Raw genomic sequence first — 60,948 nt, forward strand, 5'->3', positions numbered from 1 at the left:
AAAAACCATAGCATCTAGGAGGCATTTAAAGCCATCTTTTCTTATTACCTGAATCACAGTAGCCTAAGAAGAGCAATACTACCAAACTTTTTACTGATTAGGAGAAGTAAGAAATCCAGATTAGTAAAGTCCCTTCAAACTTCTCTGTAGTGAAACCTCACAAAACTAGTGAAAGTAATGTGTTAACATCTCTAAGAGGAAGGACATGATACCTGAGAAACCTACCCAGAAAGAGCCGGAGCCTCAGAGCACAGGGCCTGGGGTCTCTTATGTGGAAAGCAATAACTGGAACTGTCCCTCTTAATACATGAAATCAAAATCAGAGAACTCAAAACCAGAGTCAAAAATCAGAGAAAAAGCTGGCAGCTCTATGCCACAGATACCACTAGATGTCACTAGGAGGCCAATGTTAGAAACCCTGGAGAAAAGAAAGAACAAATGAGGCCTAAGTGGAGAAGGAAAAAGTTCCCCAAGATGGCCACAGGTAGTAGCTAGTGGACCCAGTGCCTGCACTGGCTACAACCATCCTAATGCAGAAATAAAAGGGAAGGAAGGAGGGGGAGGGAAGGAGGAAGGGAGGGAGAGAAGGTGGGAGAGATGATGAAACAGAAGTAGGATTCCTAAACTGTAATGACTTTAAAGTAGTCTTCATGAGTTCTTGCTACTACCTAATGTGCAGGACTGAGCAGGTATAGTTTTAGGCAGTTCTCGTGTGTGTGTGTGTGTGTGTGTGTGTGTGTGTGTGTGTGTGTATGTGTGTGTGTGTGTGTGTCTGTGTGTTCCTGAAGTGTAGTGATACATTTATTCAAAATAAGATGTAAGGCCTATGGATTTAAAATATATCCTTTGTCATATTTTTATTAACGTATATTAATTATACAAAAATGTTTCACCATGGTATTTCAAGCTTTCCCATATTATACTTTGATCAGATTAATCCCCTCCATTTCTCTTTTCCCTGCCCCTAGCTCCTACTTTGCAAATTTTAAATAGCTCTCTATACCATCTTCATACATAGACACAACGTATTTTAGTATTGTTCACCTGCCATCTTTCCCTTTTAAAATACAGAAAAATTCATAAATTTGCATGTCATTCTCATGGAGGTGCCGTGCTAATCCTGTATAGTTCAATTTTAGTATATGTGCTACCAAAGCCAGCACAAATGTAACCTTTAGGCCAAGGTAAAACAGAACTTTCTTTTGAAATAACAATGCTTATTTAGTCCTTTGGTAGACACTTTGGTAGACACTAAGTCCTGCTAATATATTCCATGTACCAAGAAAATACTTCTGGATATCCAGCAGGAAAAAGAAATTACGATAACTAAAAATATTTTATTATCACTTTAGCAAATGACGGTAGCAACTAGATCGTTAACTTGTTTTCTGTCCAATATAGCAAATAGTCAATGGAAAATTATGCCATAAAATATCACTGATCTGCCTAAACTTATCCTGAATACTATAGAACCAGAAGAAACTAAAATCCATTATTCTGCATTTCTCAGCTTTTTGCAGGTTAAGGCTCATTATTAAAATAGTATTTATGTGGCCAGGCCCTGGTGGCTCACACGTAATCCTAGCTACTCTGGAGGCCAAGATCTGAGGATTGATGTTCAAAGCCAGCCTTGGCTGGAAAGTCCGTGAGACTCTTATCTCCAATTAACCACCAAAAATTTGCAAGTGATGCTTGTGCTCAAAGTGGTAGAATTTCAGTCTGGAGCACAAAAGCTCAGCACCCAGGCCCTCAGTTCAAGCCCAATGACTGACAAATAAATAAAGTACTATTTATAAGCCAGAGGTGACAGTATACGTCTAATCCCAAATCCTTGGGACATTGAGGAAAGCACATGGGGCCAAATGGACAAGACTCCTGAGTCCCCAGTATCCCAGGGCCATTGGGAAAGCGAGGGTTTGAAATCACTATATCCTCATATTAAACACAGATAGAGGTGTTCCACCTAGGTTCACAGTGAACTCACTTGGGAATTAAAACAATGAATTCTGGCTCCCAAGATCTTTTCCACTGGTCTGAAGTACAGACATAACTTTTTTAAAATTTTTATTGTCAAACTGATGTACAGAGAGGTTACATTTTCATACGTTAGGCATTGGATACATTTCTTGTACTGTTTGTTACCTTGTCCCTCATTCCTCCCTTCCCCCTCCCCATTGCCCTTCCCTCCCATGAGTTGTTCAGTTCATTTACACCATATTTACAAGTATTGCTTTTGTAGTCATTTGTCTTTTGTATTTATTTATTATTATTTTTTTTTTTTTTGGCCAGTCCTGTGGCTTGGACTCAGGGCCTGAGCACTGTCCCTGGCTTCTTTTTGCTCAAGGCTAGCACTCTCCCACTTAAGCCACAGCGCCACTTCTGGCCATTTTTGGTATATGTGGTGCTGGGGAATCGAACCCAGGGCCTCACGTATATGAGGCAGGCACTCTTGCCACTAGGCCATATCCCCAGCCCCTCGTTTGTCTTTTTTACCCTGTGTCTCTCGATTTTGATATTCCCTTTCAGTTTCCTAGTTCTAGTACCAGTATACACGGTTTCCAATGTACTCAGATAAGATATTGAGATAGTACAAGCACAGGAAGCGGATACAAAAAGATCATCAATAATAGAAGCTACGGTTACACGTAGCACGTTGAAAGTAGTTACAACAGTGATAGAACAATCGTTTCCATAACCTGGCATCATTACATGCAATAGGACAGAAATTCTAATTCTGTTCTCTACTAGCATTCTTTCTGCACATGACAGTCTGATTTATATCCTTCCTTTTACCTTACTGGGTAAGGTAATTGAAGTACAAAACTAACATCACTCCACACCATATAGCTTTGAAATCTACAGGAAAGTATTCAAGCAATTCAAACCACTGACATCCAAATCTTACCAAATACACTAAGGAGAGAACACTTCTTGAGTTATCATGACAAGCATCTTTTTCCTGTGTCTTTATACACATGTAGTATGAAAATCAGGCAAAAGAGTCATTCTTACCAACATTCTCATCTTTCAGAATGAGTAAGAAGATACTTCTTCATTTGGAACTGAGCCACAATCAAGTGTTTCAAAGCTAGCACAAGGCATTTCTCACATACCACTGGAAGTGGCAGTATTTGTCTTGGGTACTACAAATTTCAGCAGTCCAAACTGTGCATTCTTCCCTCCAACAAGCCACACCCTCTTCTCTTGAGATCAGTTTCTTTTCTGCTATCAGAGTATGGTGTCTGAGCATGAAAACAACAGTAGTTTTCTTTTCAGGAAATATACATAATTGGTATGTCTGCACCTGGCACAGTGCAAAGTGAAAGAACAAAGCCCTTCTCTAAATGTGGTTAAGAATTAAAGATCTGACAACTGCACTAAAGATGAACCCAGGAAACAGGTTAGACACTAAAGCCTGATTAGGTTTCCTGCTTAACCAGAATCTTAGAGAGGGGACAAGACAAGCTGGCAAGATTGTCTGGAAGAAACACGGACTTTTCTTCATGCTATTCATCCAAACACGGTCACTGACTCAGAACCAAGTGGCATATGGTGGCCACCACCATAATCTTGTTTGAATGATTAGTTCTTCCCCTAAATTTCTGACTGTACCAATAGTTACACTGGGTATTTAAAGGCTCCTTATTTTAATAGAGCACTTAGACATGATTAAATTTCTGTATTAATCCTATATGGTTCTGTTAATGAACTTTTTTTTTAAGCTGGACAGAGTTTTAATGTCACTAAAGGAACAGTATATTTTAAAGAACAGCTTTATATTCTAGAAAGAAGCTTTAGTTTTTTGGTCTGAAGTGTATTATGTTCCCTTTTAAGACCCACAGTAGTGTTTTTGCAAAGAGAACTAATATATTAAGCTGTACGGTGATGTATTTTTAATCACCCATATACAGTCTGTTATAAGAATTTTACTGGAATTCAGAGGCATCCCAATCTTCACAGTTATAAAAATAAAAAAGAAATGTACCCATATAAAAACTCCAGGTTACATGACTAAACAACGACACTTACTGGAGTGAATATACTTCCTGTATTCTGCAAGCTGTTTCAAGTACATATTTGACGGCCATCTGTGCTTTTCAACAAAACTGCGTTCTTCCACTAAAATTTTAAGAGAAAAGAATGTTAATTGAACATATTTGTTTTGAATCTGTTAAGGTATAACTATTAAATTTCCTACACAGTAGATGAGATTCATTCTGTTATATACCCTTCCCTCTTCCCTGAAGCTTTCCAGAATCATTTAATACTACTTTAGCCAACACCAGGCTTTTTGTTGTGTTTGTTAAATGATTTCCAATTATAAGTGGCTTGTCCATACATTCACCAAGTAGTATTTATTATTTCCCTTTTCTTTTTCAGTAAAACCTTTGTCTGTCCTGGAGGGTAATTCACTTATTTTCACTTAGTCTCTTTGAAGTGAACCTTCTAAACTCTGTACTCTTGTCCTACCTTCAACTCGGTCCTCGTTATCAAATAATCTATCCATTCTCTTGTGATTGCTACTGCTCCAGAGGACTGACTTCTCCTAAAGTTCATTCTTTGGTTTCTAGGCTTTCATGTTGGATCCCACCATTCTGAAACTCCAGGTCTTTCACTCTGCTAGTTTCCCTAGTCTTGGTGAAACATACCCTGCCCTAGCCTGCCAGTGGAATCATGTTTACTGAGTAAAACTTTATATAGAACTCTCAGCTATAAAACAGATAAAAGCAAACTACACTGAAAGGAAAATTCAAGAGAGATAATTTTTGCCCTCCTCTTTCCCTTTCTCTTTCTTTCCTACCCACCCCTTTCTGTCCCCAACTGAAGACAACCTTCAGGCATTTCTGTGAAGAGCTTCTGTCCAGAGTTTGAAAGTACTTGACCAAGTATTCCTTAATTACCTTGTCATTTTCTGTTGTTGTTGGTCGTGGGGCTTGAACTCTGGGCCTGAGTGCTGTCCTTGAGCTAAAGAGCTCTTCAGCTTAAGGATAGTGCTCTATCACTTGAGGAGCCACAGAGCCACTTCCCGTTTTCTGGTGGCTAAGTGGAGATAGGAGTGTCAAAGACTTTCCTGCCTGGGCTGGCTTTGAACTGTAATCCTCAGATCTCAGCCTCTTGTGTAGCTAGGATTATAGGAATGAGCCACCAGCACCTGGTAATTTCCTTGTCTTTCCAGTTCAAGTTTCCCCCTTGCATCTATGCTGGATAATAGCATAAGCACACTGTAATTAATTGCAGATGAATCTGACTGTCTACTCTGAAAGCTATTCCATTTTCATTTCTTTCCTTTTATGTAGTATTAGGAATCTCACCCTTTGACTGGTTTCTGTCTTACAGTTTATCTTCGAAATTGTATTACATATACACAGCAAATTCACAATACTTCATCAATTAAAAATTGTTATTCCAAAGTAATATAAGGAGTGCCTACATAAATGTACTTAAGAGATACAAATATCTAACTTTAAAAGACCATGTAGTTTATTTATTTTTATTTTTATTTATTTTTTTGCCAGTCCTGGGCCTTGGACTCAGGGCCTGAGCACTGTCCCTGCCTTCTTTGTGCTCAAGACTAGCACTCTAACTCTTGAGCCACAGCACCACTTCTGGCCATTTGCTATATATGTGGTGCTGGGGAATCGAACCCAGGGCTTCATGTATATGGGGCAAGCACTCTTGCCACTAGGCCATATTCCCAGCCCAAAGACCATGTATTTTAACATGTGTATAACAGTACTTGAGATCCTTTATAAGAAATTATTAAAGTACTATTTAAATTTTGCTTCTGACTTATTTAGGTAGTTAAAACTAAGATCTCAGAAGTGGTGCTGTGGCTCTAAGTGCTAAGGTGCTAACCTTAAGCAGTAAAGCTCAGGGATAGTGCCCAGGCCCTGAGTTCAAGCCCCATGACTGACCAAAGAAGCAAAAAGAAAACACAAAATGAAACAAAACCTAAAATCTCATTTACCACAAGTAAATGCTAACCTAAGGCAGTTTGACTACTCTATCTCTCAGACAAAAATGTACCGCACTTAAAAATGAATGCCATTCCAACTATAAAATAATCATCAGAAAATCTGTTGTGTAACAGAAGTCAAACTGCTTATGTAACGCAAGTAACAATAAATAAAAGTGTCATGCAGTTGTTGAATCACTTAAAGGGACTATATTAAATTTTCTTAACTTACCAAAACTACAGTTTTTGCAATTATATCTCAAGAACAAAGACTACACATATTTACTTTTTGCTATTAGAAATGGAATTCAGGCTTCTGCTCTACCACTTGAGCTGGGCACTGCCCTGCCCCTCCCCCCAGAAGCTTTCTTCTCAAAGTGAAATTGGTGATCTACCTGAAAGGTCCTGAAATTCAGGCTTTTGACTGAAGATGAGGTAGTTAGTGGCAATGAAATGAAGTAGCCAGGTGGAGAGGCAATCAGAGTGGTGAAACTGCAAGACAATGAGAAGGAAAAAACATTGCACATAAGAATCACCATTATGAAATTGCAGCCAGACAACGGCCTGAGAGAAATCAAGGAGAAGCTTCCTTCCACGTTTGTCTCCGTAATGCGGCCTTCACAGGACTGTCACTGCAGAGAGAGTAGTGTTATTTATAAGTAATAATAAACACTTCATTCAATGAAGGAGAAACAACACTAAGATGCTGCCGCTGAAGTGATTAACACAAAACTGTTGCTCTTAGAGACTGAATTGAAGCTTTTAATTCACCGTCATAGAATTCCCTAGCTGCACTTGTACTTCCATCACAGAAAAATATTATAGAGAGCACCAGCCAGACGAGTCCATCTGAGGAGCAAACCCAGAACTATTTTGAGGAGGAAACACCATCGGCCAAGGGTGTGAGTTTTCACGTGCAAATATTGCTATGAGCAGGTAAGGTTTGAACAGCTGCTTTGAGTGGACCTGCGGTTACACTGAGCATGACTTCCTGCACAATTCTCCCCATGGTGAGTTCAAAAAGCTGCATGCTGAAGGAAACTGAGAGCAGTATGGCCACTGACATCAAAACCTTGGGGTCAAAACACTGACACTCACTAGTCCAGCCAATCACTGACTCAAAGAACGTGCTGAGTAAGTACAGTTTATTGCTGTTATCATCATCCTTGTGATACAATATGTGTAGCAGGTGGCTTCCCATATTATCCACACCTAAGTGTACAGCACAGTGCACTAAGTATACTCACGTACTTATGCCACTAGTACCCCTATGGAGTTCCAGAACTATTTTATCACTCCAAACTGAAAGTCCACATCCGTTACATAATAACTACTCTTATCCTCCCATCCTTGGGCCCTGGTTATCTCTACTTTACTTTCTGTCATTATAAACCTGACTAATCTCAGTGTCTCATATGAGTGAAATGTTTAGCCCCGTCTCTTAGCCTCATGTTCTCCAAGGCTCATTCACAGTGTAGCATATATCAATGCCATTCATTTATAAAGACCAACGGTATTATATTACATGTGCATGGCACACTGTTCATCCTCAGATAGACATTAGGATGTATCCAGCTTTTGGTTGTGGATGGTGCTTTTCAGAATACTCACAAATATTATAAAAGTGGTGGGTAAGTAGTAATATTATGCAAGCATAGTAAATAGCATTAAATTAACATTATTATTTCATATCTTAAGGAATAAACAAAAACAAGAACTTTCAATAAGCTATATAGTATGAAAATATTTCAATATAGGTTCAAAGCATATTGTACAAACAAACACATATCTTTTTTATCACTACACAGAATTTCTGAGCTGGAAGGAACTTTACAGTTTTATGTCCTATCACATTTTAACTTTTTCCCCCTCTTTAAGCACATAAATATGAGCTAAAGGTAATGGAGTATGACATGTAGTTATTTTAACAAAAGCAATGAAGCCATGAGAAGACTGACTCAGAGTAGATAACCTACCACCAGAAGGTCAGGACATCAGGACATGGCCTAAGGGTTATGACTTGGAAAGAGAAAAGAAATCAGAGATAAAAGCTGGCTATAAAAATATGCTTCAAATGCACAATCTTATACTTTCTGATGAGTGTGTGTGTGTGTGTGTGTGTGTGTGTGTGTGTGTGTAGGTCTTGGGCTTGAACTCAAGGCTAGAGCATGTCCCTTAGCTTGGTTGTGCAAGGCTGCTATTCTATTACTCGATCCATACTTCTACTTCCAGTTTTTTGCTGGTTAAATGGAGATTAAAGTCTCATGGACTTTTCTACCTGTGCTGGCTTTGAACTATGATCCTCAGATAGCGGCTTCCTTATTAAAAGGTAGGATTATAGATACATATCATTGGTGCCCTAGCTGGAATCTTACTTGTGACTAAGATTTAAGATACCACCATTGTAAGCTCTTGACATGAGATAGAAAGCATCTCTTTGTTAAAACTAGGTTTTCAGGAAAGTATATACTGTCATAGTAAGTTTAAACTGAAGTAGAATAAAAGGGAAAGGTATTAAAAAGTCCATAAACTAAATGCGATACAACCTCAGAGCTATATAAAGAATATGGCAGTATTACCTAAGAGCCACAGAAAAGAGCCAGAATTATATGGACCCAGGTAGCCAAATATTAGATACACATTCTAAGAACACATACTAAATTTTAATATGATAGTACATACAACTTTACAGTATTCAACAAATTTTACATAGCTATTGCTTCCATGGAAGAAGAGAAGGAATCGTCATTTTGGTCAGAAATTGATTTGTTAGAGAAAAACAAACAAACAAACAAACAAGGATCTCTGGTGTATTAACAGATGGAACATAGCCAAGCACTGGTGGCTCATGACTGCACTCCTAGCTACTTGGGAGGCTGAGATCTGAGGGTCATGGTTGAAGCTAGTCAAGGCAAGTAAGTCCATGAGACTCTTATGTAAAATTAATCATCAGGAAAAAAACAAAAAACAAAAAAAGACCTGGAAGTGGACATGTGGCAGCTCAAAGTGCGAGAGTTCTAGCCTTGAGCAAAAGAGCTCAGGGACAGCACCCAGGCCCTGAGTTCAAGACCACAACATCATCCAAAAAAAAAAAAAAAAAAGGAAGAAGGAAAGAAGTTCTTTGACAGAAATATGAACCAAAGCTAGAATCATGGTAGACAACTGAGAGAAGGTAGGAGAGAATGGAAAGAAAAGTGAAAAATACCCAAACTGCCCATCTCTCAAAGACATGGATGCTCAGTCTGTCTCAAACTGTGTTTCGCTAAATTCCTCACATAGCTGGTAAAACATTCAAAGAAAGGGAAACTGCAAGGATTAGCAAAGTACACTAGTTTCTCCTGTATAAAAGTTTCACTTTCTGACATACACAGGAAATGAATGAAGACATAAACTAATTTCATCTAATCACCCCTATCACTATACAGGGGCTCAACTTGTCATTTTCTTTTAGAAGCTCTGAGAAGTCATCTTTTTTTGTGGGGGAAGGGCGACTCAATGGAAATTCAATTTCCTATCATGCCTGTGTGACTCAGCAGAGCACTACACCCAAATGATTCTGGCTAAGGACCACTGACGAAAGAAAAATTCCACATTCATTAATTCTGCTGCAACACTACGTAGTCACAGACACCACTGTGTCTCGTAAAAATATTTTTAAGATATCTTATAAAAGTATTTAAAGGGCCGGTCACTGTGGGGGCTCAGGACTAGCTGCCACCTTAGTCTAGAGATGGAGGAGTTCACCGCCACCCCTAGTCTGGTACCATGCATTTCACAGTGGCCTTCTGGAGACAATGCCTGAGTCCACAGAAGCGACTTGAGCACAGAGAACTTCAGGTGTGTACCACCATGACCAGCATGAATTCTTCACTGGAAGGACAAGCTGGCCACACAAAATGGATTCCCCAACCACTTCAGCCCATCACTGTAGGAAAAGCAAGCACTCCAGTGCTGAAGCACATGTCCAAGGGCTCTGCAGCGAGAGAGGACTGGCCCCAGAATCTGGATTCTGCACATATTGGAGCATCATTTGGATGTGGATGGTTAGCTGACTGCTTGGCTAGCAGATTTGTTTTAGTCATCTGCAGTTATCATTCTTCCTTCCGTACCCGTGTGGATTTCACATACCACCTGGATGGAAGCAACTCATAATTCTCAAACACTGTCATTCCTCCCATGACTGTGTTTCTGAATCCTCTGAGCTCACCACCAAAGTGTGTGCAACATGTGCTCATTGTGCATGGTCTAGGTGTGCAGCATGTCTAGTGCTCATGGCCAGCAGCCAGCAGCTCATGAGTACGTTCTAATCAAGACCTGATCAGAATACAAGTGACAGTAAATATGTGCAGAACAAGAGGATAGGGGCAGATAGCTATGTTTCTTGGTGCCACTTCCTGAAGAGCAGTTGGAAGCCTAGTGGAAACTCTGGTGACCACAGCTGTATGATGGAAGCCAGGAAAGTGGACTTGTAAAACTTTGCATGTATCTGGTAAGAGCAGGTCCCCCAAACAAACTAGACACTGTTGTACAGGGGAGGAGCTGTGGGAGCAGTTCTCATCATGAGTCCACCCATTCTACCTGGATTACAAGATTCTAACCCCGCCCCCATTTTTTCATGTTTCTCTCTGACCAATGAGATACAAGAACTGGGGCCACACCCACATTCTACGTTACCTAGTTACACTGGTATTCCTTTTGGTGACTTACACCACTACCAGCCATTGAAGAGGGTAGAGGTGCTAAGTGGTGAGTGAGAGAACTGAGGTGATTTTTGGAAATAGAGTAGGAAACAGAGAATCGTTTTTAGTGACTCTGAGAACAAAAGTGATTTCAAAGAGCCTGGGAATGGGGCCCCCTCATCTTTCCCATCCCAGTGCTGAGATGTCTGAAAAAACAAGAGAAAAGAAAATAGCTTCAGGAAAGAAACTCCTTCAAGAGTATCAGCAGAGAAATTGTCCTGACAGGCTTGCAGTTTCCAAGAGGAAGAAGAAAACAAAAAAGGGAGATGTCCCCAAAACGAACACGACAGGGGACTGTCATTCAACTGAGGGTGTAGCCAGAGATCACACTAACTCGGAGCCTTTGGACACAATGACAGCTGTCACAGTCCAGACTGTCCCTGGTCCCAATGACACCAAGGATCTAGAAAGGCGCTACCAACACCTGATGCTTGCCCTGGACTCCAGCAGAATACGCAACCAGCAGCTGTGGAGTGTGATTGAACAACTAAAGCAGGAAAGGAAAGAGCTCCAGGATCAACAGGGCAAAGAGAATGAGAAGATGGCCTGTATTGTGGAAGCACAGAAGATAGATCTGGAGCTCCACAAATTATCAATTCAGATGTTGGTTTCAGAAAATTCTGATTTACAATCTGCCCTGGCCCACGTGCAGCAGCTGGCCAATGAAAGAGAAGCGGAGCATGCCGATCGTGCCAGCCGCCTGCAAGCTTCGCAGCAACGCGTGGAGGAGCTAGAGAGGACACTGTCTGCAGCCTTCACCATGCAGAATGAGGCAGAGACCAGCAACCTCGAGCTCACCAACGCCCTGAATAACCTGAAGCTGCAGCTCCAGGACAAGATCGGAAGCTATGATAACCTGGAGGAAGAGAACACCAAGCTGCAGGAGAGGCTGGACGTGCTCCTGACGCAGAAGGCCGACACGGAGATCAAAAGTCCTGAGTTACAAGTACTGGAAGAGCGGGCAGAGTTGGAAAGACAACTAGACAGCATGAAAGCGTTGGTGGCAACATTAACGGTGGAGAGAGACACCTTTGCGGAGGACCTGAGGGTAGAGCGCTCCAGGTGGGATGAGAAGGCCCAGCAGCTGTTGGCGAAGAACAGCCAATTGACAGAGGAGAAAGAGCAAGGGGCGAGGCAGGTGTTGGAGCTGGAGAGCAACGTGATGGCGCTGAGAAAGCAGCTGGCAGAGCAACAGGCCCAGGCCTTCCAGTTGCAGAAGGAGCTCAAGAACCTGGAAGAACAACATCACATCCAGATACAGGAAACCCAGAGCCTTCGTTTCCAGAACCTGGAGCAGCAGGAGAGGCTGAGGATATTGGAGAAGAAGGCCGAGGCATGGGAGCAGCAAGCTGAGGATCGACGCAAGAGCTTTGAGACCATGGAAAAGGAACGTGAGACCGTGCGATGCACACTGCTGCACAACGAAGAACTGAAACACCAGCTGGCCCAGCTGCGGGACGCCTTCCACAGGCTGAGTGAAGACAAGGAGGCGCTCGCCAGCATCCTGCACTCGGAGCAGCAGGACAAGAAAAAGCTGCAGGAAAAGCTGGACCAGCTGGAGAAGAAGTCAACAGAATGGAAAGAGATCGCTGAAGCAAAGAGCCAAGCAGCTCAGAATTTGCAGGAGCTGCATGACCAGTACCTAGAGCAGCTGCGGGAGCTCAGAGCCGCCTGTGAGCGGCACGTGGCCTCCCATCAGCAGCTGACGTACGAGAAGGAGGCCTTGCGGCAGCACCTGCTGAAGCAGACCCAGCTGCTGGAGCAGCTGCAGCAGGAGCAGGTGCAGACCAAGGCAGAGGACCAAATGGGACCTCAAAAGTTGCAGGACACATTGAAGTGCCTTGAAGCACAAAGGCAGGAGAATGAGCAGCTTCGGGCCCAGCTGAGCGGCCTGGCTCTCCCGAGGGAAGGGGAAGGAATAAGCCTAAGAGAAGACAAGGGTAAGAAGATGATACCCCCTGATGTGACAGTTCCAGAGTATGAAGCACTAGCAATTGCTCAATCAAAGGCAAACCTCAGGCAGCAGCTGCAGGAGCAGCAGGCCCACTGCAGGTGCCTGGCCAACCTGGAAGCCCAGTGCCAGACCAAGCTGGAGCATCAGGCCATCTTCCCCAAGAGCTGGAGCCATGGCGTGTCTGGAGACAGGAAGCAGCATGCACACATACCCAAGATCAAGCTGAAACTCCATTTCACCCACAACCTGCCTGACAAGGTGGACTACCAGAGTCAAGTGGACGGCCTCCACCATCAGTGTGACCAGCTGTCCAAACACATCAGTGCCATCCAAGAGTCTATCGTTTTCTACAAAGAACAGATGGACGTTCTTGATGAGATGTATCAGGAGAAAGACCAGTGTGTCATCCAGCTGTCCCAGGAGGTGAGTGAAAAGAAGAAGCAGCTGCAGGAGCTGCTACTGCACCTTGCAGGGGAAGGCACGGAGGGTCAGGACAAGATGCCGGCAGCCATCCACACCCTCGCTGCTGAGGGCCCCTCAGACCTGTTGGGCCCCACAAAGCTGGAAGTTATGGAGGAGCAGGAGCAAGGTTTTGAAGACATTCCACTTGAAGACAGTCTGGCACCTGCCCCAGGAGAGCCTGGGGTGTCTTGCCCCATGCTGAAGCCCACCACAGAGCAGATCATGCCACTGTTGCCTGTTATCCAGCCCCACCAAGAGCCTGCAGGCCTGGGCAATGAGCCCTCCTTCCCATTCTTCTCGAGACTCATGCAAATGATGAGTTTGGGACAATGACTATCTAAACACCTGGCAGCCACTCTGCTCTTACATTACTTTGGGAAATGGCTACTGGTGGCACTCTCTGAGGCCTTGTTACAACGGGAGATGGGAAGGGGTAACTGCAGACCAGACAGGACAGACACTGCTAGGAGGTGGTCCAAACACAAGTTTGGAGAGCAACGGCATTGTTTTCATTTATTGTACTAGTGACGTTATTTTATAACTCACTTCCATATTAGCCTATTCATTATATTATTTTCTGATATAGTTTCATGTTTATTTATGAAGTCATTTTCCTACTTCTTCAGATTTGTTGAAGGAAACCTTAATAGTTTCCTCAAATGAGTCATTTCATTATTAAACATTAGATGTATGTGAATTCACACATTTCTTAAAAACTGCAACACTGAATTTTCTCATTTCTAAGATACTACTATGATAGTACACTGAGGTAATAAGACAGCACAAACTGTAAAAAAGTAGAAGAGGTTATTAAACCTTACAGTTTGGAAAAAAGAAATAATTATTCCTAGAACAAACAGACGTGTCCAGTAGTGGAAAAACATACACAAAAGAAGTACGGAAATGTAATGTAGAGTAATATGCACACTATAGAACATCTATGGTGAGATTATCAAGCACCAAGTTTGCACTTATGAATTTTTCAAGTGATGAATGTGGCATACTGTTCATTGGACCTGTTGAAATAATAAAATTCAAAACTAAAAGGCTAGTAAGTTGTTTTCATTGCATCCACACCTTGGCTTTCTTGAGTAGGTCGACGATGTCGAGGCTCATGGAGGCGAGCTCCCGGCTGGGCGTACTCTGCAGCTGCGTGATGATGAACAGCTCACAGATGTGCCGCAGCCTGGACACTTGGTACATCTCAGCACAGATCAGGAGACACATGGCCTGGAAGATGCCAGCTGATGGGAGAAGGTAAATAAGAGACACAAACGTGATGAACGACTGCTCTGATGACCACAGAAAGCACATCCCCAACAAGAAAGGTGTTAGCCAGTGTAGACTACAGTTCCCAGGAAAGGTCTCGAGGCAGTCCACACTCCAAACTATGACTCCACTGTACAAGAATCCAGGAAGCTTCCAGCCTGGAAGGAAGTCTTCTTTTTTCTTTAAATTCACCAGAAGGTGATTCTGTAACTACCCTTAATCAATGCACAGGTATAAACTCACTACACTCTTAGCTAAACCCAATCCCTGCGATTTTGCTTTTCTTGGCTTTAGTCCCCAGGCTTGTTTTGTTTTCAAGGTGGTAGACTATAACAGGAAACACACCTTTTCAATGATTTAAGCATACAATTCAGGGTTGTCAAGTACAGTCACACTGTTAAGAGTGTATCAACAAGACAGCTCCAGAACATCATCTTCCCAACCCGAAACTGTACCCATGAAACAACTCCACCCCAATGCCCCCTTCCTCTAGCTTCTGGCATCCGCCTAGTTGTTTTCCTTGTTTGGTTTTGTGCTGTCTGCACTGGGATTTGAACTCAGGACCTCTTGTGTATTACACAGGCACTCTACCATTCCTCCAGTCATTTTTATTTTATTTTCTGAATAAGGTCTCTCTGCACAGGCTGGCCTGGGCTGCAATCTACCTATTTATGCTTTCCCCATAGCTGGGATTAGAAACAGGTACCACCATACTCAGCTTTGAATGGGTTGATAGTAGCCCTTGCTAACATTTGCCTTTCCTTGAACTACAATCCAATTTCTGTCTCCTAAGTAACTAGGATTAAAGGCAGGAGTCATTACATCTGGCTTGTTTCTTTAATAAGTATAATTGTTTATATAATTTTCATGTAATTTTTCTACTATTCCTTCTTTACATTCTTTCCTAGCTGTGGAGCTAAGAACATAGTAAATATTGAACATAATAGAGCAACTGTCTATGAAGGAATATGGTAACACTGTAATTTTCTCAATGCATTTATTCTAATATTTGCCTTAAGTCTTCATTTTTACATATTCTCTGAATAGCTTTCACCAATTTCAAAAGTATTTTTTTCCTAAAGCCATGTTGCCTTCCTGAATAATGTTTCCTGATTAGCATGATAAAATTTAAATTTAGCAACTTCAATTATTTTAATGAGATGATGATTAAGAAGCCAAGTTTTACTCCTATAATTGAAGCTACTCAGGAGGCTGAGATCTGAGGATCATGGTTCAAAGTCTGTCCATGCAGGAAAGTCCATGTGACTCTTATCCCCAGTAAACTACTCGGAAAAAGCCAGACCTGGCTCAAGTGGTAGAGCACTAAACTTACGTTCAGAGATAGTATCCAGCGCCCTGAGATCAAACCCCAGGACAAAGCAAAACAAACCAAAAAAACCCACACATTTATCTTTCACACAAAAAAATACTGCTTTCATTTTTATTAAGCAAACTGATAAGCTAGTTCTTAACACAGGCAGTAACAACTGGTTCTAAAACAAGAGTAGTTAAAGGAAAGAAGGAATTTTCCTTTTGGAACTACTAAAAAAAATTTTATTACAGGTTTGAAACTCATTTCAGCAATTTTAAATGCATGAAAGCAGTGAACCTAAAGAGAGGTATGTGTTGATGGTTTCTGCTAGGGTGTCTGGCTGACACTTCAGTTGCACAACTCAGCTGCATAGGGCTTCTTCTAGCTGTGTTTGTGGTGGGAGCCTCCTGGTGGTCAAAGGGCAAAGAATAATCAAAGGCGCTTCTATGCCTGCATGACAGGGCTCCATGCTTGTAGAAAGGATTTTGTTCTTTCTTTCTTCTTTCTTTCTTTCTTTTTTTTTTTTTTTTTTGCCAATCCTGGGCCTTGGCCTCAGGGCCTGAGCACTGTCCCTGGCTTCTTCCCGCTCAAGGCTAGCACTCTGCCACTTGAGCCACAGCGCCAGTTCTGGCCATTTTCTGTATATGTGGTACTGGGGAATCGAACCCAGGGCCTCATGTATATGAGGCAGGCACTCTTGCCACTAGGCCATATCTCCAGCCCCTGGCCATTTTCTATATATGTGGTGCTGGGGAATTGAGCCCATGGCCTCAGGTATAGGAGGCAAGCCCTCTTGCCACTAGGCCATATTCCTAGTGCAGATTTTGTTATTTCTCCAAGGTGCCTCCATTATGGGAAATTTTCAAAATTTGTTCTAAACCTTAGGTGCCAGAAATGGTTGGTTCCTGGTCAAGGATAGTCTTTGGTTAGTGCATTTGGAAATAAAGCCTACAGTCCACTGGGTATCCAAAATATTTTCAGCTATGTTTTTAGAAAAGTACATTTTAAGGTGGACTGACTACACAAGTCAGAGAACACATACATCTTAGCTGGATGTCAGGAGCTTATGCTTATAATCCTGGCTACTTACGAGTCTGAAATTGTGAGGACTATGGATAGAGGCAAGCTAGAGAAGAAAATTTCACAAGACTCCTTCCCAAACAGTCAGTGATGCATAACTCCTAGATATATAGGAGGTTGAGATTGGGAGGACTCAAGTTCTAGAGCAGCCCAGGAAGAATGTCTTTGAAACTCTGTCTCAGTAGAGGAAGCTAGGCATGGTGTATACCTGTCATCCTAGCTTTGACAGAAAGCATAAAATAGGGACTTTAGCAGGAAATGAGGCCCTAACTCAAACAGGATCAGCACAAAAGAGGCTTGGAGGTGTGTTACTTAGCAGGGGTGAGGTCTGAGTTCAAAACAAATCCAACATCCTCCAGGCATAAAGAAGACCAAGAATTATCCAAAGTCTTTATCAATGTTCCAATCAAATTAGAACAATAAAAAATAGATGCCCAGGGCTGGGAATATGGCCCAATAGTAGAGTGCTTGCCTCACATACATGAAGCCTTGAGTTCAATTCCTCAGCATCCCATATATAGAAAAAGCCAGAGGTGGCACTGTGGCCCAAGTGGTACACTGCTAGCCTTGAGCAAAAAGAAGCTAGGGACAGTGCTCAGGCCCTGAGTCCAAGGCCCAGGTCTGGCAAAATAAAAAAGTAAATAAAATTTTAAAAAACATAAAAAGGGTCTTACCTCATCCTCCAAAGTAGGTTGGACTACAGGTATGCATCACCATATGAGCTTCAAGAAAAGCTTAATGAATCTGTCAGACACATGTACGTTTCATCTCCAAACACAAATGTGAGGACTCTGGGTTGTGGTGGGGTTTTCACCTTTAATACATGCATATAATGGGGGGAAGGAGCTCCAGTGGAGCAATGGTTTAGCATGGGGTACTTGTAATAATGGGGGCGGGGGGGGGGGAGGAGGGAGGGGACCAGTTGGAAATATGAAAGTAAAAGAACTCCATCTCCCCCCAAACCACCACTGTTAAGTTTTAGTTTTATGAAAATATTTACATATACATTTATATATATTTTTACGTCTCGAAACAACATATTTAAACTAAGGACAGTACCTGTGCTTGGGAATCAGTGTTGTGATTTTTATTGGTCCCTTGAGTACACAGTATACGGCTACCAAATTATTCATATCCCCACACTGTATTTTAATTCAGTCATTCCCTTGGGCTGATGAGCTCTCCTGCTATTCTTATTCTTTCGCTGTCATATACATGGACTGCACGCGTGGTGGATGAACTCCTGAAATGTTTTTATAGGGTAAAACGTGAGATCAAGAATCACCTAGAAAGAAAAAATGCGACTCACACTTGTCCTACGGACGACCGAGACTGCACACGTGGAGATGCTGGCAGAGTGCAGTGGCTATAAGTCACCGTCAGGTGGGGTCACCAGCCACAGGCCCCACGGAGGCGGGGACTCTGGGGTCACGTGACTGCGTTGCCCCGCCCAGCGGTGCTGCTGCGTCGGCTGCGGCTCTTCAGCTCGCGCAGTCGCAAATCCCAGTAGCGGTTCAAGGCCACACGGAGGCCCGGGAGGACTTGAGCTCTGTAAGTTCCTATCCGCGTCTGGTGGTTGGACTGAAGTGTGTGGGGCGGGGCTCGGGGCGGGGAGACGACCGGGGGCGTGGCTATGGTTGAGGGGCGGGCCTCTAGTCGTGGGGCGGGGCTCACGGAGCTGCTTCCGCCCGCGCAGCCGCAGGCCTGGGCTTCTGAAGGCCGTGGCGGTCTCCACTGTACGCGGCCTCTCGCTTTCCCGGCCCCGTTAACTCTGGGAGGTGACCGCGTCCGGACTGGCTGACCGTGTGTACCTCGGCAATGCGGCTGCAGGCCCAGGGCAGCAGGCGGGGCTTTAAAAAACCTGCTTTCCGGACATTCGTACCCCCCTACAATAGAACAGTGCCCCACGATGTCTGCAGCCCCGGCAGCCCCCGCGGTCCTGGGCTCTGCAGTGGGGGCCGCATGGGGGTTGCCACGCCCCGTCTCACCGGTGCAGATCGTTGTTTCTGAAGTGCTCAGTGCCGCTGGAGGTCACGAGAGGAGAACCATCTGCTAGGAAGACCTAGAGGCGGCTGACAGCCCGTGCTCAGGCCGGGCCCCGGACGTGAGGAGAGCCTGCCGGGGCCTCCTCCGCCCTCGCCCCGCAGGCAGCCGGCCCCTCTCACCCGCGCAGCACCAAGTCACGCAGAGCCAGGTGGAGCTCACCTATGATCACACACCTCCAAACCAGACGAACTGCCACTGTCCAGAAGGACCACATGACTAACGAGGCAAGGACCCATTTTCCAACATTTGGGTACACAACTCTTGGCCCATTCGCATTCCTACATTTAAATCCAGAACTCTCTTTTCGTATACTTGTATGTCCCATCAATACAAATAGAGTAAATTTTCACTTCGTTAAAGGTTTTACTTCAAGATGGCTTACTTGCAGATCTCATGGATGTTTTAAGATAACTCTATAGATGTTACCTAAATGAGAGTTATAGCTACCTACACATTACCTCATATTAGCTTTTTTTTTTTTGGCCAGTCCTGGGCCTTGGACTCAGGGCCTGAGCACTGTCCCTGGCTTCTTCCCGCTCAAGGCTAGCACTCTGCCACTTGAGCCACAGCGCCGCTTCTGGCCGTTTTCTGTATATGTGGTGCTGGGGAATCGAACCTAGGGCCTCGTGTATCCGAGGCAGGCACTCTTGCCACTAGGCTATATTCCCAGCCCCTCATATTAGCTTTTTTTTAATGAAAATAAGCTAACACATGCAAAAGGCCCAAGTAGTAGTCACTGACATACAGCTAATTTTTTAATGAACTGTATTTTACTTTTAAAAAAATTTAAGTTTATTGTAAGGGTGATGTACAGAGGGGTTAAAGTTACATAAGTCAGGTAATGAGTACATTTCCTTTTAAACACTGTTACCCCCTACCTCATTTTCAGTTCATCCCCGCCTGACTTCCTTCCCACCCTCCACCCCTAAGTCGTATAATTCATTTCCAACACAATGTCTAGGGAGTTTTGTTGCTGAATTGTTCACCCTTTGTCTCCCTTTTCTGTGCTTCCCTCATTTATATTAGAAGGTGCCTATAATGTAAAGCCAATGGGTAGTAAAAGAAATAATTGACCTGGGAATGTGGCTTAGTGGTAGAGTGCTTGCCTAGCATGCATGAAGCCCCTGGTTTGATTCCTCAGTACCACATAAACAGAAAAGACCGAAAGTGGATCTGTGGCTCAAGTGGTAGAGTGCTAGCCCTGAGCAAAAGGAAGCACAAGGACAGTGCCCAGGCCCTGAGTTCAAGCCCCAAGACTGGAACACACACACACACACACACACACACACACACAAATAATTACACTTGGACATGATTAATTAAACATCACTAGAGAAGTCTAAACATTTACACAGTGAGAACAAAGGAGGATATTCTTAGGAGAGGATCACAAGTGCTCAATAGCTATTTGCAAATGCTCATATAAAATGATGCTTATTAAAATGAACTCCAAGAAATGGAAGTTTTCTTTTTTGTACAGTTTGTGGTTTTCTTTTTTTTTCCCTTTTATCTTTGGTTTATTCCCTTATCACAGCTAGTTTTATCTCTTACTTAATCTGTTATCCAAAGAGTTACAAAAACTACTATGGCATTTCTGTTTCCTGAACCTAAAAGCAGTGTGTCACTCTGGAGATAAGCATTTGGATAGTATGTGAGCCAAGCCCCAGACTTAGTAAAAGCCCCTTAGTCATTGTTCAAGAGGAGTAGTAAGAAGTAAGTACCCTCAATCTCACGTCTGTTAATTTCAATGTCTTATGGGAAGTTGAGTTAGTTATTTTTTCAATCCAACCCTAAAGTGTATCTGTATTGGTAACGCATCTATCTACCTAATAGTGACTGAGAACCCATTTATCTCATTAATCTTTTTATATATTTTTAGCACCTTTAGAAATGTAACTATAGGATTTTTTTTTGGGGGGGGGGGACAGTTATGGACTAGAATAGCTAAATTTTTCTAAGGAAAGTTTTCATCTAGCTTCCAAACTTGGTAAGTTGCCCGATTTTCTATTTTCTCTTATTCAGTTAAGATTCTGCTATTTTGCATCTTTTGTACAACATGGTGACTAGAGTTAATAATATATTCTTTATGCTAAGAGTGAATATAAAGTGTTCTCACTACAAAATGATAACTGCATGAGGTAATGTATTAATTAGCTAAATTTATTCTACAGTATATATATTTCAAAACATGGTGTGCATGGTAAATACAATTTTATCTGTTAATTTAAAGAAAAGCAAAATTTGTAAAGATTCAATCATAAATTTGAGATAGAGGAACTGTGTAGAAGTATGACTAGCTCATCAAAGTAACAATAATTAAGGTGACCACATAAACTCCTTGTTGTCTGAAAGGATGGTAACATTCACAGTATTTAATTAAGAATAATACAGGTGTTAATTATCATTAGTCTTCAGATATCATGAATACTAGCATTTATGATGCATACAGGAATGGATGAGATATGTTCCTAAGCACACTGCAAGGTTGTAGTCATAATTCCCTGCAAGCTTTATCACTTAACCCCAGCTTTTTCTGCTCATTTCTTATCAGTCTCTTCAAAGTTCACTGCAGTTTTTCTTGGAAGCAAACTTTGTAAAGACTGCTCAAAGAGAATGAAATTTGAGAAAGGACTGTATTTGCTTTTCATTTATTTGGTTGTCAGGAGAGCTTACCTAACTTTTGAAGTTAAGCTATATCTCTTCCCTTTTGTTAGTGCTTGATTCTAGTATTTAATAGTTTGTGGAGAAAGTTTTGACATAAGCTGTACATATTCTCAAATAATTCATGATTCACATGAAGGTTCATTCTCTGAGGATGCAAAATGCAACTTTATCCTCTTTTTGTCTCCGATGTGGGGGTCACCTGAATATAAAGCAGGATATGATAAGGCCTACTGGACACTTAAATGGGCACATTAACTTGTAACCCTCAGCCACCTTTGAAGTTCAGGAGGAAAAACATAGGATACATCTTAAATAGTGAAGACCCATTTTAAATGGAAGAACTATTTTGAGATATCCAAGAAATGTTATTTATAAATATACCCTGTAAACATCTATTTATGAACAATATATTGTTTTGTTTTGCCTACTTTTGCACTGAATAAAAAGTATTAACATACTCTGAATTATCTTCAAATGTTTTCACTTGTACTTTTTTTAGTGGTAGTGGTGTTGGGATTTGAACTCAGGGCCTTGCGCTTGGGCACTCTACCACTTGAGCCAAACCCCCAGATCTCTTTTCTTTAGTTAGTTTTAGAATAGTATCTCCAGTTTTTGCCCAAACTAGCATGGACTACCGTCCTATTTATGTTTCCCATGTAGCTGGGATAACAGGTCCTCACTGCCTTCTAAAGAGCTGGGATTACAGACAGAAGCCAACATGCTGGACTTGTTATATTTTAAAAATCTAACGTACATTTCAAAAATTAGTTCTTGAAATACAAATGCATTTTCATTGATATATATATTATATGACTATATTATGTAATATATGTCTTATATATAGCATTCCATTGAATAAACATACAAATTGCATATACTACTATGATGGATTTTGACGTGTTTGCTCTCTTTGCTTTTATAATCATTCTTGTGCATGTTTCCTTGTGTAACTCTTTGTATACCACATGTGGATTATTGGGTCATGACCATGTTTACTATGTTTGGTAATGCCAAACTGTAGTAATAGCATTGATTTATGTCATTACTAGCAGTTGTTCTCTTTTTTCATCAATACTTGTTATAACTTTTTGCTAATCTGGTAGACACAAAGTAGTATTCTATTTGTTGTTTTGCTTTGCATTTGTGAACATCTGTACATGTGATTACTGGCTATTATATTTCTTCTGCAAAATGTTTGCTCTGGATTTTTCTCCATTTTTCTACAGCATTTTTTTTACATTTTTTTTTACTGGTTTTTATATTAAAGTTCTTTATATATTATATAACTCAATCCTTTGTGGATTATGTGTTGCAACCCATAGTCCAACTCCATAACCTATTACCCAACTCCAACTATTTTCCTTTAATTCAGGTCACATGTCTCTTCATATAAGCATTTTTGCTGGTTGTTGTATGTTTGGTCACAAAGTCTGGTAAAGGCTGCACTCCCAACTTTAGAGGTAAATAAAAACCACCTAGCTATTTCTGTACTTTGGGTGCCTGCCAAAACCAGATGACTATTTAGAGAGATGGAGTATTCCAGCTTCCTGACAGCCATAACTAACTCAGAAAACCATACCCATGGTCCTCTTTGCCTTTTCTTATTATAGCTTTTTTATTGTGAATAATTTTAAATACAGAACAAGTATTATTGTTCTATGCCTTTTTTCCCTTCAAATAGCTCATACTTTTTAAAAATTTTAGTGCTGGGTATTGATCCTAGGATCTGGCACAAAATAAATACATACTGTACAACTGAGCTATATACTCTCAGTCCAAAAACTAGGTTTCTTAGAGTAGGGATTAGCCCTGCACTCCAGAGTATGAATTTGACGTCCTCATAACTTCCTGAGCTGCATTTGTGTGGTTTTTCCCTTACACAGTGAATAAAACTTCCTCCTCTCTCTAACAGTGCGCATGCTTATCTGCCTTTTCCTCTCTCTGACCCTGATCCCTGAACCCCAGTTTTGGAGTTCAGGCTATGTTGACGTCATACCTGCCTTCCAATTTTCTCAGAGCAACCACCCTTTCAAAACAGTGGCCTATAAATTGTCTTTTTCTATTGTTCACTGCCATGAACAACACAAATTTTTATTTTTAGACAATAGTTTCTCTGTTTTAGATTCTTGCTTTTAAAAAGAACCTTGTTCTTTTCCCTCCTAGCATTAAAAAGTTTCCAATCAGTCATACAGGATTAAATAAATATTTTTTAAAGTCATGAGGAAATTTCTCTACAAAAGTCCTGAAGCCTCTTGATACCATCAACAACAAATTTCCCTTTATCCGTAGGTAATTGGGTTCACAGCAATAAATTGAATATGTGTGTTTATATTTAAAATGTTAACCTAAGACTTAAATGGAATTACAATGTCTGGTTTCTATTAGTAAAGGAAAGGTGTATCATGTAATTTCCTATGAAATATAGACAGTATGATGACTTTTGGATTACAAAGGATTGTCTTCTCAAAATTGGAATATTATTTGAAGTAGACATGTCATTTATAATTTTGATAAATATGTTCATTATAAGCAATTATAGCCATATTTCATATAGTATCTATCATGAGCATTTCACAGAAAATGTGTTAGCTTCAACAGCAATTGAGTCTCCACAGACATCATTTTTGCTCACTTCCTTTTCCATATGCAAGTCCCTATTTTGCATAAAGCTGAATTGGATATCTTCCAAGTTTGGGTTGTTCTGTAGATTCCCATTCTGATTATATAAGTCCATAAAATTATGAAATTGTTCAAATTAAACTGAAAAGGGAAATATTGAATAAAACCTAGGCTTTCCAGCTTTTAAAATGGCTGTTAGCTTTTGTTCTGGAAGGCTTATGTTTGATATACTTACCAAAGTCTCAAGATAACAAAGAGCTGGGTGCCAGTGGCTCACACCTAAGTCCTAGCTACTCAGGATGCTAAGATCTGAGGATCGTGGTTTGAAGCCAGCCCAGGCAAAAAAGTCCAGCTGAGGTAAGAGTCTTACCTCCAGTTAACCACTCAAAAACTAGAAGTGGTGCCGTGGCTCAAGTAGTAGAGGACTAGCCTTGAACACAGCATTCAGGCCCTGAGTTGAAGCCCCACAACCGGAAAAAAAAAATAACAAAAAGTAATTCAGGGGTTGAAAACAAGCACATATGCCATTTTTAAGAGTGGTAGTTTCCTAACTTTGCATTTGGAAGAATGGTTGTAAGTCTTTGATTTAAGGACTGGATATGAATTAAGGAATGGATCAATTCTGAGGAATTTCCCTCTTTGCCTTTTAATTTCTACATTTGGCCAAAGGGATCTTAAAGAGGAAAACAGGATACAGACTTTAGAATTATATGGAAAAGAGTTGAAATAATTCTATTCTAAGCATCCTTACTAACCAATATTTGATTCTAAGAGAATGGAGGTATAGGGACTAAGTGAATTTACAAAGAACAAAAGGCACAGGATGACTTAGCTCTGAGCAGAACCACCAAAATCTTGGGACTCTCAGAGTTACTTAAGAAGCCCAGGTTTTCTTCGGGCATCCCTCACTGTGATACACTGGACTCTAGCTCACTGGCTGCCCATCTCCCAGCCTCCACACTGTAGAGGGAGCTCCAACTACAACAGTTGCAAAGATGCCTGAAACGCTAACCACTGACAGATCTTGGCCTTTGTTCCTCACATGGAGGTAACTTCTCTATTCTGAAAATATACTGAAGGTCTCTGGGTCACTTTCAAAGAAGTTTTCATATATCTGTGCTGAGGGGAAAAGAAATACCTCAAAGTTCTTTTCTACTTGTTGAGGAGAAAGTCATCTGCTCAAATGCTCCAAAAAGGGCAAAAGAGCAACAATTTCTGTGGTAAGAAAATGAAAGGCCTTCACTCATACCTGTCCTCTCTAGCTAGAATGCTCAAGCCTGTAATCCCAGCTACTTGGGAAGCAGAGATCTGGAGGATCACTGTTTGAGGCCAGCCTGGTGGGGTCGGGGGAGAGTTCTATGCTAACCAGTGGCTGGTGCAGGCACCAATGCCAGTCATCACAGCTGCATGGGAAGCTAGGTGCAACGGTGCGCAGGGCCAGATGACCCAGGCATATAAAGCAAGACCTTATCTCAAAATAATCAGTGCAAAATGGGCTTGTAGAGTGGCTGAAATGGCAGATTACCTGTCTACCAAGAGTGAGGCCCTGAATTCAACTCCTGGTACCACCAAATGGGAGAGAGATGGGAAGGGGTAATTTGATTGTGCGTTCTGGATAAAATCAAATGAACAACTCTAGCAAGGGAACCAACCCAACTCAGCCTATGGTCAACAGAAGTCTGAAGGCAATGCAGATTTTTTTTTTTTTTTTGGCCAGTCCTGGGCCTTGAACTCAGGGCCTGAGCACTGCCCCTGGCTTCTTTTTGCTCAAGGCTAGCTAGCACTCTGCCACTTGAGCCACAGCACCACTTCTGGCCATTTTCTGTATATGTGGTGCTGGGGAATCGAACCCAGGGCCTCATGTATACAAGGCAAGCACTCTTGCCACTAGGCCATATCCCCAGCCCGGCAATGCAGATTTAAGTCAGATATTTAGTATGAAATAGAGAATAAAGAGGTAGTACAGTTTTAGTCTCCATGCCTAAAGTTTAATCATGAACATTGAAATCTGTCTCACCTTAAGAGTAAGGAATTGTTCCTAGTTTTGGCAGGCATGAAGAGTTGCTAACACACAGTGATGTCTAATTATAATCTAGTATTATGTTTTGTGTTATATAACTATAGGAAAAATATCAGTCACGAAGACTATTCTTATAGCTCTGTAAGTTAAGCTAGTGAAAAATGACTTGAATTTTTTTTCTATTTTTTAACTAGCATGGACCTTGAAGACTCTGAACAAGATCCTGAAGAGAAGTATTCTTCTGTCTGTGTTGGCAGAGAAGATGACATTAAGAGATCTAAGAGAATGACAGCTGTTGTCCATGATAGAGAAGTAGTCATTTTCTACCACAAAGGAGAATACCACGCAATGGATATCCGCTGCTACCGTGAGACTTTACTTCTCATTTGTACAGCTTGCATTGATCTGAAAACAATGGAAATTCTGGGGGTGGGGATTGGTTTTTGTTTGGTTGGTTTTGCTTTTGCTTTCAGTGAATTGATGCCATATTCAATTCCTTTACAGATGCAGGAGGGCCACTACATTTGGGAGAAATAGAGGTATGTACAATTAAATTTATTCTCAAAAAACTCATATGCTTCCTATTTACATTCTTATGATGTTTTTATTTCATTATTCAGAGATCATTTATATTTAGGTTATGTTACTTCTTAGAGCATTGATTATAATGGCCAATGTTGTAAGTATTCACAACCCTACAATGTAAAGTCAACCATTTCACAGATAAATATGAGAACTACACATGCCTTTTGACTTAGGTGTTACACTGTGGGATGTCTACCCTCTATGGACATAATTGCACAAATGCTAGTCTATATAAAGGGAAAGTTTATCAGCATTATTTTTTATAATTAAAAAAACTGAAGGCAATCCAAATGTTTTAACATTAGGAAGCTAAATATACTATAATATAGCCACACTGCGGTATACTAGGCAACCATGAATGTAGGCTAGTAGATTTATCTGTGTTGTTATGGAGAGATGTTAACAATGTATTTATATCAAGGCAAAAAGGTAGCAAGACCTCATCTTCACCTCAGGCATCTGGGCCCATGTCTGATCTCAGCTAGGTAGAAAGTATAGATCTGAGGCCAGTCTGGGCACAAAGTACTGAAAAATGCTGATAGAAAAAGGACTGGAGATATGGCCCAAGTGGTGCAGAATGCCAAGTATAAAGCATTAAGTTTAAAAATCTAGTTCTACAAAGTAAAATTGTCAAGTGTTGGTATAAAAAAAAAGTACATAATACAACAGTAGTTCTGGTAGATCCCTTTGGGTGGGGAGCAATACTGGGGCTTGAACTCAGTGCTTTGTGCTTAATAGGCAAGTACTCTACAACTTGGGGCAAAATCCTTGATTGCTTTAGTCAGGGTCTCATGATATTATGCCCGGGCTGGCTTACCCCTCAGTCCTTCTGGTTATGCTTCTGTCGTAGCTGGGATGACTTAAAGGTCTGTGTCTAAAAGCCCAGCTATGGTTAAGATGATAGAGTAGCGGGAATTTTTACCTACATGGTCTTTGAACCTTGATACACCTGATCTTATGAGGTCACTTTGTGGCCAAAAGCATGAGCCATTCTTTCTGGCTTCTAAATCTAATTTGTTTGTGGTTGTTGATGAAAAGATATGGTTATCATTCCAAGATCTAATTTTTTAATTAAAAATAATATTCGGCTTCTACTTTATAATTTAAATTTTATTATTAGTATACAACAATGTAATAGGTATTTTTTAACATTTGTAAACAAACTACACTTTGATTTCTTAACCGAGGAAGAATAGGGGAATTGCCCTTTTTCTTGTTTATATGCCAACACTAACTGCCTAATTTTTTATTTCTCTCTTATCTCTAACTGATGTGAAGTACAAACCTAAACTTGATTTTCACTCTCTCTACACTTGACATATACCTGGTTCCATATTGGCTCCTGTGTTCAAATCACGCAAATGTGAGCGCTAACAACAGTATGGGGCACAAATCAGTTCTGTAGTATAGGAATACTGGTGCTCAGAGAATGCACAGACATGGTGGTGGGCTTCTTACACACTCAGAATGTTGTGCCTCCCACCCCAGCTTACTGGATTTAAACAGACCTGATTTAAACATGAGCTAGAAAACTCAATGCTCCTAAACATTTGAGAAGTACTTCATTAAGGCAGAAAAAAAAATTGCTTATCACTTCATATCCGCACTCACAACTTTTAACTCTTCTTGAACTTACATGTGGAGCTTACAGTTGTTACAGCAGCTACTGAGAATTCCTTTAGGAGCCCTTGCCCCATTTCTGTCAAGACAGATAAGAGCAAGGCAGCAGTGGAAAGGTGGTTTGCCTGAGCAAGTCATATTCTGACAGAGCTCCATCTCACTGGATTTTAGTCACCTGCAAAAAGGATTTATGGCTGTCCTCAGATTAGGTTATGCTTTATAATAAACAATGTGTAAATGGGAGTAAGAAATTAAAGATAGCCTTTTTCTCTTTTCTTTTCTTTTTTTGAGACTGGGTCTTACTTGGCCCTAAACTCATAATCTTCCTGCATCAGTGGTACTGAGATTATAATTGTGTAATCCTCAAAGTCTGGGATTATAGGTGAATACCACCACACCCTGCCTTCTGACCCATTCTTCTATATTGGATTGCATGCAAAGTCTAAGATTTATCATGCATACTTAAAATTTCAAGTCTGTTAAATCAGTTATTTTTCCTCCTCAGGATTTTGATGGACGACCATGTATAGTTTGCCCCTGGCATAATTACAAAATTACATTGGCAACAGGAGAAGGATTATACCAATCTATAAACCCTAAAGATCCATCATCAAAACCCAAATGGTGCTCCAAAGGGATAAAGCAAAGGATTCACACAGTGACAGTGGACAATGGGAATATTTATGTGACTCTTTCTAAGGAACCCTTTAAGTGTGACTCTGACTTTTATGCCACTGGAGACTTCAAAGTAATTAAAAGTTCTTCCTGATAAAAATAGATGGCTATGAAAAATGTATATGCTTGAGATATTTTTAGGATAACTACTTTACCACCAAAGGTAATTTTTTTCCAGCATGGGTTTAAAGAAGTTAAATAGGAGAAAAAAATCCACATTTACTATAGCTGACTTTGTCCTGGGGCAAGGTTTTAATATGTACAAAGTTAAAACAGAGCTTTGATACACACTCACACACACACACACACGTATAGAAACTATATGATGTACACATCTCCAATTCTTTCTAACCACTAAAACAGTTAGTTTGTTCTATTATGGTCAAACTAACTGTGATGGTATCGCCCTCAGCACGACACGCAAGCGCTGCTGTCGATTGGCAAGTGGAGGAAATCAAACAACACCATGTCAGTAGAAGACACATATCTCGAGGGCAGAGCTGGCACATCCCAACAGAGCTAGCATACTGTCTTGTATATTCTGAACATCCTAGGAATCTTAGAAGAACGGAACCTAGAAGAATGGACATGCATCAGCTAGTGTGACTCTCATGTCAGACACATGTGGGCCCCACATGAACAATGACGCTTGCACGCAGGCCTTTGTCTTGCTATCGAGTTTACTTTAAAGACCTTTCTTATGCATAGATAGCTCTTAACCATCACAGATTCTCCTGCAGTGTCCTTCCTTCTGCCAAACTGTCCCCAGTGGAAAGGAGAAATGTCTCCTCAGGTCCCGACGCACACCACCAGCGCTGGTTTACCCCGTGCCTTAAAACTTAGACGGTTTGGAGATGTCACTTGTTACATTAAACTGAAAACTCCTTGAGAAAAAAAAAAAAAACACAAAACAGAGCTTTGGCATGCAGCTTCATTCTTCCACTCCTTTCACTGATACATCCAATGATTTTCTACCTTTCATATTATTAGTTTTACATTTTAATTGCACAAAAATCATTGCATTTGGTTGCTGGAGATGTGGCTTAGTGGTAGAGTGCTTACCTAGTGTGCATAAAGCCCTGGGCTCAATTCCTCAGTACACAAACACAGAAAAGGCCAGAAGTGGAGCTGTGGCTCAAGTGGTAGAGCCCTAGCCTTGAGCTGAAGAGCTCAGGAACAGTGCCCAGTCCCTGAGTTCAAGCCCCAGGACTGACAAAACAAAAATCATCATATTTTAAATGTATAGTTTTTCCAAATATATAGCAAGCATTTTAAACTTTACAAATGGCTACAAAAGTGGGATGAATTTTCAGTTGAAAATTAAACTTCCCAAATGGCTGCATATCTAAAAAATAAGCCCTGGTTTGTTTCCAGCCAAGAAAGATTCTCGAGGTAAGAAAGGCATAAGAGATTTATTCCTCATCTAGTGAGCCAAAGTACTTTGCTTATATGAAATTTTCAAATGAAGTTTCTAAAAATAATTTTGAGAGAACTTTGTGCTTGTGTGCACACGTGTTGCCTGATGTAGATTTTGTTCTTCAGTGTTCACAGGTGGGGTTGATGTTCACTCTGGTTTTACCAGGCCATTCATTTATGGCCAGTTACTATTGTTACATTTGGAATAACACAGTGAGGGGGCCTTTCATTGCGAAACTGAGCGGTACATAGTAGAAGCTAGGAGTAATTAGGACCAAAAAGACTGAGTGCCTTGTGAATTCACCAGGAGGATTGTTAAGAATAGAACCATATACAAAGCATAGTAATCTTCATGATTTATGACTGAACTAAGAGTCCTAACCTAGTACTTAACATTCTAAGGGACCCACCTGGACCTTCTACCTTGACTGAATAAATCAGTAAGTGAACAGGCAACAAAGATTATGCTTACAGACATGTCCAGTTCTGTTGGATAGCAAGAAAGTATAATACCTTTGTTACTCATTTCTCAGATTATTAGCAAGCCAGGCTTCACTTTTTAGCATGCATTGTTTATAGCAGAAGGTATTTGCCAAATACGGAAACTGCCAACTCTGGGGTAGATAATTCAGCTTGTTTTACATAAAACAAGCTGAGATCAGCATTTGATATATATGTGTGTGTATATATATATATAATGTTATATATCATTATATTAATGTCATATATATTTAGCATTCTATATATATACATACACATACATATGTGTGTCATATATTGTATATTGTTATATTAATTTTATTAATATTATATTTTATACATATCAGATGCTAATCCATGAATGACTACTAACATCTTCTCACATGTCCAGAACTGAGAGTGCCTAGAAGAAACCAAAGCACCTCCTAAAGACAAAAATAATTAGTTTGTGGAGCAAATTATAGAAGCTGTCCCTGGCTTCTTTTTGCTCAAGGCTAGCACTCTACCACTTGAACCACAGCTGACTTTTTTTATATATGTAGTGCTGAGGAATCGAACCCAGGGATTCATGTATGCAAGCCAAGCACTCTACCAGTAGGCCATATTCCCAGCCCTGACCCTATATTTTAATGATAAAACAGATAACCTCATCATGTCCTGTTCTTACATATAGAAATCTTCTTATCAAGTTTTTAAATATTTTGTTTGATGAACTGATAGCATCTGTGAATTCCAAGTCCTTCATAACTTTACAAGGGAATTATAAATAGGTAGATTCAATTAGAATAGCCTGCAAACAGAAAAATAAATATCACTGAAAAAAGCATGAAAGGAACAGAGTTGTTTGTTTGTTTTTTGTTGTTTTGTTTTTGGTGCTGGTTCTGGGACTTAAACTCACATTAGTAGTCTATCACTTGAGCCATGCCTTCAGTTCTGGCTTTTTATTGGTTAATAAAAGCATTAAAGATTTGTCTGCTCAGGGTTGGCTTTGAACCATAATCCTCAGATCTCTGCCTCCTGAGTAGCTAGGATTCCAGGCATAAGCCCCTGGTGGTTGGTTGATATGTAACTCCCCCCCGCCCCCAGTCGTGGGGCTTGAATTAAGGGCCTGGGCACTGTCTCTAAGCTTCTTTTCCTCAAAGCTAGTGCTCTACCACTTAAGCCACAACACTACTTCCAGCTATTTTTTTTTCCAGTCCTGGGGCTTGAACTCAGGGCCTGAGCACTGTCCCTGGCTTCTTTCTGCTCAAGGCTAGCACTCTACCACTTGAGCCACAGCGCCACTTCTGGCTTTTTCTATATATGTTGTGCTGAGAAATCGAACCCAGGGCTTCATGTATACCAGGTGAGCACTTTACCACTAGGACATATTCCCAGCCCCACTTCTGGCTTTTTCTGTGTACATGGTACCAAAGAATAGAGCCCAAGGCTTTGTGTATGCTAAGCAAGTACTCTACCACTAGGCCATACTCCTAGCCCCAATATGGAGCATTTTTATAGGGTTTTCTCTTTCCTAAATAAGTAAAAATAAGTCATAGAGACATAAATGTATTATAAGGATGCCTAAAGCAAAAGAAAACATAGCAAAAAATTCGATGCGGGTGTCAGTGGCTCATGCCTGTGATTCTATCTACTCAGGAAGCTAAGCTCTAAGGATGGAGGTTCAAAAGTCTCTAATCTCCAATTAACTACTCCAAACCTAGAAATTGGCACTGTGGCTCAAAGTAGTAGGGCACTTGTGTCTTGAACAAAAACAAACACAGGGACAGCATCAGGCCCAGAGTTCAAGCCCCAGGATCATCATACACTCACAAAAATATTCTAACCCAACAAGGAGTAGATGTACTTGGTCATTAAACATTTTTGGCCAGGAGCTCATGGCTCATGCCTGTAATCCTGCTTCTTAGGAGGCTGAGATCTGAGAATTGGGGTTCCAAGGCAGCCCAGGCAGAAAAGGCCCCTTGAGACTCTTATCTCCAAATACCACCTAAAAACCAGAAGTAGAATTATGACTCAAAGTGGTAGAGCACTGCCCTTGAGCAAAAGAGCTCAGGGACAGCATCCAGGCCCTGAGTTCAAGCCCCACAACTGACACACACACAAAAGTATTGTATATAGATAGAACTGAACCCTGATGACTTAAGTCTATACTATAGCTATTTGGGTAGCTAAGAACAGGAGGATCTTGGTTCAAGGACAGGCAAGGCAGAAAAGTTGTGAGACACCCTTCTCAAGTCAACTGGGTGCAGTGGCATGTACCCATCATCCAAGCTACCTGGGAGGCTGGGACTGGGAGGATCATGGATCCAGACCACCTTGGGCAGAAAAGTCAATGGGACTTAAGCGTTCCATGGAGCGATGTAGTACACAGTGTTTCATAGCTTTGATCCCATTGAAAAAGAGAAGCCTGAAGTTAGCAGGCCACAGCTCAAGCACACTGGGAGCCAGAATCTGTCTCAAAAGTAGCCAGTGAAAAGCAAGCTGGGGTTTTGGCTCAAGTGGTGAAATAGTAGCCCAACAAGCCCTGAGTTCAAGCTCCAGTACCACCAAAAATATATAAAAATAAAAATTAAAAATATTGGTTGATCTCTGTAATCCTAGTGACTCAGGAGGTTGAGATCTAAGGATGTAGTTCAAAACTAAGCCTGGGCAGAAAAGTCTATGAATGAAACTCTTATCTCCATTTAACCAGCAAAAAAACCAGACATGCAAGTGTGGCTCCATCAGTAGAGTACCAAGATTTGAGTGGAAATAAATGCCAAGGAAGGTCACAAGGCCCCGAGTTCAAGCCCCAGTCCTGGCACAAAAATAAGTAAGAACACTGTGTAACCATATAGAACATTTTTACATCAAGATTCATTTTACTTTTTCTGCCATGTAAACAGTAGAAGTTCTGCCCTCTCCTTTGGCTAAAGCAGAGCACTAGAAACTAGTCTCCTGGTGTTGCCAGATGAAATGTGCCAGTAGGTAACACAGGTGCTCTACAGTGATACTTGGGTTCAAGATTTGCTTATTCATTCATTTCGGCGGATCGGTCAAACACTGAATGTAAAACCTGGATCTTATTGCTTCCCTTGTCAGGAAGTGTGGGTTGATTTGAAACCTTGTCTGGCTTCTCTGGCAGTGACCTGTAAGGTTTCGCTTTGATTTCGGCTGCAGGAAACACCGGCTCTGGAAGCACAGGTTCAGAAAAGGCTTTTCTACAAAGTTCATTTTCTTGGTTTCGCCTTATAGATTCTTCTTCTTTGAAAATGTTCTTTGCTTTCTCCAGCACAGCATTAACACAGACTGCCTATGAGATTAAAACATTTTGAAAGGTTTTTTTAAGTTACGAACAACCACAAATAAAAAGTTAATATAGTGCTTAACATAAACTCATTAATATGCATATTAATACACATAATAAAAAAAAAAGCACTTCAGGAACTTTCAGGAACTCCAGAAACACAACAAGTATTCAAAGACTGATTTCTTGTTCTACATATATTATGCTACAATTTAGGCAGCAATATGCTTCAATAAAAATATGCTTTGCATCTTTTTCATGCATTATTTCACATCTTTACTCTCCTGATTTAATTAAATGAAACTTTTCTTTAAGACAAAGTCATTTCCCCAAACATATTTCTACCTCCAAGTAGGTTTTTTGGTTTTGGTTTTCTTCTTTCCAGACTTGGTTTATGCCTGCTTATAAAATAGGAGGACAAAAATAGTTTGGTGAGAAAGGAGTATCAACTGGTAGACAAATGACTCCTTCCTTCCTTCCTTCCTTCCTTCCTTTCTTTCGCCAGTCTTGGGGCTTGAACTCAGCGCCTGAGCACTGTCTCTGGCTTCTTGGTGTTCAAGGCTAACACTCTACCACTTGAGCCACAGCATCACTTCTGATTTTTCTATAAATGTGGTGCTGAGGAATCAAACCCAGAGCTTCATGTATATAGGGCAAGCAGGGCCTACCAGTAGGCCATATTCCCAGGCCCTAGACAAATGATTTCTAAAAAACATTTGATCTACTTTTCCTGTTTGGGAACAAAAATGCCATCCAGTGCTTTAAAGAGAAGACTAATCAAAATTCAACAGAGAAACACAACTTCAAAACACAGAATCACAAACTATATTCATTAAACTTGTCTATAAGTTTGCTAATAATGGAGATTGATCCAAGGAGTTAAGGCAAGCAAGGAGAATAGAAAATTCAATGAAGCATAAGAGAACTAAACTAGTTTATTTTTACAAAAGAAATGCCTCAAGATGACATAATATAGCCTATAAACACAAGGCTTCTATTTTCTTCTCTCCTCTTCCTTCCTTCCCCTCTTTCTTCCAGTTCTGAAATCATGCTTTCACAGGAAAATTATATGAATAGTAATGCATATAAATTTTATATGTTAATATATAATTAATGCATATTAATGGTTTCATTTCTATACCTGCATATATCATGTAGATCTACCCTTCCAATTATCTTCATATGCTCCTCTTTATGTACACATCTCCTCCCTTTGAGCACTCGTGTCTCTAACTAGTCCCTCTATACTTTCCCATCTACTTGAAAAAAATCTAATTTCTACATATGAGAGAACACATGCAAAATTTTTGTGTCTGATTTTTGCTTAACATAATGACCTCTAATATGCTTGCACATGACGTGAGTTCACTCTTTGATTAACTCTTTGTTGAATATATTTTTACCCTATTTTAAAAAATCCATCGGTTTTGAGGTGCCTAGACTGACTCTATAATGTGGCTATTATGAGCAGCACTACCAAAAAAACCCCATACAAGTATCTCCTGTGTGTGTTGACTTTGTTTCCTTTGCAAATATACATGGGAGGGGAATCTCTGGTTCATATGGTAGCTCTACTTCTAATTTTCAGCACTCTTCAAAGCACTCTTCCACTACTTTACATTTCCACCAATGATAGCAACAAACATTCATTCTTGCCCCCACATCATAGAAAGGGTTTTGATTTTTGGTTTTTACTCTTATTATTTTTTAATATTACCTATTTCATTAGGATAAGGTAGAATTTCTCATTTGGTTCTCATTTGCATTTCCCCAACAGATAGCTTAAAATGGTATTTTATTAAGCATTTGCACTACTTTTTAGAAATGTGTGTTCGCATCATTTGCCTATTTGTTGGTTGTAGTACTAAATATTGGTTCTGTTGCTTTTGTTTTAGTTCTTGCTATATGATAGATGACACTCATTGGACAGATGAGTATCTGGCAAAGACTTTCTCCCATTCTATAGCTTGTCTCTTCACTCTTGACAGATTCCTTAGCTATTCAGAAGCGTTTTAATTTGATGTAATCCCAGAACGTACCACCTGAATTCCTGACAGCATTGTAGATCTACTATATAAATCTAAGAACTGCTGAACATCAGACTTCTAAATGTCAAGTTTTATTTTTCTCTTGATTACACCTGAATATATCCAAGCCCATAGCTATAAACTCTCAGTCCATCACTTTTTGGTACAAATAGTCCCATTCATTTAACCCTAATAGGATTTCTCTATGCTGTGTTAGGGGGAAAATGTTAGAAAACTGACTTATTTGAAGAGTCCTTCTTCCTCACATATAAAATTATATCTGTGCCCATTCTGATAAGCTATTCCTTGGCCTTCAAAGATGAAGTGTCTGGAAAGTCAATATCCATGTATCTTTAACTTTATCTGTAACTTCTATCCTATCATCTTCTCTACTGATTATTCTGTGTCTCTCCATCCTTGGTCTTAACTAGTAATAAGGTGAGTGTCTTTCATGCTAAAATTTAAAATCGGTTAGACCTTGCTTCCCCTAGACTGTGAGAACACCCTTTGTTTCTTTGGCCAATCACAGTTAATATTCTTAGTTGCCATGTTATCATCTGTTCACTATGAAACTTGCTTATTTCTGTCTTCTTTAGCCCATCACGCCACTATGTCATCGTTCTCAAGATGATTCACTCCCAAACCTTTACTATTAGGTCTAGAAAACTTTTCAAATTTTTGTTGTGCTTGACTTTTTGTAATTTGTTTGAAACCACTCATAACTTCCCATATCTGTGTTTACTCTACACTGTTTCCTCTGATCTATTTTATGCTTTTATGATTTTTACTTCTTTTCTCATTTATGGATGAATCTCTTCTTTGCTCAGTATTTATTTATTTATTGGTTTATTGGTTTATTTATTTACTTACTTGCCAGTCCTGGGCTTGAACTCAGGCCTGGGCACTATCCCTGAGCTGCTTTTGCTGAAGGCTAGCACTCTACCACTTGAGCCACAGTGTCATTTCCTGTTTATGTGGTACTGAAGAATGGAACCCAGGGCTTCATGCATGCTAGGGAAGCACTCTACCACTAAACCACATTCCCAGCTCCTTTGCTCAGTTTTAATGTCTCTGTTCTTTACCTTCCTGTTGACTTAGCCCCCTTTGCTTGGCATGGTTCCGATCATAGAGCATTAACACACAACATAATATATTACCTGTTTCCAAAACCATAATTCCAACCGTAACCTCTCTTTGGCCATAGGTGTATTTAAGACCAATTGTCAGGTCACCAAAAAGGTTCTGTTGTCTACTTAAAACATTTCTAGGGGGGCTGGGAATATGGCCTAGTGGTGGAGTACTCGCCTCATATACATGAAGCCTTGGGTTCGATTCCCCAGCACCACATATATAGAAAATGGCCAGAAGTGACGCTGTGGCTCAAGAGGTAGAGTGCTAGCCTTGAGCAAAAAGAAGCCAGGGACAGTGCTCAGGCCCTGAGTCCAAGGGCCAGGACTAGCAAAAAACAAAACAAAAACACAACATTAAAAAAAAACCCAACACATTTCTAGGATCTAGAATAGTGTGGGTAGGGTTGGGAATGTGGCTTAGTGGTGTGGTGTTTGTCTAGAATAGTGTGGGATAATTTCAATAGTATTTGAGAAATGAAAGTTTAATTTGGATCTTAGTTTAGTTTTTGTTTTTGTCACAGCCATTTCTTCCTATCCATTCCTTTATAATCTATTTGTAACAGAGTTCAATTTTGTCTATTTTGTATTTATATTTAACATATCAATTTTGCATTTATGTTTAACATCAACTTACAAAGTATTTGATAAATGTTTTAACTGAATTGTTTAAAAATAAGTTCTACTTTTATTTTTTCAAGGATATTGTGGGTGTTGTCCTTTTATACTTCCCAATACATTTCAGAATCAACTGGTTAACTTTCACACAGACATACACACTTGATTGGATTTTAATTGCACTCGATCTATAAATTTTGGGAACTTTTAATATTGTTTTGTGTCTCAGTACTTTTGTCCAAAAGTAACAAAAATGTGTAATACCTTTGACAAGAAGATAAAAGTTATTGACAGAAATTTTTAAAATCCCAAATGAATTCCCAGATGTGCCATATTCATGGATTAGAGAAAAGATTTATTCTATCAGTTATTAAGATACCTTACGGGCTGGGGATATAGCCTAGTGGCAAGAGCGCCTGCCTCGGATACACGAGGCCCTAGGTTCGATTCCCCAGCACCACATATACAGAAAATGGCTAGAAGTGGCGCTGTGGCTCAAGTGGCAGAGTGCTAGCCTTGAGCGGGAAGAAGCCAGGGACAGTGCTTAGGCCCTGAGTCCAAGGCCCAGGACTGGCCAAAAAAAAAAAAAAAAAAAAGATACCTTACAAAGCTCCTGTGATTAACACAGTGCTATACGGGTGTAAGGTTAGATGAGCCAAACAGAATAGAGTCTATAAACAGATCTACATAAAGAGAAAGCCTCATTTGTTAAATAAAAGGGTGTTGGTGGTATTCTAGGACAATAAAAAAAGACTTGTTCCAGATAAACTGAGTATTTCCTAATTTATCCAGGGAGAAAATATGTACCCTTTACTTACCAATTTTACAAGCATTATGAATCTAAAAGTAAAGATAAAAAATAATACACCTGCTAGAATAGACAGGTGAAACTGTTTTCATGACCCTGGGTATGGGGCAGGATTTCTTTTAATTACACACACACACACACACACACACACACACACACACACACACACAATTTCCAGCACACCATATAAGAATATATTAAATTAAACTGCATTAAAATGAATAGCCTCTGCTTTTAATGAATAAAAAGGGAATAAAAAAGTAAGTCATAGGATTAGAAAAGAAGTGCCCACAAAAATCAAAGAAAGACATGTTTCTGATTATATTTTAAAATACAAGCAATAATTTTAAAAGCTCAATATCTCTCAATAGAAAAATGAAAGGGACTTTAACAGAAATTCATAGACGGTATCAAAATAGCCAACTAATGCATGCAAAGGTACTCAATCTCCAAGGAGATGCAAATTAAAACTCCATTATACAATACCACCTTCCCCGGAAATGACTAAAATGAGGCTGGAGTCACGGCTCCAGTGGCAGAGTGCCTGCCTAGCCAAGCATGAAGACCTGAGTTCAAACCTGTTTCACCAATTAAAAAACTTAAAATGCAAATTATTGACAATATTAAATATCAGTGGTGATATAGAACAACCAGGATTCTTATTCTTGCCTTATCCTAGCCTTGATTAAGAGATGAGCTAGGCACGAGTAGCTCACACCTGTAATCTTAGCTATTTAGGATCACATTTCAAGGCCAGCCAGGGCAGAAAAGCCCGTAAAACTTCATCTTTAGCTAGCCAGCAAGAATGTGGTGAGGAGGTGTGGTTTAAGTGGTAGAACGCCATTCAGGATTGAGAAAGCTGAGCAAAATCATGAGCTCCTGAGTTCCAGCACCAGCACTGGCATGGGCACACGCATGCACGTACACACACCACGATGAATTGTGCTATTTATCAAGCTGTGAGCGTTGTGTATATTAATTTTTAAAGCACAATTGTCTATTAACAGGAAATAAAGCCCTTATAATTGATTTTAAAGTATTTCATACTTTTGTCCTACAGGGCACTTGATAACAATACACTGTTCACTAATACTTGTTTCCTCTGAAGTCAGAGACCCACAGTGGTAGAATAGTGAATTAAAGGCAGCAGGGGTTACTGGCCCAAATAAAACCAATGTAACTACATTAAAGCAAAAACTAAAAATGTCCTCACACCATCTTCAAATATTTTAATCAATTTTTGATACAAACAAAGTAATTTGAGTTATTTAAGCAAATTTCTGGACTGATTCAACTCTCAGAAAAGTAAACGTCTAATATGAAACTATATTGGATAACAAGGTACACAACAGTTACAGTTATACAAAAAGTCAGCTTATAAATAGTCTCATTAACAATTATATAAATTATATAAACAAATGTATAAAACAATTACATAAAAATTATATAACAATTATATAAAAAGGTATATTTATCACTAGATTTAAATGATTTTCTTGACTTACCAAATAGACTAGTGTTGCATAGGAAGCATAGATTATACTAGTTAAAGCAGCTTTGGCAGGAAATGAAATGATTTCAAACAAAGAACCCCTTCCGACCTGTAAAAACAGAAAATAATTTATTTAAAAATATCATTATTATACTTTACAATGTTGTTACAAAATGAGAAACATTTTTTTCTGAAAAATGACATCAAGGTTACAACTCTTTGGGCTTTTTGCAAATTTGAAAATATATTAGTTTATTCTTTACCTTCAACAAGAAGATATTTCCTTTTGCTAATAAAAAAAACTAGGACGAAGCTATAAAATTCTTGCATTTCTGAAATCTAAATTTTTTTGGTGGTTATGAACTATGCTCACTAGGAGGTGCTCCTTGTGTATATTAGAAAAATACAGTCCTTTCTTTGTTCAGATTCATGCAATCATTCTTTACTAAATTATTCACAACCTCAATTAAACAAACAGCAATGAAAATACTCAGCACTTCCTGGAGATTAATGAGCTGCTTGGAAATGTTAACTATGACACTGGTGAAGCCAGCACTGACCTTAGATGATCATTAAGCATGGAGGAAAAGTTTATGCCAAGCATGAATTTGCCTCCCAGATGTTTCTCGTTTGTGGTAATCGGAGTGCTTGCCTTAAACCTCCCCATATAATATAGTCCGTTTAAGAGAAGCATTTGGTCTTATAGGCCACCTCTGTTGCCCATTAGGAAAAACAGTCCTTCCCTTTCGGCAGTGAAATGGAAGTTAGCTATGCTCCTCCAAAGAGCCAAGCCGCTCTGTCCACAGCTTCCAGAACTTCCAAATGGTCCAGGCTGTAACTAATAAAATCATGCAAATGCACCATAGAAAATGTGCAAACACTAGAAAGAACAGTATGTACATGGTCATTAAAACGTTATTTATAGCCTTGAGGAGCTAAGATAAAGCTCAATGCTTGCCTTGCATGTGCCACAGTTTGATCCCCAGTGAAGTAGTAAGAAAAGAAAAAGGCATGTGGGTGTAACCCTAGCTGTTTGGGAAACTAAGGCAATGAGGCAAGGCAGATGGCTGGAGCCCAGGAGTTTAAGGCCAATCTAGTCACCATAGCAAGACATTGTTTCGAATTAAAAACATCATTTAGTGCATCATAGAAATTGAAATAATAAACAATGGAAGAATGGCTAGGAAATTATACTGTATGTGTTAAATGTATGTTGCTACAGCTGAGTGCCAGGGACTCATGCCTACAATCTAGCTACTCGGGAGGCTGAGATTTGAGGACTGAGGCTCCAAGCCAGACCAGGCAGGAAAGTCTGTGAGACTCTTAGCCACCAAAAAGCCAGAAGTGGAGCTGTGGGGCTAGCAGTAGAGCACTAACGCTTGAGCAAAAAAGCTCAGAGTGAGCACCCAGGCCATGAGTTCAAGCCCCAGGACTAGCATGTTCAAAAAAGTACTTCTGAAGAACATATGATAACATCTTATTGAACAAACACTTATGTGGCATTGTGTAAATAGTCCTGTTCTATATGTTTTATAAGCCAAAAACCCACAGTGACACATTACCACAGTCCCAGATTCTTGGGAGGCTGTGGGAAGAGGAGGCCCAGAGTTCAACTCCACCAGTTCAAGACTACCCTGGGTAGCACAAAAAGATTCTCATCTTAAAGAAACAACAACAAACAAACATGAACTATGTGTTTTGCAAATGTTCTATTCATTTCTTTTTTTAAAAAAATCCTGTGAAATTGATATTTTATCCATATTGCATAAATAAAGAAAAATGAAGGAGTAGTAAGTGGGAAAGCTAGAGTTAAAGCAAGGATCCTGTTGCAGGGCCTAAACGCTAATAGGATCAGTAAGATGTGTTGCTAACATACCGGTGCTGCTAGGAATATGGCTTATGAAGAGTGCTAAAGGAAGGTACTTTGAAATTGAGATTTGCCTCACAAGTTTGGTGTGAAGATAATAAAATGCTAGTAACATACTTAGCAGAAGGCCTGCACATGGCTAGGAAGAAAGGACATGGTAGACATTATTAATGTCTTATGTGATATGAACAAGAGTAAGGTTCAAAATTGTAAGCACAACCAACGATTCCATTCAAACAAAAACAGACCACGTTGACCTATGTGGTTAGAAGTCTAGAAAATGGCTGTTCTAGCTAGGATAAGAATTAGAAATACAGGGGTTTTTTTCATAGTAGCTCCTATCTATATCTCTAGCTACTCAGGATGCTGAGATCTGAAGGATTGAGATTCGAGACAAGCTCAGACAGAATGGCCTATGGGAATCATCTCTAGCATAACCAGCACAAAGCTGGGCTGGAGGTGTGGCTTGAGTAGAGGAGTACCAGGCGAGTGAACAAGCTGAGCAAGTAGAAAGTGATGAGCTCTGCTACTGGCCAAAAAGAAAAGAAAAAGTTGTTCGGTTTTTTTTTTTTTTTTTTTTTTTTTTTTTGCCTTTCCTGGGGCTTGAACACAGAGCCTGGATGCTGTCCCTGAATTTTATTGCTAGTCTTTTTGCTCAAGCCTAGCCCTCTACCACTTGAGCCACAGCGCCACTTCCAGCCTTTTCAAAGTAGATCATTGGAGATAAAAGTCTCATGGACTTTTCTGCCTCGGTTGGTTTTGAACCATGATCCTCAGATCTCAGTCTCCTGAGTAGCTAGGATTACAGGTGTGAGCCATCAGAGCCCAGAATGAAAAGGATTTATATATATAGAACACCCATTATATTCCAAGTTCTTCTGTAATGGATTCATTTATTCAATGTTTCATTTTATTCTCTAACAAATCTATTAAGTATGTATACAAAATTGAGAGATATTAAATTCTGGTTTCCCTTATTTTCTAAGTTGAAATGGCACATAGCAATTTAAGTGAAATTGTTACGTAAAAGCATGCACAGAATCCTGTTGAAGTATGTTTTGTTTTTGTTTACTGCTGTCATTAGGTGAATAAAAAGCAAAGGGTTTAATCACAATTCCCTGCCTAAACCCCTGTGGTCTCTGTATATGATTTTGGTACACTGGATATTGTATATATACTTATCTGAACTAGGGAAGGGAAAGAAAAATGAGGGACGGTGTAACAAATAAGACAAGAAATGTACGTACTACCTTATTATGTATCTGTACATCACCTTGTCAATAAAATTTAATTTAAAAAAATTCCCTGCCCACCTTTTACATGATTTATGAAGTGGAGAAACCATGAATACTGTCCAGCTACTAGCTAAAAAGTGTGAAGAGAGTCCATTCTTACTTTCTCTTCAGGCCATACCAATTCCCAGATGTAGAGGCACATGGTAGGGAAGTTTTAGTTCATTCCCTCCATAAGTCAACCTGGAAAATTTCTCAAGAGTTCCTGGCTTTCAAAAAGAATTTCCAGGAAATGAAGCAGAGGCTGTTTTTATTTTTCTTGTGTTGTTGGAAGCATCAAAATGACAGCATGGCTTTGAATCCAACTATTAACTAGACAAGCATAAAAGGAGACCAGACCCTTTGGGAGAAAGAAAAGTAGATACATTCCAGCAAAATGCTTCCTAGCAGAGTGGAAAGGTTCATGAGTCTGTGAATACATGAGTGCATAATGGGAGCTCTATATTCCTAAGTATTAAGTAAGCCATTAAAAAACATAAAAGTGGTGTCTTCATGAGAAATTAGTTCACTTCATCTTTCTCACATTCAGTCCTTCCCTTAAAAGTAACGAAAACTGATTAGTTCCCAGATGAATTTTATGTAGATGATACATATTGTGCTTGTGAATAATTAAAGTGTATATTGTCTAAAGGAGATTTTTTCACTATTTTAATGGTTTGAATAAATAACTTCTTTTTCTGCAAAAAGAATCATCCTGTAGAAAAGTTTTTCTCCAAAATTTATGTTGCTACTGGGAAATAGCCATTTTTAATTTTGACTTATTTACAATACATATTTTTCATATTATAAACCACTCCATTTCACTTTTGGTTTGCTTTTAGCAGGAATTGTGTATGGTAGAAAATGAGAGAAATAAACAGAAGTTTGGGAAATAGGAGTCTTTATTTAGATTCTCTTCACTTAAGAAAATCCTCTTACTTCGTTACATTAATTTCATTTTATTTGCATATTTGAATTAAAGGCATTTTGGAATCAATGTTATGTTCACATAAGTCTTTTATAATTATTTGTTTATAATATTAATATTTATAATATAGATAATTGAACATTTAAAATGTCTTACTATTTAAGCATGTTCTACATAATTCTGATTGCCTCATCTTATAGAAGTAAGTTCAAATTTTCACAAATTGTGTCATAAATCACATAAAATCCAAGTATGAGCAATTGAGAAAATAAAGAACCACTTATACATGGCCTAAACGTTGGAGAAGTACCATGCTGACCAATTTACGTTACATAAAACCACCTCAACAATACAAGGAGAGTCAAAGAGGAAACTCTAACTCAAGAATTCAGTAACAAATGTTGTAAGAAACAATGACTTCTGTTAATAGACAAGCTGGGGGGGGGTGTTTCTTTAGGTTTACAAAATCTATATGACCATGTATTTTCATAGCAAAGAGGGGAAGGAAAAATAATGGGAGAGAGGAAGAGTGAGAATGGGAGAGAAGAGGAGAAAAATGGGAATGGAAAGGAAGGGAAGGGAAGGGGAAAGTTACTAATAATTTACAGTAGAGAAAGCTGTCAAAAAGTCTGCTTATGGGCTGGGGATATAGCCTAGCGGCAAGAGTGCCTGCCTCGGATACACGAGGCCCTAGGTTCGATTCCCCAGCACCACATATACAGAAAACGGCCAGAAGCGGCGCTGTGGCTCAAGTGGCAGAGTGCTAGCCTTGAGCGGGAAGAAGCCAGGGACAGTGCTCAGGCCCTGAGTCCAAGGCCCAGGACTGGCCAAAAAAAAAAAAAAAAAAGAAGAAGGGAGGGAATGGGTGAGTTGGGAGGGATGTGAGAATTTGAAAAGGTGACATTGATCAAGATGCACTGTATTCATAAACTGCTATCTTAAATGACAACTGCTTTGTACAACTAAAGATAATGAAATTTAAATGAATTTTTAAAGTGGTCTAACTTTGTTTATCCATGTTCACATATGGTAGAACATTTTCCTAAGCAAGCTTTTAATCAGACAGTCCTGAGAAGGTCTCTAAGGTCCACCTCTTGGCCAATTTGGGAAGGTTTGTTTTTTGAGAGGTTCTGTTTTCTGGAAAATACCTTATTTTCCTAGGTCTGACTCATACCTGCCAAGTTTGCCTTGTGCAAGGCCCATGAAGAACCCATAGCAGGACGTGATATTTTCAAGATTTACTATTTAAAGTCCAAACTGGAATCTACCTGGAGGGTGAAGGTGAGGAGACATCTTGACTTCAACATACAAACTTCCCATTTCCATCCTGAGTACAAGCTCACTGGGATGGGCTGAAATGCCAGGTATGGGGCCCAGGGTTCACCTCACTTTTGTCTATTCCACAGGATCTATGCAAAGTAGAAATGGTCATTTCAAATGCCTCAATTAGGGATGCGACAGTCACAGGAAGAGTTCCTGCTCCCATGGCCCTACCCTTGCCTACCAGAATCAACAACTCTGTCTAGGAGCTGATATGTCTTGGCTGAAGTCAGCACCTACGCTGGTTATCTAGGTCACTGCAGTGAGATCAGCTGCAGGCTTCACTCAGCCCAGCAGCTCACAAGGCTGGCTGGATAGATGCCCTATCATTGCATGGGGAAGTCAGAAACCTCCAGAGAATTCTCTGCTCAGGCTTTTCCCATTCCCAAGGCCTCCCAGAAGTAGCCAATACCTTGTCCTTACAGCCTCAGCCCTGCAAAAGCTGAGGAACAACCCATCACAGTATGTATAGTAAGGTGCAAAGGAAACCTTTTCTAATGAGGTAGCCCTAGAAGAAGCTTGACCCTACCTCTCTATGCTCATATCACAAGTGGCTACCAGAATCTCTTTAAATCACTTCTATGGAGTGTGTTTTGGAGCAGCTTATATTTGGTACATATTTCAATATGTTAAGAAACATGGGACATATTTGGGGTTTTTTTGTCCCATGCTTTGGTTTATTAGGCCATGTTTTCATTTAGTTAGTGAGATCTGTAATAACATCAAATAATAGGCTTACACTGTGACTTACTACATAAATGCTGGAGAATTTCCACGATACATGGGACATGTTTTATCTAGATCTGAACATCCAACCAGAAAGGCCCACAGGTATATTGTCCAGGCAGCTCCTAAACCAGCATTTAGTCTTTGCATAACCTAAGGTTCATTACTGTATGCTTCCCTTTAGACAGCCACAAAAAAAAGGGATGAAAGACTATGCTGCAAATTGTCAATGAAAATGTTCCTCTATTTCCACATGTTTTAAGGAAGTCATCTGTTTTACTGGTATTCCCAAACACATAATATAAGAGAATATGATATGAGAGGGTTTGGGGCAGAGCTATTTAAGTTGTTCCAGTTACCAATTTATCTTTCAATCATTCATTACTCTCAGACCAGGGACCAGACAGAACACTTAAAGAAGATCTTTGGAGCATGATTTAAACAGGATACTAGACTATCTAGGCTAGTGCTCTATCACTTGAGCCATAGCTCTACGTCTAGCTTTTTGGTGAGTAATTAAGAGAGAAGATTCTTACGAGCTGGGCACCAGTGGCTCATGTCTATAATCCTAGCTACTCAGGAAGCTGAGATCTAAGGATTGTGGTTCAAAGCCTGCCCAGACACAAAAGTCCTCATGAGACTCCTCTCCAATCAACCACTCAAAAAACAACTGGAAAAATAAAAGGTGGAGGGCTAGGAATATGGCCTAGTAGTAGAGTGCATGAGGCCCTAGGTTCAATTCCTAGCACCACATATATAGAAAAAGCCAGAATGGCACTGTGGCTGAAGTGGTAGAGTGCTAGCCTTGAGCAAAAAGAAGCCAGAGACAGAGCTCAGGCCCTCAGTCCCAAGCCCCAGAACTGGCAAAAAAGAAAAAAAAAAAAGTGGAGCTGTGGCTCAATTGGTAGAATGCTAGCCTTGAGCACAAAGCACCTAACTAAGGGACAGTGCCCAGGCCCTGAGTTCAAGCCCCACAACCAACAACAACAACAAAAAGATTCTCACAGACTTTCCTGCTCTGGGTATCTCTGAACAGCTGTCCTCAGATCTCAGCTTCCTGAGTAGCTAGGATTATAGGTACAAGGCACTGGTGCCCAGCTTAATATAATATTTTAAATTACTAATTATACAAGATTCATCAAAATGAAATAGAAAACACCATGAAGATAAATTCCTATAAAGGATAAAAAGGGAAGGTTCAAATATGTTTAATTAAGCATCAACGGATGAGATTTAGAGAAAATAAAGACAAGTAATATTTGAAGGAATGACTTAAAGAATTTGTCCTCTGATTCAGGAACCAGAATGATTTTCACAAAAGTGCCCTTTCACAGTTGCATGACAGCTAATAAAGTAAGCAAGGTCTCCATATATTCTTAGAGAGAATCTCATGTATGGTTAAGCTGGTTCATTAAGGCACTGCTTGTTATAGAAGAGCGGAGAGAGAGAGAGAGAGAGAGAGAGAGAGAGAGAGAAACAGAAGTGTCTATCTGCTCAGAAATATACTGAATTATTTTTCTTTCCATGGAGTACCACTGGAAGTGAAACTTTAGCTACATATATCAATAAAAGTTAACACAACTTATCTCTAAGTTTAGCTTAGAAACTCATCATCCGGTCAGTAAAGGCAAACTTTTGTAATTTTTAGTTTCTCATTACTGAATAAAAAGAAACAAGTTGATAACAAGTTCAACTGACGATAGAAAGATACAAATTTTTACAGTACCACTGCATTGCATTATCATAAGTGTTAGAAGACAATTCTCAATGGATTTTCCCTCATCCTGTACAAACTGAGGCTTCTGAGCAAAGGCCATGTTTGACTATCAAACAGCCTTGGTAGCTTGAAAGAGTGTAACTTCTGGAAAGATCTAGAGATGTGCCAAACTAGACATTTCATGGTCACTGAAAACAAACTGCCCCATGACAGGTAAAATATCTCTTCCATATTTCCTTACATTCCAAGGTATGACTAATCCACTCTTCACACATACACACACACACACACACACACACACACACACACACACACACATTAGCAGGGCAGATGAGTCAGTGTCACTATAAAAAGCTCAGTCTGTTCATTTCAAGGTTCCTTTCCTCCTATGTGATGCAACCTGCTACCCACTCATAGATATTAAATGACCTTCATCACATTGTCCTGTACAAATCAAGAAAGAAAGAAAGGAAGGAAGGAAGGAAGGAAGGAAGGAAGGAAGGAAGGAAGGAAGGAAGGAAGGAAGGAAGGAAGGAAGGAAGGAAGGAAGGAAGGAAGGGAGGAAGGAAACAAAAGACACTGGCTAACAGTTTTACTGTAACAATCAATGTCTCTCACCAAAGGATCTCTCTCTCTCTCTCTCTCTCTCTCTCTCTCTCTCTCTCTCTCTCTCTGTGTGTGTGTGTGTGTGTGTGTGTGTGTGTGTGTCCTCACTGCAGGCTAACTTGTTGGCCTGCAAGTAGTGTAAAATTTCAGACCCTTTACATCTCTGATTTAGCAGAGAAGCAAAAAGAAATAACATAATGGATATGATCTCATACTAAATACAGAAATACTATTCAAAAGACACCTCATTCGCACTCTCCTCCTCCTGTTGGAACTATGGGCTTGACAAAGTGCAAGGTAAGAAGTAGCAAGATAAGAATTACATATAGAAGAATATTTCAGTGGGAATTTAAGATAATAGAGTTTAGACACGCTTCTTTTTGATGATATAATGATCTAAGAATGAGGCATGATGTTCCTAGAGAATCCAGTCATTAGAAAACACAAAACCTTTTCTGTTTTCATAGCTATCAGATATTGTAAAGGAACCTTTTAAAAATGCCGTTCTCTGGTAATTCATTGTTGAACTACCTGAAGCTTTTGGAAGTCTCAAGTCTTTGACTAAGGAGAGATTTCTATATAATGCACCATTTGTTGGCTGCTTGTTGATTTTGGCCATCTAGCAGCCACTTAATTGTCCTCTTGAAACAATAGAGATTTTAATTTGCGCCTTGCTCCTTTGATAACACTTTCTGTCTATGTGGTCTAGACAGGTCTCCAACTTCAACCCCAGAGATAAAGGAGGGCATTGAGATCTAGGTGTGTCAGCCCATCCCATTTCCCTGAGTTAGAGGCAAGCGCTGAGAAGTAAGCCATTCCCCCAAACAAACCTGAGGACTTCTCCAGGAACAATGGGTCACAGACATCTCTTTTGTGTTTATTGAACCTGGATGGGTTGAGTCCCACTAATCTTGTAACTGAAAGGGGAAAGTCAGTCTAAGAACTGAGTCAGCAAACAGAAAGAACTCAGGCATGAGAGAATTGGAGAATAGTTCCTAAGGCAAGGTTTGAGTACCTATACCCAGCTATGTCTGGAATCTTAACAATGCTGGGTTGTGTACATGAACTAATACAACTTTCTCCTTTAAGGGTTTGAAAATCAGGTTAAGCCTGATTTTTCTCTCCCTTTATGTTACAGGGAGAGAAAAGTTATTGAAAAGTTGTTAAAGGGAAAAGAGAACAAAAGTTGCTAAAGGGAGAGAGAAATTATTTGCTCTAGGCTTAGATGCCAGACTTATGAGATTCTAGATCTGTAGTGAAATTTAGGCTACTTTAAACAAGATTCAGATACAAATAACTAGAGTTCTGTGCTGTAAGGTTTAGAAAAATTCATCCTGAAAACATTTTAACTGTTTCCCTAACAAAAATGTAATAAAACTTTTAGGAAACAATGTAGAAAATGAAATTTGAAATGTATTTAAATGTCTATCCAAGTGAGTTTAGAGTTAAAGATCTTCAATACATGATGTTAAAGACTATTTGAAGATGGGAGTCTCCTGAACTTTACTGCCTTGGGTGGCCCTGTACTATGATCCTCTCTAGATCTCAGCCTCCTGAATGGCTAGGGTCACTGGCAGGAGCCACAGGTACCCAGCTAAAACACAACCATTTAAGAAACCCATTGAGATATTTCTCTTAAGTTTGACACAAGTTATACTTTGCCTGTGTATATTGTGTCTAAATTATTTGAAATTGACAGTTTCAAATAGTTTAATCAGGAAAAAAAATCATCATGAGTTCCCTTTCTGTACTTATTTAAATGAGAAAGCATACTATGTATTTTGAAAAGGCCCAATCTTCCTCTTTTCCAAGTATATCCTTTTCACATGAAAGACAATCAAGTGCACTACATTTTCAGTTTTCAAATCTTTTTTTTTCTCCAAATTTTTATTATCAAACTGATGTACAGAGAGGTTACAGTTTCATACGTTAGGCATTGGATACATTTCTTGTACTGTTTGTTACCTTGTCCCTCATACCCCCCCTGCCTCCTCCCCCTTTCCCTCCCCCCCCCAGGTGTTCAGTTCACTTACACCAAACAGTTTTGCAAGTATTGCTTTTGTAGTTGTTTGTCTGTTTTTACCCAGTGTCTCTCAAATTTGGTATTCCCTTTCAATTTCCTACTTCCAATACCAGTATACACGGTTTCCAGTATACTCAGATAAGATTACAGAGATAGTTTAGGTACAACCATAGGAAGGTGATACAAGAACATCATCAATAATAGAAGCTACAGATACACATAGGATGTTGAAAGTAGTTACAACTGTGATGTAAGAATTGTTTCCATAACATGGAGTTCATTTCACTTAGCATCATCTTATGTGATCATAGGGTATAGCTATTGGGCCTTGTGATGCTCTGCTATGAGTTGCCTAAACCTGTACTAATTATTCCCAATAAGGGAGACCATAGAGTCCATGTTTCTTTGGGTCTGGCTCACTTCACTTAGTATAATTTTTTCCAAGTCCTTCCATTTCCTTACAAATGGGACAATGTCATTCTTTCTGATAGAGGCATAAAATTCCATTGTGTATCAGTTTTCAAATTTTGCATGCTTAAAACAGATCCTCTAAGAAGGATCCCCAACTGGTAGGAAGGCTTACCTGCACGTTGTTGTACAGGGGTTGCGTTGGTGCATTGACCTCTCGCAGCAGACGGTGAGATATGCCCCTTAGTTCTAAAAGCCTGTGCTTAAGCTGAGGCTGCAGAAGTCTGGCCACTGATTTGGAGGATCGCGATATCCTGTTTAATCCTTGAATCAGCGTTCCCCGGTTGATCTTGGCTAATGCGAGAGCCATGTTGACTTGGGATGATTTCTGTGTAGTTTCTTTCGTCTGAAATAGAATCCTTCGAAAAGCATCTGCTGTATGACTTGTCAATGAATAGCTAAAAGCTACTTCTAGTAGAGCTGAGTATACAACTACATTGAGCTCCATATCCTATATACACTCCCTGTGCAATGATTACATAATTCTATATGACTCACTCATCTACTTAAGATTTTATAGGAACATGTTTGTTTTTATTCACTTTGAATTAATATCTATAACTGAAGTAACTAGCCAAAACTTAGAGTTTTAAATTTTTTCTTTCAGGGTTTATACTTTCTTTCACTCACTGTTTAAAAGAGTCCTGTCAAGCCGGGTGCCTGTGGTTCACTACTAGCTACTCAGGAGGCTGAGATTTGAGGATTGTGGTTTGAAGCCAGCCTGGGCAGAAAAGTCCCCATGATCTCCAATAAACTCCTCAAAAAAGCGAGAAGTGGTGCTGTGGCTCAAGGGGTAGAGCGCTAGCCTTGAGCACAAAGAGGCTCAGGGACAGAGCCTAATCCCTAAATTCAAGCCCTAGGACTGGCACAAAAAAAAAAGAGTCCTGTCCAAAGTAAACAATAATTCTTATTTAAGCATTAGTCATTTGAATTATTAAAATAACTATTTATTAGAAATGTTACAAATATTTTCCTAGTTCTCATTAAAATATTTAAATGATGAAATAAAGAATATATACACATAACTATGTTTATAATGTAAAGACAAAAACACTAATATCCTATATGCTATTCAATAAGTTTAAGAAAACTTTACTTCTAAAAATTCAGAAAGTCTATCAATATTTTCAGAAGAAAAAAACTGTGACATTATCCAAAACACATGGTACATCATTCTTTCTCAGCTTTACCATAAAAAACACGTTCCAGAGAGGTTTTTTACAATGTGGTTTAATTGTACTCTAGGCAACATTATAGTTTTCATTAACAATTTAACATGTTTTCATGAAGAATTTACATAATTTTGTGAGCTATTTTGGCTTTTTTGTTATAATTTAGCACAAAGTACTGGCTAATAAATACTGATTGCAAATAATCAACTTTGAATCCTTAAATATTTGTTCACCTTAAATATATAAATGCAACATACTTTTAAATGGATTTGTTGGCTCTAACAAATGTCATATGTTTGTTTAAGAGCTAATATGCTGTCTGGGAACGTGGCTTAGTGGTAGAGTGCCTGCCTAGCATGCATGATGCCCTAATTTTGATTCCTTAGTACCACATAAACAGAAAAAGCCAGAAGTGGTACTGTGAATCAAGTGGTAGAGTGCTAATCTTGAGTTAAAAATCAGCTTAGTGCCTAGGCCTTGAGTTCAAGCCCCAGGATGGCAAGAAGAAGAAAAAAAGAGCTAACATGTTATATATTTATTTTGAGTTCCTTAACTTTTATCCTAAAATTTTATTACCATTATTTCTCATCAAGATTCAATACTTCTTTTCCTATTTAGCATTTGTTGTTGATGGTAATATTAGCTGTTCTTGCCAGTCACTGAATGTGTGTTTTAGTAGCAATTGATGTGCTCTTGTACTGAAAAGTCATCAATTAGCCACCTGTGGTCTCAAGAAAGTGTCATCTAAATTGTGGGCTGCTGAAATTGCTACAATCCCAAGCCATTTACAGAAAAACAATCATGAAAGAAGTTATATGGAAGTAGAACAAGCAAAATAACAGGCAGGTACAATCTTCTGGTATTATTTTCTACCATTTTTAGTTGTGAGTAAACCTGGGAGAGAACCTGTTGTCTACAGTGTCCAAAACTGTAGTGCATACAGATTCTAGTTTCCTTGTGACTACATGCTTCTTTGCACAATTCTCTCCCAACTCAACCTCAATGTGGAACAACTGGAGATCATTGATTTTAATTCTGATTATACTGTGATTATGACTTCCCTCATTAGCATTTATTAACCTGAAGAATGGAAGTGGGTGTGTGCAGGTCTACCATTACCAAAACTTTGAAGTGTTTGCTATTTTGAGGCACTCCCATTTGTGAAGTTATAAAATGCTGATATTCTGCAGGCTCCTTTTGTTTAGGTTTTCTTTTATTTATTTTGAGACAGGATTGTGCTGTGTAGTTTAGGGTGTCCTGGAACTTGCTATATCAGCCCACACTGAACTCAAACGCAAATCCTCCTGCCTCTGCCTCCCTCCCAATCAAAGGCAGGTGCCACCACGCTGACCATCTTGACAAATTCTTGATGATTTTTACAGAATGGCTCAGAGTGAGAAGTTGTATACATCTATTTGTATTAACCAATTTTTATTCAATCTCCAAAAGAGTTCAGAAGTCAATCCCCTCAATGTTATTTCTTGTTTGTAGTTGCTCTCTGGTTTTTCATTTTTAAGGCTGTCAATTGCAATTTATTAACTCATGTAGAGATCATAAAATTTGGGCTGACCAAAATATTATAAGCAATGATTTTTATAAACAATGTTTTTTCATGAAAATATGCATAACAGTACTGACAGACTTTGTCACTTTGTCACCATGCTAGTGTCATCATAAACTCAAGGCTGCTAAACCCATTCCCTAATGACAAACACCCTTGTTTGCCTTTACCACTCAATTGTTACAACTTGACCACCCTGCTTACTTTCATGATTCTTATGTATGCTTTGAAAGAATGGTTAATTCTGACAACAGAATGTTACTGACCATCTTTATCTTCCCCACCACAAAACATCCACTCAAAATTCTTTCCCAAGACTACCTCACTGGTTTTGAAAATATTATAAGAAAGCTAATTGAGGCACCGGTGGACATGTATGGTGGTGGTTCTTTCTGATTCAGAGGACGTGAAAGTAACAATAGAATTAGACCACAGTGTTCAGGCCTGCAATCCTAGCAAGGCAGAGATCAAGAAGATTGTGGTTCAAAGCTAGTCAGGGCAAAAAAGACTCATCATACCTCATTTTCAACCAATTGCTGCATGAGGTGGTACACATTTGCTATCCCAGAAGCTTGGGATGTTGAAAATGAGGAGATGATCTCAGAGACCAGCTCAGGAAAAAAAAAAAAAAAGTATGCACTTGTCACCGCAGCTACAGAGGGAAAACATATATAGGAAGCACATAATATCAAAAGAGAACAAAAAGTAAGGCCTATCTAAAAAATAACAACAGCAAAAAAGGCTAGAGGCATGGCTCAAGCAGTAGAGTACCTGCCTAGCAAGTACAAAGCCCTAAGTTTGAATCCTAGTACTGCCAAAAAAAAAAAAAAAAACTGCTAACAGAGAAGAAGCTAGTTACATTCTTAGATGCAGAATGAAAATTCCTTTACATATAACAGTCACTTAGAAGGTTTATTAAAGTAGGTAGCTGGTAAAGGAGAATGCCACGTGGTATTCAGGCTGGAGAGAAGAATTTCTTCCCGAACTGCTGGCCTGTGTCTGGGATGATGCACAGCGGGAGAGAAGGGGCGACCCCCACCCCGCCCTGCCTTATCTAGGGCAGGGGCGGGGAGGTGTGGCCAGGGGAGGGTAGTTGGCTGCCGCTAGGTATGGCAGTTACCTAGGTAACACAGGTGCTGAGCAGAGATTTTAGACAGGTGGGGGCATCTGCATGGAGCTCTCCCAGGGTGGATCTTACATCACCCATTTGTGATGATGACTTCATTCATTCCTTCAGTTGCTTACTTACTCAACTGATTGTAACAAGAAATGTTAAAAAATAAAATTTCTTGAGATACTAGTTTTTTTTTCTTTTTGTCTTCTACCTATACTATATCTTCTCTTGATGAACTATATATGTGGATTTAAATGTTGACCACCTAAATTTAGGACATCCTCAATCCTCACATCTTTTTTACTTGGACACAGCCTAAGCAGCCTGGAATTGGTGGCAAAGTATGTAATCCTGTTCATCACTTTGATCATCAGTGTGATACGAATAGAAATTCCAACTCTTATCACTCCCTCCTCAGAAATGCCCAAAGGCACTTAGAAAAGTCACTAGCAAAAAGAAACATCATCAGTTAATTATGCAGGTTCTCCAACTGTGCTCTAGATTTCTCCATTTGACCTCCTCCCACTCAACATATCTCCTGCCTTCTCATTTTGTTTTTTCTAGAGCCAGACCTATTTCTTTGTCATCAGCAGTTTTAATGCTGAACTCTATTTTCTATTACCTCAGCATTTTACTAGCCTCTATCTATGAAACCAGCTTGTCAGCAAATCTTTTTCAATTCTTTCTCTGAATAGTCCCAGAATTTGGCCACTCCCCACCGCCCCCAGTATTACAACTCCCAGTTCACTGTACCTAGATAACACCATTATCTTTTCATATTAGTGAGCTAGCCACCTGTTTTCTTGCTTCCACCCTTGTTTGATTTCAATAGCACATTACTGTTTCAATAATACACCAGCCAGAGAGACTCCACTGAAACTCATGTCAGATCACATCTTGTATCTGCTCAATTGCTTTAGTGACTTCTTTACTAAGTGGAAAAGCAAAGTACACATAGGCCATATAGCAACTTCAGCTTTTTTACCTCTTTGGCCTTTCAATCCTTATGGATTTGTTGAACTTATTAGGTACTCTATCAAAGTTTTGGATACCAAGTTGCAATCTTAGATCCAGACCAAAATGAAATTAAAAAAAAAAAAAAAAGCTGGGCACTGGTGGCTCACACCTGTAATCCTAGTACTCAGGAGACTGAGATCTGAAGATCGAGGTTCAAAGCCAGTCTGGGCAGGAAAGTACATGAGGCCCTTATCTCCAAGTTACCACTAGGAAACCAGATGAGGCAAGGTGGCTCAAAATGGTACAGTTCTAGTTTTGAGCAAAAGAACTTAGGGAAAGTGCCCAGACCCTGAGTTCAAGACTCACAACTGACAAAAAAAAAGAGAAAGAAAGAAAAGAAGAGAAGAGAAAAGAAAAGAAAAAAAAAGAAAAGAAAAAGCCCTCCTCTCAGAAGAAGGAAGGTTTTTCTGGCTTTATGTCAAGCATTTTCAAAAAATAAAAAAAACTAATAAAAGGCTCAGAAAAGAGTTCTCACTCTACACACAAAGCCATGCCTTATCATCTGTGTATGATCTGTGTAAGAAAGTGTATCTTTAATACAGTCTTATTCTGGTATATTTCAAAGTCTAATGCCACCACAAAGTAATTTCCAGATATTAATATATGGTTAGCAGATTTTGTCCCATGCTTAAAAGAAACAGAAAACTCAGGAAAGCACATTAACAGATACAAAAATCAAACATCTGACATGGGCATGACATTGTGGCCTGTGCCAGTATTTTATAATTCCTCATGTAAAGCAACCCACACGGTCACCTCTTATAATAAAAAAGAAGGGGGAAAAAAGCTCAAAAAAAACTGACCTGTTTGCCACAAAAGAGTTCTCTCATTCCAGTAAGGATAATCTGAATTAGATTTTTTTTTTTAAGTTCCCCAGTTATAGTGAATTTTCTGTGTTCAAGTTTAAAAGCTGCTATTTTAAAATTCCTTATCCAGGCTTCAATGTCTCACATCTATAATCCTAGTTATTCTGTAGGCTGCGATCTGAGGATTGAGACTCAGAAACAATCAGAAATAAATCTCTGAGTTTTTTTATTTCCAAGTAATTAGTATACAATTGGAAGTAGAGGTGTGGCTCAAGTGATTGTGAGGCCCTGAGTTCAAGACCCGGTATCAGCACACACACATACAAAATTAAGTCCTCATTTAAAAGTAATTTTCAGTTTTCCAATGTACACCTTTGAGTATTACTCTTTATTAAAAAAAATAGTACTGTAGGTTATTAGAGTTTGAAATGATTGGGATACAAGGTGTGAAGAGTACAGGGCAGAACCTCAAAAGTTGTTGCCTTAAGTCAGGATTATAATATTAACTTTCCAAGACCCAGGAAAAATTCATTTAGAATTATGTAATAACAAACATTATTCTGGGTATAGTCCTCTACAAAAGTTTTACCACCATCCCAACATCTATTTTGCTTTCAGTGAGGTACCAGGCTTTTTCCTAAATAAATAAATGACTGGAGATGGGTGGGTTTTGTATATGAATCACAAAATTGAGTTCAACCCCAGTTAATAAAGCATTCTTAAAAGTATTCTTTTCACAAACAAAACAAAAAGCATATCTCTCACAATGTGACCTTTTAAAACCCTATTTGGCTTAACCATGAATTGCTAATTAATCCCTTAGCAATTTATTAATTGCTAATGGATAAGTGAAGAGCAAATAGATTCAAATGTGTTATAACATCTCAACTCCATGGGCTTCTTGCCAATCTCTGTAATATTCTTCAAAATAAGAAGGAGAAAAATAACTGTGTGTCCACGAAGGAGAAAATAACAAACTTTGGCTTTGTTCTCTAAGTGGAGTACAGTTCTTTTAAGGAGGGGATTTCAAGAAGTTGGAAATGGGAATGAAGAGTTCTTTCTTTGGGGGCCAAACTATCCATCTATATTGCCATCAGCTATACTTTCAGCTCTAGTGATTTAGCTCTAGGCTACTTTGAGGGTACTTTGAGAAAGAAGAACAAAGGGCGTTCTAGAAAAAGGCAACAACTTCTTTGAGTAAATAAAATCCTACTTTTCTAATACTGGCTATAGGAAGGGAGATCAGGGCTTTTTCTGGCCTGCTTTTGGCTTCTAACACTCACATTAAGTCCTCAATAATCTGTAGTACAACAGTGCTACATTAATGATCTAAAGTTGAAGACCAACCGTGGACACCTGTACATCTCGTCCTTACTACTCCACATCATTGCCCAAAAGACTCCAGTGTTTCAAAAATATGTTACACGAGGCTAGGAGCATGCAAAAATAAGAAATGACTAGATTCCAAGTCTATGGAATTTCAAAATCAGATTTGGCCTTTAGAGCTTTTTAAGAGTTATCATGTCCGGCTCAACCCACTTGGATGCTATCTTACCACTATGTATATGCGACCCACACCTTGATGTAACCTCTCCCCAAAATTTGGGACCAAGAAAGAGAGCCAAAAAGATTACTTCCCTGACAGCCCAAGACCAGGATTTTCAGCTATAGTAGCTCCTAAAATGTATAGTTCCACTCTAGGACTCAGGAAGGGTATAGCATACCCTAAAACTGTGATCCCATTAAGCTAATCCTATCACCTCCCAATCCTCTTTTCTTATATAGTCCTATATCCTGGTTAACAGAATCACTATTCTTCCAGCCACTTGAGGAATCCAAAGTCTCCCTCAATCTCTTCGTATTCCACTCAACCACGTTGTCAGTTGCAAGATAAACTAAGTACTTCTTGTACCCAACCTGTTCTTTCTATTCCCAATGTCAGTGCCCTGCTCCTGGCTGTCATTCATAATAATCTTACTAGAAACTTTGCCTCCATTCAGAATTACCACTTTCTGCAAAGTATAAGTTGGATGTCCTTTTCTTAAAGTACTTACTGACATATATCTGGATTATAATTAGGAGAAAGTATAGTCTTTTTTATAGGGCAAACAAAACACTCTATATAATGACTCCAGTAGTGTTTTCTATTTTTCTATTTCTTGCTTCAGTTAATTGCCCCACAGCTAATTATTCATATTTAGTTACATTTTGGAAATATAACATATGGTTGCATACATTTTTTCCTAACTCCCTCTGCTTCCTTCACCCTTACCCACTTATTCTTTTCTTTACCATGAAAATGCCTATTCATCCTTTAAAATCAATGCAAATGTCCTTTGTCCATGAAGCTTATCTCTTGAGTAAGTTAAGCCAGCCACTTCTCTAAATTCAATGTAGCTATAAAATGCTTATCACAGTCTAGTGCAATTGTCTGTTTACAATTCCGTCTTTATTAAATTAGGCTAATTTTTGAAAGGATCACATCTTATATTCCTCTTCCCAGTAAATATCTGAGAGCTGGATATCCTTATGATTGGCTTAAGGTATCTCTAATACCTATCTTTTGGATTAAATATATGCATACATTTCGTGACTACCATGTTAGTCACAGTGTTGCTTGGTATTTCTTTTGGTTAAATGGATTATTTTTTGTAATATAACTTTAACAATACTATATTACAATTGTGGTCAAAATGGCTGAGATATTTTTCATTAACTGATATATACCTTTGAATAGGTTAGGTTAATTATGTTCCCTAAAGATGATATATAATACTTAATTTACTCAAAATTTTCTATTGTCCTCGTCTACTCTCAATATTTTTATGTTTCAAATCCTTTTCCAAACAGAGATTTAAAATATTAAACATGTATATTTTGTTTAAATTGGCAGATATCAATATTTTCTTTCTAGATTAAGACACAAACACACAGCATTTATCTTTCTATTGTTAACAATTTATGTCAATTAAGTGTTTGTGCCAATTTAACTGCCTTAGCTATTACTTAGAGTATATCAAAGCTTTTTTTCTAATTTGACATTCATTTTTACTATATCTTAATAAACTACATTGTTCCTGTGCCTCTGAAGACTTTCAGACTTCCATCTTTGAAAAGTGTTTTTCTGAAGCAAAAGTTACATTTTCTGAAACTTTAAGCACTGATCTCAAAATAACCCATATAGTACAATTAACAAAATGCTTACTGTGTTCCTTTTGAAACAGAATATCCAATTACCTGGTTAGACTTCGATAATCTTAGGATGGCAGGAAATTCATCTTTAAACTCATCTATGAGGTCCATGATGGCTTTCTGGAACCCCTCAACTACAAAAAGAAGAAAGACAAGAAAAAGTTAGGAAAAATAAAAAATTTAAAACTCCCTATAAGACATTAAAAAGAATATGGAACACACAGTCTACTTCCTAAGTGTATGGGAAAGTTAGGGACTCCTGGGGGATTTTATTCCCAGCTCTTCCCAGACTACAACCCCTTTACAAAAAAAATTGTATATACTTCTTCCAGAAAAGTTCTTCAACACCTGCCCACATATCCACCCAACAGGTTTGATTGGCATGGTGGATTCCTAGTGCTTAGCAAGCGTGTAGGTCTGGGATGAGAGCAGCCTTGAGGAAACTCAGGAAAGCAGCAAGGCCAGACTCTGCAGCTAACTGCTGGGACTCTTTGTTACTGCACAATGGGCCTCTGAGAACATGTTACAGAATCTTCTGAAGTCATTCTGAGAGTGGGAGTGAGAAGAATGTATTTGAAGGGATGAGGGAAGGAGGGAGAGGATTAAAAAATGAGTCACACTAAGACAATCTCCAGTAGAAACTGAATTTTGTCCCACATTCTGCAGAGATACTTCCATTAGTGGATCTTCTGAGAACAAAGGTCCTTTTGAAGAATTAGCATGTGCTTAAAAAAAATGTTTCACATGGAAGGAAACACAAGCATGTAATTCAGAAAGACTTCTCTGAATGGGGTGTATGTCCTTCACCAAATAAGAATCATGAGAAAATGGTAAATTTTTGGTTTACCTGCTTTACAATCACAATTTTCCTTCAACATTTATCTACCCAAGACTCTCCCAGTGTA

At 39.4% G+C, this 60,948-nt stretch overlaps 3 protein-coding genes and 1 non-coding gene across 11 annotated transcripts; 2 read left to right on the forward strand and 2 right to left on the reverse strand.

The window, feature by feature from the left end:
• Positions 1-1,061: 1,061 nt before the first annotated feature.
• On the reverse strand, positions 1,062-1,163 carry LOC125340237. The gene has a single exon (XR_007208720.1). It is a non-coding gene; the product is annotated as a U6 spliceosomal RNA (small nuclear RNA).
• A 9,674-nt stretch (positions 1,164-10,837) lies between these two features.
• On the forward strand, positions 10,838-13,444 carry LOC125339948 (golgin subfamily A member 2-like). The gene is made up of 2 exons (XM_048331311.1): positions 10,838-12,635; positions 12,768-13,444. Exons 1-2 carry the CDS (start codon positions 10,838-10,840, stop codon positions 13,442-13,444), a joined length of 2,475 nt encoding a protein of 824 aa, XP_048187268.1.
• A 4,795-nt stretch (positions 13,445-18,239) lies between these two features.
• Positions 18,240-29,122, forward strand: Rfesd (Rieske Fe-S domain containing). Of its 8 annotated transcripts, none has more exons than XM_048331488.1 (4): positions 18,240-18,323; positions 26,316-26,488; positions 26,626-26,660; positions 28,832-29,122. In XM_048331488.1, exons 2-4 carry the CDS (start codon positions 26,317-26,319, stop codon positions 29,093-29,095), a joined length of 471 nt encoding a protein of 156 aa, XP_048187445.1. In that variant the 5' UTR covers positions 18,240-18,323; position 26,316; the 3' UTR covers positions 29,096-29,122. The 8 variants fall into 8 exon arrangements, with proteins under 8 accessions (XP_048187445.1, XP_048187449.1, XP_048187447.1 ...); XM_048331492.1 differs by lacking the exon at positions 18,240-18,323 and adding an exon at positions 18,858-18,876; XM_048331490.1 differs by lacking the exon at positions 18,240-18,323 and adding an exon at positions 18,980-19,042.
• Positions 29,123-33,568: 4,446 nt separating this feature from the next.
• Spata9 (spermatogenesis associated 9) lies at positions 33,569-60,527 on the reverse strand. The gene is made up of 5 exons (XM_048331279.1): positions 60,367-60,527; positions 60,089-60,177; positions 51,297-51,527; positions 40,269-40,364; positions 33,569-34,189 (listed from the first exon to the last, which is right to left on the reverse strand). Exons 1-5 carry the CDS (start codon positions 60,425-60,427, stop codon positions 33,908-33,910), a joined length of 759 nt encoding a protein of 252 aa, XP_048187236.1. The 5' UTR covers positions 60,428-60,527; the 3' UTR covers positions 33,569-33,907.
• Between the last annotated feature and the right edge of the window lie 421 nt (positions 60,528-60,948).

This window comes from Perognathus longimembris, chromosome 22 (assembly GCF_023159225.1).
Source record: "Perognathus longimembris pacificus isolate PPM17 chromosome 22, ASM2315922v1, whole genome shotgun sequence".
Taxonomy (NCBI): Eukaryota; Metazoa; Chordata; class Mammalia; order Rodentia; family Heteromyidae; genus Perognathus; species Perognathus longimembris.

Bases quoted from the DNA above. Each gene is read 5' to 3' on its own strand.
- LOC125339948 (XM_048331311.1), top strand. From the start codon at position 10,838: ATGTCTGAAAAAACAAGAGAAAAGAAAATAGCTTCAGGAAAGAAACTC. The intron at 12,636-12,767 runs GTAAGAAGATGA...CCAACCTGGAAG, and splicing joins AAGCCTAAGAGAAGACAAGG to CCCAGTGCCAGACCAAGCTG.
- Rfesd (XM_048331487.1), top strand. The intron at 26,489-26,625 runs GTGAGACTTTAC...ATTCCTTTACAG, and splicing joins AATGGATATCCGCTGCTACC to ATGCAGGAGGGCCACTACAT. The intron at 26,661-28,831 runs GTATGTACAATT...TTTCCTCCTCAG, and splicing joins TACATTTGGGAGAAATAGAG to GATTTTGATGGACGACCATG.
- Spata9 (XM_048331279.1), bottom strand. From the start codon at position 60,427: ATGCCAATCAAACCTGTTGGGTGGATATGTGGGCAGGTGTTGAAGAAC. The intron at 51,528-60,088 runs GTAATTGGATAT...ATTCTATTTCAG, and splicing joins GATTATCGAAGTCTAACCAG to ACGAAAGAAACTACACAGAA. The intron at 40,365-51,296 runs GTAAGCCTTCCT...CTGTTTTTACAG, and splicing joins CCCTGTACAACAACGTGCAG to GTCGGAAGGGGTTCTTTGTT.